Raw genomic sequence first — 72,089 nt, 5'->3', positions numbered from 1 at the left:
CATTTTTATAGACCAGTGTTTGACTTTGGGAAATACTGTCGTAGTATGACTATACAAGAATGGTGTTAGGATGGTCACAGCATATACAAATGTAACAGTATAACTCATTTTAAGAGCTTCACATAGAGCAGGAATAATAATAAGGGGAGGATAGGCATGGAATGTTAATAAATGGCAGCAATAGTTGTATGTTATCACCTCTGTGAGTAAGGGGTGGTCTTCAAAATAGCCCAAGTAGGACATACATTAAAAGGGAATGGAAGGCTCAAGGAAAGAAAAATTTTAGAGACCATAGAATATGTTTAAGTCCTGGGGTTTTAAAAGAATTTTGAGATACAATCTTGGTGATAGTATCAGTTATATTTTGAAAAATCATGAAGAACATAAAAGGTGAGAAACAGGTCAATGTTTACCAGATATTTGAAAACAATAAAAAAGTGAATTTGAGAAAATGACATTTTGAAGTCACTTAACCTCTTTTGGCATTCACTACAAGTGAAGTGATTACGATGTGGTTTCTAGAATTTCTCCCATGGCTGACAGTCTATGTTTTTGTGTTTCTAAAGTTTATGTAAATTCCTGGCAAGAATTATGGTGAATTTTTAAACAGATGGAGCTGTGTTTGCATGAGTGTGTTTGCACTTAGAAAGGCATGTGGGTGGGTGATGGGGAATGTCTGGGTTAGTGTGGTACCAGACAGACAAGCACATTTTTCCAAATTTCCTCTCAAATACCCATAGAAGCACATAAAAGAGAGAAAAGAGCAGCACAGCAAGAGAACTCGAAACTGCATGAAATGAATAATGAATCTCATACTCAAAATTCAAGAGGTAGTCCACTGACTGAATTACATGTAGACGGATTTCAAAGCACAGTTTTGGACTTCACACAACATATAACAGTCTCTTAACCAAAGCAGGATAAATGGCTTGACAAAAAGTTAAGGAAATATGAGTCTGCCTCCACCTGACCATATCGCTCAGAGACACAGGCATCATACTAAGCAGTTATTTAGCCATCCTCCGAATCTTCTGGAATTACCCTTTGAATCAGCCAGAACCAGAGTCATGCCACCATCACACGCTTCCCTTTGTCTTTGTCTCTTCAGACTCCCACAGTAGAAGACTGGATGCTGGATGCCACTGCGGAGTTGGGACCTGCCGGGTGTACCCCAATCAGAAGGATGATGACACACAGACATTAAAGCCACAGGACACATTCAGTGTATGTTGATGCAAACAGGCAAGAAGGGGAAATATAAAGCTATTGCTAAGATAAAAATAGAATAAGGTAATGTTATCAATGTATAGATTCATATCAAAGTGAGGAACAAGTGCTTCTTGTCATCTGATATGATTTTCCAGTATTAACTGTAACTGCATAAAGGATTTTGAACTATAAGTCTGGTTATGTGACAAAACAAAAGTAGGAACCTGGGTGAATCAGTTAAGCTCTGCTGCCTCAGTTTCCTTAATTGCAAACTGAAAGAGATTGAATATGGTCCACTAGAAGGAAAGTAACATTTCCCATAATCCAGTCAGTATGGGAAATTATAGAGAATATGTAATGTTAAGATTTTTTTAGTAAAAAAATGCCTTAAGTATTTTCCCCCAAAACATATTTACTTATTTAGCAACTCTCTTTACTTCTTTATCTGCCTCTTTCTTTTCTTTTCTCTTTTCTTTTCTCTTTTTCTTTTCTTTTCTTTTCTTCTCTTTTTTCTTTTCTTTTCCTTTTCCTTTTCCTTCCTTCCTTCCTTCCTTCCTTCCTTCCTTCCTTCCTTCCTCCTCTCCTCTTCCTCCTCCTTCTCTTCTTATTCTTTTTCTTCACACTCTTCCTTATATTTTTAGAAACTTATCAACATCCTATTTTCTCTGAAAAACTCTGTGGTATTGACATTATGCAATATATTTTCCAAATCTCTGAAACAAAGCTCTTATGAGCTGGCTTACTGCTGCTGTGAAATTTGGGACTTGAATAATTTAAATATACTAGCATTGATGAAGCAAGTCTAGAAAGAAATTCCCATTAGGAATATGGGTATATATTGAAACACAGTAAACACATTTATCCATTCTTCTTTCTGCTGCAGAAATTATCTGGGATTAGTTCTCTAATCATGATCTGTGCACATGGAAGACAAATTTTGTTTATTCAATCAAGCAATGTAATAGCTATATTACTTGATTGGTTACTTTGCACTAGCCTCTGCTGTCTGTCAGTACTCAAAGGGAAAATATATGGTGGTTTATTGTTTCCTGTCTTGTATTACTTTCATTTGTGCTTTCACATTATTTTACCCCAGCCCCTAAGAATTAAAAGAGAACTCTATATCCTGCTCATTGTCTAGCATCCCATAGTGCTCACAAAACACCTCCTTGTTGGTGGTGGTTGAAGAAGTGTTGAATGGATGGGTTGGTTTTCCTGCCATGTAGCGATGCTCTCTGTTTTAGGGATGTACAGTTGTCATTCTCAGGTACATTCCACTGTGTGCAGTGTGGTCAGTATTTACTTTTTAAGTTTATTTTATTAACTGCAAGGCAATTTACTTATAATGTGTATTATTTAGTTTCTGATAAATGCTATAAGTTTGCTTGCTACCAGTTAATTATATGTAGAAGAAAGAAGAGAGCTGGTATAATAGGTCAATAGATGGTGAAGAATAGTCAGAGGAGGGGGTTGGAGCATAGATTCTACTGTGTGAGATGAGGAAAAAGGCAAGGAAATATCCCCACTATTACCAGAGCCTTGATAGTCACTCAGAAAGCCTCTTGTAACTCATGCTCCTATTTTAAGCTTGAGGGTGAGGGTGAGTGACTGCTTGTTTCATTCTAATGAGAGAGAACCATGCTCTGCTACCAGAAGGAGGAACCTGGTCTTCCCCTCCTTTCCCTGTAACCTCTGAGGGCCCTCCATCCATGGAGTCTACCTCCTCTTCCTGGGTGTGGATGACTGGCATCCATCTTCATGATCACAGACCTCTATGCTGGAAGCAGCTGCAAGGATGACCCAGTGCACCTCGTTATATCCCTGGAGATTTAGTGGTTGGAGGCTGGAGAAGAACTGAGACCTAGAGAGAGGAAGTTGCTCAGGCAAAGTGAGATACATGCTTTCCAGCCAGCAGACCTTGAGAGTAAATGCTATAGATTTATAAACATGTTTTTTTTAAATAATATTTTATTGTTTTTTTTACAGAGAGGAAGGGAGAGGGATAGAGAGTTAGAAACATCGATGAGAGAGAAACATCGATCAGCTGCCTCCTGCACACCCCCCACTGGCGATGTGCCTGCAACCAAGGTACATGCCCTTGACTGGAATCGAACCTGGGACCCTTCTGTCCACAGGCCGACGCTCTATCCACTGAGCCAAACCAGTCAGGGCTATAAACATGTTTTGATAAATTAACTAGTAAAATGTGTTGGTTTACAACCAGTTTTCTATAAATAATGACCATGGTTTACATTATGAACAGCATTAATATTCCGTCAAGCTTCCTGATCCTTTCCGAGCCCCTCTGGGGCCTCTTAGAGCTCCCTAGTAGTTCAGAGGATCAAAGTTTGGATCTTGCACAGCCTCTCAGCCCTGACTCTCAGCACTGGTAATGGAAGGAGGGGCCTGAGTTAGGAAAGAGCAAGAAGTCCTGCGCAAGGATGCACCACAACTGGTTGAAGGCGACTGCAGAACACATGCAAACTAGCTGTCTCTCTACTGTGTCTCTCTAACCACAGACATCAGTCGGATGGGCAGGAAATGTGGGTAAGAGCCTGGGGTTGGGCTCAGAGAGTTTGAGTTCAAAGCCTGACTCTGTCAATGACCTTTGATAATTATCTTAATATCTTTATGTCTTAGTTTTCTCATTTTTAAAAAACAGCAATAATATTAGCACATAGCTCTAAGAGATATTATAAATATTACTAGAAGCCCGTTGCATGAAGATTTGCGCAATAGGCCTTCCTTCCCCTGGCTGCCGGCACCGGTTTTCCTCCAGCACCCGGGACCCTGGCCTTTGGTCCGGCTGCAGCAGAGAAGCCAAGCCTCTTCAGTCTTCAGTCTTCACTCTTAACTCTGGCCGGAGCCTTCAGTCTTTGCTCCGCACCTACATATGCAAATTAACTGCCATATTTGTTGGGTTAATTTGCATAGTCACTCTGATTGGCTGGTGGGTGTAGCAGAGTGACACCAATTTGCATGTTTCTCTTTTATTAGTGTAGATATTAGAGAAAGTATGTAAAATGCCTATCATGTACTCAATAAACACTTCCTGTGGTTATGAACTTTATTCATTTAATGCTACTACTTGGTGTCCCAGAGAAGTTTTCTTACATAAAAAGGAGGGCAACTCAAAATAAGGGATATACAAGGTAGGAATTATTATACTGATTTGTGTATCTATTCTTTGTACTTGTTCTTGTTATTTGCCAGATCTTATAAGAAAGACATATTATTGTTCCTTAGTATCATTTCTTGATTGCAAGAAAAATATTATGCTGGTCTGAGAGTAAAAAGGACTATTTTGAAATAAGAAATAAAGGGCTGCTTAAAAATGACACTACAGGTTTGTTTTGTTTGTTGCTTTTTGTTTTATATTCCACATATGAGTGAAGTCATATGGTCTTTTTCCTTTTCTGTCTGACTTGTTTCACTTAGCATGATAGTTCAAGATCCGTAACAAACAAGCAAACAAACAAACAAACCAGCAAACTCATAGATACAGAAAACAGAATGATGGTACCAGAGGGGAAAGGGAATGGGAGGAGGATGAAGAAAGTATAGCGGGTCAAATACATGGTGATGGAAGGAGACTAAGCTTCCACGGTGAACACACAATGGAGTATACAGACATTGTATTATCAGGTTGTACACCTGAAATTTATATAATGCCATCAACCAATGTTACTCCAAATAATGTAATAAAAATAATGAGTAAAATTACCAAAAACATGACACTGCATGGAAAAACAAGAATTTTTAAAAGTTAAGAAAAAGAGCATTGTCTTTTCATTGTGCTCTTTCATGTGTAGAATTCTCTCCAGTTAGGAAGTTACAAGTTTTTTATGCAGTGACTCTCAGAATTCTGAGGTTTGAACACACACACACACACACACACACACACACACACACACACACACACTTGGTTAGTCTGGGGAGTAAAGGAGGTGCAGCAAAATTTGAGTTAATTAATGTTGTCAAATTGTTCATGCTCTATATGCAGTAGTAATTGGTGCATTTCTATAAATCTAGCAAAATGTTTCTGGGAAGTAAACATTCTTCCTTTTGAAGATTAAAGGTTAGCTTCTCCGCAAATTCACTTACTGGAACCAAGAGGATTAGCGATCAGCTACTATGCATGATGTTACTCACAGCGGCTCACGTGGACACCGGGGCCACCACTCTCGGGTCCCTGCCGGTGAAATCTTATTAGAGCAAATCCCTTTGCAGTAAAAACATCTGAATAACCAAAAGTCATTGGAGCCAGGTGATGGCATTCTTATTCTAACAGCATTGCTGCAAGGGAACTTTTACTCCAACCACAGCAGTAAGGGAATAGTGTCTATGTTGGAATTTGTGATAATGGGATTGAGCTACATCTAGCTGCATAATTTATAAAGAAACGGTGGAATAGCAACAGTGAAATAGTCAAATGAGAGATGGAGGCTGTCATTTCCTTGGCAGCAAGAGAGAAAGTGGCTGGCTTCATTTAGAATATCTCAATGGCCCAGCTGCTTAATCAGTGTCATTCAGGTACACATTCTGCAAATATGAGTTAAAGGTTCTGATAACATGACATGGTAAATCACTGAAGTCAAAATGCGTTAGAAGTGTACGCTGTTGGCTGTCCTCCAACACTTTCAGAAGTCAGTCTTGAGAAAGCATTTTTCAAGGCCTGTATAACATAGCTTTAGGGCAACACAATTCTAAATTCAAGTAAATTCATCAAGAGAATAAAAAATAGATTCAAATGGGAGACAAGGGAGCAAGTGAGTAACATGAAAACATTATGCAGTCTACTTGAAAAATTGCTATGGTCAGCCTCCAGTGGTGGCAATTGTGAAGACAGGCAAGGAACAGAAAGTCCAACTGAGAGGGCAAAATTGAATATAATTGCTGTAATAATAGAAAGCATCTTTCAATAACCATTAGGAAGTATATTCACATCATTAAGTCTAGCACTGCCTTATGTCGTTTGTCACTGCTTGGCATCTTTCCTGTAACTTTTCCATTCTTGGCTGGTGGCCCAAACAGGTAGTGAGGAGGGGAGAGAAAGTCACTCAACAGAAGCCCTCTGAAAATATTGCCTCTCACTGCCATGTTGATTAAAATTGCCCAAATAAGTTCAGTGTGTTAAGCAAAAATGCTGCTTTTTTTGGCTGGAGCTATTTTCCTAAAATGCTAGGTCTACATTTTTGGTAAAAAGATCCTTCATCGATTCTTGGTATACATTTTTTGGTTTGGTTAGCACAGCCTATTCATAATAGTGTATCTTTATCAATAAGCTTTCATGAGATAACCATTCTGAGTAGGAGTTAAAATATATAATGAACCCTAAACCTTTGCTATTCAAAGTATCTGCAGATAAGTATGTTAGCATCATCTGAGGGCATACAAGAAATACAGAATCTTGGACCAACCTCAGACCTCTTGAATCAGCATTTTACAAGATTCCCTTTATGTTGATGCCTATACATGAGAAATGCTGCTTTACCATGAATAAGGCTTTTCTCTTAATTAGTTTATGTATGAGTTGTCTGCATCTTATCCGTTTAATTGTTTAAGATGTTTAAGGTTATTTCTCAATGTGAAGAAATGTTTTAGAATATTTTGGTGAAATTTGTTTTTCTGAATTTTACCTATCTCGTAGTTTGAATTACTTACCTTTGAAACTTAGTGGGGGTGTATCTTAATATAATTCTATTTTTTTCTTTCTTTTTAAGAGTTTGGTGTTTGATTTATTTGTTGTTGTTGTTTGGGAGAAGCATAAGATAATTATACCCAGTAAACACAGGGTAGGTTGGGGAAAACTTGAACCAAAAGAGAGACAAAGTAGCCAATCTTACAAGTGGGACAGCTTACCCGGCTAATTTCAAGGTTATGGGGAAGACTTAATATAACGCAAATGTTTTCCTACCCAATATTTTAGACTAATGCCTCAAGCTTCTTATTTGTCTTCAGATGTTTACATTTGCAAATATACCTAAGCAGAAAATACTATTGGGAAATCATTTCTAAAATATATTCTGAAGTCAGGCTGTATGTTCTTAGCATCTCACTTGGAAGAATAAGAGCTTAGAATACTTAATTCAAATTTTTCTCAAAATATTTATCTTTGGAACAATCTATTAAGCTTAGAAATGGAATTGGTATAGGCCACTCTTTGCAGTGCATATTAGCAAGTTTCTCTTTATTTTATTCTATTCATTATTTTATCTCCTAGTTTTGTCTTGTCTTTCTGTTCCTTCTTTTTATTGTTTTGGTATGATTTATCTTAGGAAAAGGTAGCATTGAATATATGCATTGTCACCTTAAACCTAGAATTCTCCTCTAATATGTAAATGTTAATATTATTGTCTTTGGAGCTTCTTCCTTCTAAGTAGTTCTTTTTCACTATTTCAGAACCATTTCTAAGCAACATTTCTGTTACTTTGAATTTTCAAAATTTATTTTTTCAAATAAAGCTTTATTGCCTTCATGAATTTTTGGAGATGTCTGATTCTGTTGTAACTAAATAATTTTAAAAATGTTTAATTGATCTTATTAGTTGCATAAAATGCTAGGATTCTGGTCCAAGGGGGGAAATTCAGATGATTAAAATGTCATTGACAGCTATTTTGTGTCTCTGAATTTTAGGGTTTCACCTTGATTAATATTTATGGAACAAAATGCTTGTTCTTGGTTGAATCCTGTTAATGAGTTCTGGAAACTCTATGTAATAGCAGGTACTAATTATCTAATGTTACTGTGTGCTGGATACCCCACTAAAGGCAACATATCATTTAATCGTCATCCGGGCACTATTAGTAGATACGTATTTATTTTCAACAGCCAATTGTCATTTATAGCTTGACTATCTGGCAGCCTCTCAGGCCCAGTATATTACAAATTGAATCCCATTCTCTGCCCTTTGGAACCTTTCTTTCTTCTGTTATGATCTCTATTACTTTTTGTGGCACTACCAAGTTCCTAGTCATCGAGGCTCAAAATATAAACGCTAATATAAATGCCCTGTCTTCTAATACATCCAAAGTATGTTGTATTCATACTTTTTTCCCTTAATTTTTATCACCATCATCATTCTTCTTCAAACTCTTTACTTCTTCCTGCAATTATAGGGACTGCCTCTAAATGCTCTTTACTCTTTTTTAAAATATATTTTTATTGATTTTTTACAGAGAGGAAGGGAGAGGGATAGAGAGTTAGAAACATTGATGAGAGAGAAACATTGATCAGCTGCCTCCTGCATGCTCTCCAAGGGTAACCAAGGCACATACACTTGACTAGAATCGAACTTAGGACCCTGAGTCCACAGGCTAATGCTCTATCCACTGAGCCTAACTGGTGAGGGCTCTTTACTCTTTTGAAGTTCAGTTCTCATCATGGTATTCCTATATACAGAAACTTTCATTGTCTCCCAAATGCCTGTAGGACTAAGTCAAGGACCTATAGTTCATCATGGCTGGTTGTAATATAATTTTCCAACTTAATTTCCTATCATTCTCCTGGTAGTCATCAGGTACTTAAAAAAAGAATTGAAACATTTTGAAATGCAAGGGAGGGACAATCTTATGTAACTATGAAAATTAAGAAAATTATTATGGAGTTCACAGAAGACAAACTCTGTCCCAATATTTTGCATGGCACAAGTTTTAATCTTAAAATTCAATTCATCCAAGCCAACATTTCAGCCCTAAAGCCATACCAGATACTAATTTACCCTAGAACCAAAGCTATTATAAAAATCTTATAGATATTGCACCATTTTTATTTCTGTGTCTTAAATTTTCAATAAGAACTTTGTGTTCCCTTGAACAAAATCACTGTATACCTAAATTCTGTTCATTGTACCCCGAAGCAGATATGATACACTTGGAAAAGTTACAGGCAAGGTCAACTAATCAAGGTGATTGGGCATTTTCCATATGGCTATGGAAACAGAGCTGTAAAGCTGAAATTCTTCAATCAGGAAAGGGGAAGGTGGTGAAGTATTTGAATGGTAGTCTTTACCATTGTGACAGATATAGAGAATATGAACATGGGATTGGTTATTGAATACTAGAATGCTGGAATTAAGAGCATCTCCTTGAATCAAGAAAAGAGGTAATTTTACATCCCCATGACTATTTTGTAACTATCAATTTGTACTTTTTAATCCCTTCACCTTTTTCATTCAGTTCTCAGCCCCCTCCCCTCAGAGAGCCATCAGTCTATTCTCTGTATCTATGGGTCTGTTTCAATTTTGTTTGTTTATTTTGTTCTTTAGATTGCACATGTAAGTGAAATCACATGGTATTTGTCTTTTTCTGACTGACATTTCACTTAGCATAATAGCCTTTAGGTTCATTTATAGGGAATCCTATATAATAAAGAGGCAATATGCAAATTAATCCTCATTATCATGAGATGGCTGCGCCCACGGCAGAGGCAAGGTTGCCATAACAAAAGATGGCTGCACCCACAGCGGAGGCAGAGTTCCCGTAAGGAGCCGTGATGAGCGATCAGCAGGGACCTGAGGCTGCATGGTGCTGGGCCAGGGTGGGGAACCTGAGACTGTGCCCCTCCCAACTGGCGGGGTTTGACAGGGGACCTCAGGCCACGCCCCCCACCCAGCGGGGCTTGATGGGGGACCTTAGGCCGCACCCCCCACCTGGCGGGGTTTGACGGGGGACCTCAGGTCGCGCCCCTTGCCCCAGTGCTGGGCTGGAGGACTGCAGGCTGCACCCCCCACCCGGCGGGGCTTGACAGGGGACCTGAGGCTGGCCCCCGACCCGGCAGGGCTTGATGTGGATGGGGTTGGCCGGGTCTGGACCTCGCCCAATATGGGTGAGGCCAGCCTGGTCTGGGTCTCACGCGATTTCGAGGTGCACATGGGTGGGTGGGGACTTGACTCTGGGTCCCGCGGTGTGCCCCAGAGTCTGACAGGAGGAAGATTTTCAAACACATTTTACTAATTTTCTTTCATCTCTGACATTTCTATTATAGAGAAAGGGCAAATAGCAATATTAAAATATTTCCTCTAATTAATTTCCTTTTAATGTGCATGAATTTTGTGCACCGGGCCATAGTATATTCAATAATATTGTAATATGCATGGTGCCAGGTAGATACTGGAAATATTGGGATGAATGCTTTGTAAAGTATATGATTGTCTAACCACTATGCTGTACATCTGAAACTAATACAAAATAATATTGGATGTAAACTGTAATTGAAAAATAAATTTTAAAAAAGGAAGAGGTAATTTTATTGCAAATATATGCACTTATTAAATAAGTGTACTCATTAGTCCAGGAGGTGGTAGAAGCAGAAACAATAAATAAATTTTACAGAGCTTTGATCCATTCATTGGTGATAATGACAGAATTGTATATTACCGTAAGGTAATCTTATTTGAAGAGTTTATCAAACCTTATGAAGGTAAGTAACAGAGAGCAAACATAACATCCCACAGAGCATTTCATGAAGTTATTTCTTCATTTATGTAAGAAACATATTTGAACACCTACTATAAGATAGTTGTAAGATATAAATCATAGTTCTGAGAACTAGTGAAAGGACTCTGTAACTGAGCTTGCAAATTCTTACACTTGAGAGGGAAACGCAAGATAATTGAAAGTCTCCAGAAACTCTCAAGGGCATGGTGGCCTCATCTGTAGATGGGAGATCATTATCTTTTCTTTGTATGCTTCAGAGTCCTTACACTGAAATGTGAGAATGCACGTAGGATTTGGAAGGTATACATTACATGTCGTAACTTAGTCTTTCTGTTATTATTTTACAAAAATGTGCGTTTTTATTATCTACCTAATATCCAGGGAGCTACTTGTTAACACCAGACAAATAAGATCACATGAAGAGAGAGAGAGAAAAATAAATAAAGAGAGAGAGAGGAGGCCAATTTGTTCACATCATAGTAAATGCATACAGAGTAGTGTAGTTCTCTGTTAAAATATAAAATCCCAGAAATATATTCTGTACAGAAACCCTCAGCGCTCATTCTACCAAGGTGTGAACAACATTGGTACTGGCAAGGGCCTCACATACATTTAAGCATCAGCCACTATCTTCATGTAATTCAACATGTTAGTAGTAGAAGTGGGGATCTTTGTTCTATTATTTCCTTGTTGTTTCTCTGCTTGATTGTCTTGGCAGGATGGATGGACAGAGGCAACTAAATATCAATGCTGTAGAACTAGCATAGTATAAAAGCAAGTTCAGAGGTTTTATATTGTGTAATTGTATTATTGAAACTACTTTTAACTTCTGCATTTATGATAGAAATAGAGTTTTACCTTTAGATGAAAAAGGGATATTATTTTTCAAAACAACTTCATAATAATCTGGAACTATTAAATTCTTAGTGACAAATATGTTCATTCAGTAGGTCAATTTCTTTTGTGTAGTCCATTCATTTGATAATGAAGCATAGTTAGTTACTACTATTGGAGTGAACATGGAGATTGTTCATGGAGATTCTAACATGCATATTATGCTTTTTATAAAGTAGAATTATCCAATTTTTATACCTTTTTTCAAATTTAAACATCCTCACGGCTGTCAGAGATATTTATTTTTACAACTTGACACAGGCTCTTGCTCAGATCAACTTTCAGTGGAAACTTCAGAGAGAACAAAGTCTTGGACAAATGACACAATCTCTGTCACATAGGGTATATTAAAAATGATTTCAAAAGGATGATTATATTCTTTCAAGGGACCTTGATGTCAATATATCTTGAAAGCAAAAACACATCTGAAAATTCAATAGTCAGTTCACTATGTAGTCAACACTTGAACTCTAGAACTTTTCAATTTATTTCTGTAGAGAATGGCTTTTGCCATAACTCTCTGCCTCTGTTACAAACAAATTGGACAGGAAAATAGTGTATTCCGGTTACAACTTTTTCTCCTCTAAAGCCCAGGCCTATTTTTTCAAGGACAGTATCATGGGGAATGAAATAGTCTTGTAGAAATGTTACCATGCAAGGTAATATTTATGTAGCTTAGAAGGGGTGGTCCTATTCAACGAGGTATTATTGCATGCTAATTTTCAGGTCATCCAACTCAACCAAATAAGAATACAGAAATCAGAGTATCTATCTATCTATCATCTATCTATCTAATCTATCTATTTTCTTATTCTGATTACTTACCATGAATGGCTTTCCCACTTCTGTTGATCTGGCTCACTCCTGCTCATCCTTGAACTCTCAAGAGTCTCCAACATTCCTCGATGCATTGGCTGGGACTCAAATCTGGGTTTCCCACATCAGGGTGAGGGTGAGAATTCTGCTACTAAACTGTCCTGGGTTCTTGGGAATGCTTGAGGTAGAAATCAAGAGAGTTCACCACAAAGTAAGCCTCGGGTGAGAGGTTTATGACACATAGCTGGAGCGCTGAGGAAGACATTTAAAGGGAGAAAGAGAAATGTTGCTCCACAACAAAAGCTGGAGGACAGTTTCCAAGAAGTTGAGGTGGGAAGGATGATGTCTAAGTGGGACACATAACTATGTGTTGCATGTCTCATTAACATGTTAACTCCACCAGGTGTGTGCTTTTAGCATTTACAGGAGGGAGGGTAACTGAAAGGACAGTTTTCTTGCTAGTGTGCATGCATGAATGAAAAGCACAAAATTCAAGCCCATGAAAGTAAATCTTGCAGACAGCAGTGTCTTTCAGTATTGGCTGTAAAGAGAAGAGAAAGCACTTGGGCAATTAATGGGTTCCTGACTTCCTGCCAGCCGGGACCAAGGAGTAGCCTACCTATTTCGCTAGAATTTCCATATTTTCTGGACTCTGGGCTCTTTCAGGTTGTATCTGAAAGGGGCTTGTAGATCAACAAAATCATCTAATCTGCATCTATTTTAAAGCATAAGAAACAGGTTTTTGGGGAACTTTAAGAGGGTGCTCTTTTATGCCCAAAATGTATGCAGTCAAAGATTCTGCCTTCCCAGGAACTTCATTCCCTCTTGGACTAGGCATTGTTAGGGAACTTAAAGTTCATGAAGCTGACCATCATATTTAGAGGAAGCTGCCTCAGTATGTTGCATATTGACTTGATTTTGTAGAGTAGATCTTCACTAACTTCTCGTTAGATTCATTTCAGTTCATTGATGAGTTTCAGTCAGTAACTGATAAAGCAAGGGCAGGGGACAAGACTAAACAGAATTGGTGAAGGACTTGGGGGAAATATCTTAATGTGACAAAAAAACCCCTCCATATTTAGTAAATATTTAAAAAATGGGAGTATGGAACTGAGATTAAAATGTAAAAAATCTTAGCACACATTGCTATTTTCACAAGCTTTATTTTTATAAACCATTTGGTGTTGCCCCATAAAGACCTGTTGCATTCTTTTCCCCTGACTTATGGCAGAAATGATGCTTTACTTCTCCTGTTAGGTGCATGCTTGCCCTGGTGTAGAGTTCTAAAAGTGGGGCATGAGCACACACACAAATGAAAGCTTTGTATTTTCTAGGTATGGCACGTCCTTGCTGACTTTTGCCAGAGTAAGAGAGTTCTTTCAAAAAAAGATTTTTTAATTGATTTTAGAGAGAAATAGGGGGAGGGAGAGAGAAATAGCAATGTGGGAGAGAAACATTGATCCATTGCCTCCAGTATGTGCCCTGACCAGGAATCAAACCTTCGTTCTGGTGTACAGGACGAAGCTCCCACCAACTGGGCCACACCCACTGGCAGGGCAAGAGAGCTCCTTTTGTGATGGGTTTTTGTTCTAAGATATTATAGGAAACAATACTTCATTCCACCCCAGATCCTGTTCTCAGCCCTGTTTGTACATTAAAATTATGTGAGGGAAACTTTTTAAATGCCAATGCATGGGCTTCATCTCAAATCAAATGAATCAGAATCTCTGGAAATGGGGCCCAGGTACTAGTGTTTTAAATGCCACACTCCTGTGTAATCAAGTCTCACTGTTCATGGACTTAGCACTTCTCTATTGGTAAGAATCCCTTTCTGTAGCTACACCTTTCACAACTTGCTGGAACAAAGTTCATAGCACCTCATCTGTAAATTTTTAAGGTTTGCATACTTTCTCAAAGATAAAATAATATCTTAAGGCATTTATTCTAGCCTTTATCTTTATTGTAATTTTTTTTTGTTTTGTTTTGGAAAAATATGGTGGCAAGCAAATGTTCCTTGAAATTATATTCAAAATCCTTTTGTGGTTGTATTAAATTTTCAGTGAGAGAGCAGTCTGGAATGTCACAAGTTATTTATACAAAGAAAAGGAACAGGTTACATGCTTTCTGTCTTATTTAAGTAATTGTGGCATCTACTGTGTATACCTACTTGCATTGCCATGGTCAAATCCGAGAGTAGATAATCTCCCAGGGTACCTATTAATTTTCAAGTGTCCATGCATTCTTTTGGTATTTTTTTTAAATGAATAATTACACTCTCTAAAATTGCATTTAGATTTTGGGGTGATAAGAATGGTAAATCATGAAACAATGAATTTGCCAGAAGAAACACTGGGCTTAAAAGTTTTATATTGCCTTTTCTTTAGTTAATAAATAGGCTACCAAGGGAGAGACTATGATAGTGTGGAAATGTCAGCTTTACAGTGAGATAAACCGAGGTCGAATGTCCTGTTTCTCACACACATCCACACTCAGTGCATGAGCGAATCTGAATCCTACCGCCTCTCGACATCATCAACCACCTGGACTCTTCCCACAGCCTCCTGCCACTCTCCCACTCTCTTCCTTCCATATTTTGTCCTCACAAAACTTCTTAATGCAAGAGCTAAAGAAGTCCTTGTTGTTGGTGGTAGTTTTTTCAGCTATACTGAGGTATAATCGACAAATAGAAATTGTACATATTTGAGATATACCACTTGATGATTTGATCTATTGTGTACATTGTGAAATAATAACTATAATCAAGCTAATTAACATGCCCATCAACTCACATAGTAGCTATTTCCCTTCCTCCCTCCTTCCTTCCCTCTCTCTTTCTTCCTTTTTTTTGTCTTAAGAACACTTAAGATCTACCATCTTAGCAAATTTCAAGTATATAATACACTATTGTTAACTATAGTACTATGCTGTACATTAGATCTCCAGAATTTATTCATCTTGCATAACTGAAACTTTCTACCTTTTGATGCTTCTCCCCATTCTCCCCCTCACCCCCGCCCCTATCAGCCACCATTCTACTCTTAGCTGCTATGAATTCGACTATTTTAGATTCCACATATAAGTGAGATCACACAGTATTTGTTTTTCTGTGTCTGGCTTATTTCACTTAGTGTCTTCCAATTCATCCATGTTGTTACAAAATGAAGGATTTCTTTCTTTTTTAAGGCTGAAATCCTCTTAACGCATAAATCTGACTGCTTAAACCCATCGCTTGCTTTCTCTTGTAATTAGAAAAATGTCCACACTCCGTTCCTAGCTCTGAAGTTCCGGTCTCATCTTCTACCTTTTCCTCCTTGTTCTGGACTCTCCAGTCACACAGCTGTCCCTGGAATAGGCTAAGGCAATTCCTGTTTTATGGTCTTTGCACAGATAATTCTAGAGTAAGGTAGAGATGAGAGCAAGGGCTCATCTTATGCCCTCATCAGGTATTGGCATATGTCATATTTTGCAGATGTTACCTTATCTGTGAAGCTTTTGTGTCTTTCATGAGATCATGGGAAAGTCATGGGAGTGTCTAGAAATTATTCTGAGTTTTTTAAGTTGAGAGAGTGGTGCTACTCATTCTCGGTATTGAAAGATTATGAAATTAATAATTATTAAATATAACGATAGCGCACTTTTACTTTTTAATAACTGGAGAAACTATATTATGGAAAGTAGGCAGAATTGTGAGATGGTTATAAGTGTGTTCTCTTGATGGATCAGATGGCCTTTTTTTGAATTTTGGCTCTGCTCCCGCATTTGCTTTGTGACCTTGAGTCCCTAACTTAACATTGCTTTGCCTTACTTCCTTTGACTGTCAACTGGGGGCTATAATATATTGTATCTCGTAGGGCTGCTATGAGGATTATATCAGATAATTCATATAAAGTGCCTGGCACGTAGTAGTACTCAATAAATATGTAATTATTTAATAATAATAATTATTATTAATATCTTGAATCATGGGAGTCATTGTTAATCTGATGATCTATAGTATATGACACATCAACACGTGCAAGCTAAGTTACTTTTTGATGAAAAAATTATTCTCAAATAGAAGAGCCTCAGCTAATTATATATAGAGGCCCAAAGTGCTATTTTAAATCAACTGCCATTTCTAATTCTCATTTTATTTGACCATGTTACCAGTGTTTGCTTTTAAAAAATATATACATATATGTTTTTATTGATTTTTAAAGAGAGAGAGGGAAAAAATAGAAACATTGATGAGAGAGGAACATCATCATCGATTGTCTGCTTCCCTCATACCCCCTTTTAGGGATCAAACCCCAACTCAGGTATGTGCCCTGACCTGGAATGAAACTGGTGACCTCTTGGATCCTAGGTCGACGCTCAACTGCTGAACCACACTGGCTGGGCATCGGTGCTTGCTTTTGACTTCACTTATGTTTTTTATGATTCACTATCTCTCACTTAAAAAAGAATGACGAGAGAGGTCAAATTTAGGAAGCAATGGAAAGTAGGGGCCCAATTTCATAACAGCTAAGAAAAATAAATACAAAGGAAAAATAACCTTGTTAGAAGAGGATGCCTTAGGGGGCCTGGAGAATTAAGGCTAGAATTTTGACAGGTAGAAATAAAGATGTGTGGGTTGGGAAGAGAGATTGTTGCCTGTGAGAGGAATTTCTTACTTGACTATATTCTCTTAGCTCTCATTATATACGTTGACTGATTGCTTTTGTTTTCAAACTGAAATTCATGTCCGAGGTATGGAAGAGAAATCTCTAGTGAAATATTTGTATGTCAAACCCCTTGGGAGTAAAATAGTTTATTTCTATAGGTTTATAATTATTTTCTGGCCTATTTAGAATAGTTCATAACTTAAACATTCTGGAACTGAAATTTATATTCCCTAAATATGCATGAAAAAATATGGTCCACCATAATGAGAAGTGAGGTTTCTTGATTCAGTTTCCCCTCTTCCTGATCGATAAGCAGAAAGACTGTCACCAGCTGAGTTCTGGAAGAAGAAGGTATCACAGTTCCACCTAATATCCCAGTGCAGGTTTCATATCTAAATGCAGCATAGCAGGGATCTGCCTATTTGCTCAAGGAAGACCCAAATCGGCTCTTTGTCTTATGTGCCCCAGGTTGTCTTACTAATGTCTTCGTTTCATGCTTTGCATGCTCAGGTCAAATTGAATAACAGTATTCTTGTTGCATCTCTTATTTCCCAGGATCTTTGGCTTTGTATACACAGTCACCTCCACCTGCAGGCATCGCTCCCCAAATCTAACCCCTCATCTAATCTCAGTTCAAATGCAACTTGTCCTTTGAAGCCTTTCCTTATATTTTCAAAAATTAATCTCATACTTGAAAAAGTCTCCTAGCTCCTCATCAGTCCTTCTGAGATGGCATTTTATTTCATCTATATTTATCATGTATATACAGTATGCCAAACAGTGCTAGGGATAGTATAAGTGGAGAAATAGTTATAAATCCTTGAAAGCTGAATGCACAAGTTAAAATTGCTTGTTGGAAAGTGGGAAGACAGCAATTTTATGTGGTCAGAAGAGCCCTGCCGTAAAAGGAGACACAAAAGACCCAAGTGTGACATACAGCTGTCTAGGAGAAGAGCATTCAGGCCAAGGAAAGTTGGAGATTTGGGTGGGAGTGTGCTTCCTATGGGTGCCACTGGGCTTGAATCAGAGTGAGCAGGAAGGAAAGAAGTTGGAGATGAAGTCCTGGAGGTGAGGAATGGGGAATCAGAGGAGAGCGTGAGGAAGAGCAGGCTGATTGTATAGGTCTTACGATGACTGACTTTTCCTCAGGTTAGATGGCATACCACTGAAGGGATTTGATCTCCACAGAGGAATGATTGAGCTCATATTTTAACAGGAGCAACAATGCAACAGTGAGAGAATGAAGGTTCTGGAGATATTCTCAAGATAGAACCTAGAGAATTCATTGAAATATTGGGCATCAGACAGGAGAAAGGGACAAGCAAGTGTGAGTCAAAGGCCTGTGAGCTGCATACTTGGAAGCAAGGAGCTGCCTTTAGTTGAAATGGAGAAAGCTATCAAAGGAGCAGGAAGCAGTATCAGGCATTCTGGTTTGGACGGATGCAGTTTAAGATTCTCTGTCCTGAGGTTAGTTGGATATACAAGCTAGAGGTTTCAGGGAGCAATTGGACTGGTGACACAAATTTGGGAGTTATAAGCAGTTGATTTATTTCTTTTTTAGTTTATTTAAAAAATTCTTTTTGAGGAACATCCATACTGTTTTCCATAGTGATCATACCAGTTTACATTCCCATGAACTGTCAAAAGGTCCCATTTAATACATGTGAGGTGATATCTCATTGTGGTTTTCATTGGCATTTCCTTGATGATTAGTGATGTTGAGCACCTTTTCATATACCTGTTGGCCATTTGTGTGTCTTCTTGGAAAAATATCTATTCAGATCCTTTGTCCGTTTTTAACATGGGTTATTTATTTATTTTTTAACTACGTCTTTATTCAGATTATTGCAGTTGTACCTCTCCCCCCCCCCCCCCATAGCTCCCTTCCACCGGTTCCCACCCCACTCCATGCCCTTACCCCCCGCACTGTCCTCGTCCATGGGTGTATGATTTTTGTCCAGTCTCTTCCTGCACCCCCTACACCCCCTTCCCCCTGAGAATTGTCAGTCCACTCCCTTTCTATGCCCCTGATTCTATTATATTCACCAGTTTATTCTGTTCATCAGATTTTTTATTCACTTGGGATCCTCTAGTCTGCTGTTGGATCTCTGTATATTATTCTTTATTTCAGTCAGTGTATGCTTAATTTCTAATTGGTCCTTTTTCATATCCTTGAGGGTCTCACTAAATTTCTTGGAGGTTTCTTGAAGATTCTTGAGTAACCTTATAACCGTGGTATTGAACTCTATATCCAGTAGTTTGCTTTCCTCCATTTCTTTCGTTTGTGACATGTTTTATTGTCTCCCCATTTTGGCTGCTTCCCTGTGTTGATAGAGTGGCTTTGTGTGCTAGGTGTCCTATAGGGCTCAGTGGCTCAACCTCCCTCATTACCTGAGGTGGACACTCTTGGTGCACCTTTTTGTGGGCTGTGTGCACAGTCTTGTTGTAGTTAAGCCTTGATCGCTGTTAGTATCACTAGGGAGAATTGACCATCAGGCAAATTGGCTGTGAGGACCAGCTGTGTCTACAATGGGAGAACTGCAGTGCTGGAAACACCCCTATGGGTCAGGAATTGCTTCAGTGGGGCTTTGGTGCTCACTGAGTCTGCCCCTTGAATGTGTCTCTTATGGATTTGAAGAGTTTTAATCTGGTATGGTCTCACTCTGACCACTGGGTACACTGGCTTTTGGATCTCTAAGGAGGTGCAAAGTCAGCCACTGTCTGGGGCCGCCCAGCAGGAGCTACAGAGACATCTGCAGATTCCTCCTCTTTGTTTGGGATTTGGAGGTGCCCAGATGAGGGCCAGCTGTGTAGTAATGCAGGGTGCTGTCAAGCTTTAGGCCTTCTTTTGGGCTCTGGGGCTCTCTGACCCAGCTGCAGTTTGTTAGGTTTTAGGTGGTGAGAGCACAGGCCATTCATATGCAAAAACTGCTACGTGCAGCTTGGGTGGGGTTGTAAATTGGGTGGTGCAGGGTCTCACGGAATCACCAGCACGGAGCAAACAGCAGTGGCTGCCAGTCAGCCCTGCATTGTAGAGGTCCCCATGGTCCCTGCATCTCTGCATTCTGCATCCTTGCAGGAACAATGATGGCTGCAAGCACCTCTGAGAGAAAGGCGCCCTCGTGTTCCTGCCCGATGCCAGACAGTCCAGTTTCTCTCCGTATGAGTCTGGGTCCCCAGAGTCTCACCTGGAACTGGAGTTCAGAGCAATCGAGGGCTTGTATCTCCATCCGGATTGAAAAAGAGAACAGTGCACCCAGTTGCCAGCCCGTTTTGTGCGCGCCTCCATACCTCTGCACTTCCGCACCTCCTACCAGTCTCAAATGTGCTTTTCTCTTTCCTTCTTGCTGTAGAACTTCCACTCAGCCAGCCTTCCCATGGTTCTGGATGATATCCTTTTTGTCTTTTAGTTGTAGTGTTGATGTGGTTGTGCGAGGTAGCAAGTACAGTTGTGTACCTATGCTGCCATCTTGGTTCCTCCCCAGAGAGGAGTTTTTAACATGGGTTATTTGTTTTTGTTACTATTGAGTTGTATGAGTCTCTTGTGTATTTAAGATATTAATCCCTATTGAATATATGGTTACAAGTATTTTCTTCCATTTAATAAACTGCCTTTTCATCTTGTTAATGGTTTCTTTTGCTGTGTAGAGGCATTTTAGTTTGAAAAGAAAGTGTGTGCCATTAATTTCTGACACATTGGATTCTGTTCCCTTTCTCTCAACCTATTTTCTGTTCATATCCATTTTTAAAAGTTTTGCTTCAGGATAGTTTCATTAAGCTGCACAAACTCTGAGGGAAGAAGACAACATGGGCAGAATTTCAAATAACACCTTACTGTTAACCTTGAAGTGGCCAGTCGATGCCATTCATTAGGACCTGCTCAGGGGAATTCTGCACTGGAAACAGTCAGCGATGAGGAAACAGTTCGTGTGCTCCAGGTTCGTATCCCTTAGTTGCTGAAGATAAAATATATTCTCAGAAGCAACCGCTTACCAAGCCTAAGTGTTAACATAAGCCTTGACCCTTTCCTCCCTCCAGCATCCAGTTAATCATAACGTCTCTAATATTCTAATTTCTCACCCTGCAGCCACCAGTGCATAATCATGCCAACAGTATTCTCACTTGCTCTGCTGGCTCTGGTCTTCTCTCTTTCCCCTCCCCTCCCACTGGAGGGGAGAATCCCTCAGGAGATTCCCTTCACTCTTTACTTTGGAACACCTATAGAAAAATTTATGGATCAATAAATCATCACATATGGGTTAAATAAAATACACCGAAGGTGATGATTCAGTCCATTTGCACATAATCCATTTCAATCAGTCAATATAATATATCACCTCATTTCTCCACCCTGTCTTGCCTGGAGGCCTTTGTAATGCTGTTTCTTCCCTAGAAGTACCCTCCCTTTCATTTTGTTTGTAATTCTTCCTTATTATCTCTCTTAAATGCTCTTATGTGCATACTTTCTCTTTGCCCTTCATAAAAGACTGATATGTCCATGGGTGAAATCTCAGTTTAAACATTTTCATTTAAATATACCCTCAATATTGTTAGATACAGTCCACACTCTCTTCCATGGCTCTTGCAGCTTTTGATGTGGTATTGCTTTGCATTCTGGGTTTATCTCCAGTAGGACTGTCCTGGTGTGCTGAAGGCTGCTATTTTAAACTACTTGGGCCATGCATACCTCATACCCTGTCTTGCCTGGAGGCCTTTGTAATTCTGTTTCTTCCCTAGAAGTACCCTCCCTTTCATTTTGTTTATAAATTCTTCCTTATTATCTCTCTTAAATGCTCCCATAAAAACCTGTACCTCTTTTTTCATAACCCTAATGGCACTGTATAGATTGCCAACTTATTTGTTCAAATCCCTATGGAAACTCAAACTCCTTGAATGCAAGGACTAAATGTTTTTCTTTTTTAATGCCAAATGGCTAGTCTCTAACACATTGCAGATACACAATAATTATTTGTTGAATTGAAATTCATAAAAAATAACTTATGGTATAGATTAAAAGTATTTGTGCCAAATTAAGAAAAAAAGTTTTTAATGTTTATTAAGCACTTACTTTATATCAGGCATTGGTGAAACCAAGGTGAATATGAGAACATTTCTGTAATCTAAGAATTCAAATTAACGGATTAGTTCCTTTCTCCATAAATTTGACTTAACTGCCACATTTATTATTTCCACCTTTTCAGAACATTCTTGGGAGAACCTCCCAATTATTTTTATTTTTAAAACGTCTTTATTGTTCAGAGTATTACATATGTCCCCTTTTCCCCCCATTAACCCCCTTCAGCCTGCCGCAGCCCCCACCCCAGGCCTCACCACCTAATTGTCCCTGTCCATGGGTTAGGCATATATGCATAGAAGGTCTTTGGTTGATTACCTCCCACCCACCCACCCTCCCCCACCTTCCCTCTGAGATTCCGCACTCTGTTCCATGCTTCCATGTCTCTGGATCCACTACGTTCATCAGTTTATTTTATTAATTAGATTCCACATATGAGTGTGTACATGTGATACTTGTCTTTCTCTGACTGGCTTATTTCACTGAGCATGATACTCTCCAGGGCCCTCCATGCTGTCTCAAAGGGTAAGAGATTTTTCTTTATTACTGCTGCATAATATTCCATGATATAAATGTACCACAACTTTTTTATCCACTCATCTACTGATGGGCAGTTGGGCTATTTCCAGATCTTAGCTATTGTAAATTGTGCTGCTGTGAACATGGAGGTACATACATTCTTTCTGACTGGTGTTTTGGGTTTCTTAGGATATATTCCTAGAAGTGGGTTCTCTGGGTCAAATGGCAGTTCTATATTTAATTTTTTGAGGAAACTCCATACTGTTTTCCATAATGGCTGCACCAGTCTGCATTCCCACCAGCAGTGTACTAGAGTTCCCTTTGGGAGAACCCCAAATTTTAACCCAGTTCTGCCTTACAAATAGTGGGTAGAGTTAATTAGAGAAGGCTGGACTTTGTTCTTGAAATAAAATTTCTGTGAATCTCATAGAAAGACATTGGGCTGATTTTTCAAAAGGGATGCATAGCCTGGAAGGGAATATAGAGAGACCTGAGTTTAAAATGACGATTCCTCAGCTGGAGTAAGTATAATCTGAGGGATAAGTACACGATAGGAGGTTTGATTATTGAACATGGGATCTGAGTCATGGAAAGAGATTTGGAGAAATGAAGACCTTAATCATTAGGTTTTGATCAAGTAGAACATAGATTATCCTTGTAGATTGTTATACAACAACAAATAATGATGATTTCCATACAAAATATGTAATGAATGTGATTTTAAACCATCTGAGTTATAGAAATATACAATGAGAAAGTTGAAATTATAGTAAAAACTTGAAAATACATTAAAGCAATCTCCAATAAGGATAGTACATTTCAGTCTAATCCTTAAAATTTTACCCTTAAAATTTTAGTTAAATGCTCATGCTTGGATGAATAACTTCGGCCTTTAATAGTTTTTTTTTTTAATCTTCAAAAATTATTATAATCTAGAATTTTGTGAGATTTTTCTATTTTGAGTATGAGAGAATTTATTCTTCAGGAGGGTTTTTTTATGTATTTGAAAGACATCTAAAGAGGATGATATGTTCATATTCATTTTCAACTTGAAAGTTCATCCCAGCTTCCTCCAAGAAAATGGAAAGTTCTTGGAGTTGGATTAATAAGCAATAGATGATTCATTAAGGATTAATTTCAAAGCACTAGCTCTATACCAAGCATTACTTTAAAAGAGTGCATGACTGCTCAAAGTAGGCAGTGGTGATTTTTTTAAGAAGGGTAAAATACTCCAGATTCCTGGAAATTTTTACTCTGAGACACATTTAAAAAATTATTTTTATTGTTTAAAGCACCGGTTCTCAACCTGTGGGTTGTGACCCCTTTGGTGGTCGAACGACCCTTTTACAGGGGTCACCTAAGACCATCCTGCATATCAGATATTTACATTACGATTCATAACAGTAGCAACGTTACAGTTATGAAGTAGCAACGAAAATAATTTTATGGTTGGGTCACAACATGAGGAACTGTATTTAAAGGGCCAGAAGGTTGAGAACCACTGGACTTTAAAGTATGACAGACGCCCCCCTTTTCCCCCTCATTGATGCTCCCTCCTCCCCATTCCCGTCCCCTCACCAAGTCTCCACCCCATTTTTGCCTGTGTTTTAATTACGTCCATTGGGAATCTTTCTAAGACAGGAGGATAGGACAAGGAGAAAAGACAGAAATAAAAAAGTTAGAGGATAGATAAGTAGAGAAAGAAACAAGAGAGACGGAGTGTGTAAAAGTAAGAGGCAAAATAGGAAGGAAATACGAAGGGTTTGAAGGAGTACAGAATATATGCTGTATACTGGTTACACTGAGACTAGCTATTCTGACTGACAAGTCTGAAATCCAGAGTTTCATTGAGAACCTATGTCTACATCAGTGGCTTTCAAAATGCCTCCAGATCAGCAGCATAAGCTGCACCTGGGAACTTATCAGACATGCAAATTGGGGCCCCTCCCAGAACTCCTGAATCAGAACCCAGGGGGTGGAGCACAGCAATCTATGTTTTAATAATCCTAAGGAAGGGGAGGGGGCGGGAGGCTGTGGACTAACACACTGAACTTGAGTGTCACTTTTATGTCTTGCTCATGGAACTGTTAATGGAAGATGTTCAGCAGGTGACCTTCAAGAGTTCAAGACTCAGACTTACAGGAACCTTTGGCTCTACCTGCCTCTCTAATTCTGCACAGTCCTTCCTACTCAGCCCTGATTAGACCTGATTCCGCTTCCTGAGAGGCACTCACTCCCTTAGCCATCATTCTGAGAGGAGCTTCCCTGTGCATTCTTCTTGGCTAACTCGAAGGTAAGTGATGAGGTTATGCTCAATTTATTTTGTGGTTTTACAGTTTTAACAGCCCACTTCCTGTGCCACTTGGGGAGCCTGAATGTTGTTGTTAATGTCAAAATACCCAAATTTTGTTGGTTTGGCTTGTTTTATCCAGGCTTGTGGTTTCTTAGGCATTAACATTTCTTCAAAAATTCCTTACATAGTCTGATTAGATACTTGATTCATAGGCTTCTGAGCTGTTCCATATGCTATTGTGCCAGTAACTACACCCAAAATTATTTTCTAAACATAATTCCTAAGGCAGATTACTTTTTTAGTCCCTTTCTCACCTGCCTCTTTCTCCAGTTAATGATGGCTACTTCAGTGCTGTCTGAAACAATGCGTAGAGAAGCAGTGGACTGAATTTTGCTCCGTGCTGAGTCGTAATGTGATTTTGTTACTTTTCAAAACCTTTTTTACTCTTATTTTATACTGTCTGAGCTTTAAAAACAGTTGGATTTTCAACTCTGCAAGATTTCAGCTTTCTGGATTCTCTATTTCCTTTCTTTGATTCTTTTTTATTGTGCTTTAATTTAAGCTTGCAGATTACACATCGTTTGCCTGGGGTTATCTTTTCCTTCTGTATTGCTGAACAGTAAAAATCACCTCTAAAAACTGGCATTTCATTTTCTGACCTCTCCCCCTGGAGCGATAGCACGTTTCCCCGCTATGTGAATCCGGATGCAAACGTGGTACCACAGCACACAGCATGCTTCTCCAGGTTTCCTGCTCCCATCGCAGTGTTCTGGCCACCGGCCACCTGATCACGAAGTCAGTGCGACCACATCCCTCTTCAAGGTACCCGTGTCTGCATGAGTTAGAGTGAGGCAAGCTCATGTAAAATGAGTAATTCCCGCGTCTCGGTGGCTTCATGTAAAAGAAATTTACTTGTGGTTGCATAGCCGTTCAGTGCAGGTCTTTACAAGGTGCTGGCCTTTCACCGTGTGGCTCTGAGCCCACCGTCCTCCTTGCCCTCTGCGTCAGTGACTGGAGAAAGGCCGGGAACGGCATGAGGGCCTCTGCGGGCAGACCTGCAGGGAGCATTTTCACTCTGCTTGTCTTCCATGGGCCGGAGCGCAGTCAAACTGGCAGGAGGCTGAGAAGAGGAGCTAAGCTGTGAGCCCAGTAGCCAACGGGAACGCGTTCTGTTTTGTGGTGAAAGGTCTTTCTGGCTCAGCCACATGAAAGAGTGAAATGACTTACAGTTTGAAGGGGAGCCTGGAAGAGCCGTGTTGAGAGATGAATAGAAGGCACAAAGAAGGAAGGGAGTTAGGTGGGAGAATTAATAATTTAATCTTTAGAATTATGAACTAAGAGGACTGCATTCCCCCCTTTACAGATTAAAAAAAACAGCCTGAGCTTTTAAGAGCCTGATAATGTACCTACTCTCACAGAGCCAAGAAAGGTTATTCTTATATTCAAATCCAAAGATGTCTGAAAAGAAAGCTCATGATCTCTCCACTAGAAAAGACACAGTCACACCTTGTTATGCAATAGTGTTACACCCACGCAGCCAAGTGCTATTTGATGCTATATGCAGAACTTCATTATTCTACCTGCAGGTTTTCTATATGAGTTAGATCAGGCATAGCACGCTGAACAGTTATTAGCAATCTGATTAGTTAAGAAAATATGCTTAATTAATTAGCTTGAATATAAATTGGTGACGGTACAACACAAATAAACAAGACTTTCATTAAGGATGTAAAATAGTATTTTCCAAGTGGAGAGATTGCCCTTTGAGTCTACATCCTAAATGCTGTTCCATTGCTTATCCAATAAAACACAGCATTTTATTTAATTACTATAATTTGTCTCCAAAAGCCAATATTTGTTAACTACATCAATTCCTCAAACACTCCTTAGCTTTTATTCTGACCTGACAATGCAAACATCAAACTGGTGGCTTTACAAGGACACAAGTGTATGACTATAAGTAAATGATTAGGTTTTATTATACTAGAACAGAAATTAGTGGATTTTTTTCATCCAAACAATCATTTTTCTCTAACTAAAATACTTTTTTTAATCCTCACCCGAGGATATAGTTTTTCATTTTTTTAAATGTTTTTGTTGATTTCAGAGAGAGAAACAATTTGGCTGCCTCCTGCATGCCCCCCAATGGGGATCGAGCCCCCAACCACATACATGTGCCCTGACCGGTCCAGCAACCTCTTGGTGTGCAGGTTGATGCTCAATCACTGAGCCACACTGGCTGGGTTTTTGGTTTTTTTTTTTTTGGGGGGGGGGGTTGTTTTTGTTTTTGTTTTTAGAGAGAGAGGAAGGCAGAAGGAGAGAGACACATTAATATGAGAGAGAAACATCACTCGTATGCATGCCCTACCGGGAATCAAACCCATAACCTAGTTATGTGCCCTGACCTGGAATTGAACCCTCAATCTTTCCATGCACGGGACTATGCTCCAGCCAACTGAGCCACATAGGCCAGGACTAACTAAAACTGTTATCTGGGAGCCATGGGCAATCCGGATGTGAGGTAAACTATTTTTGTTTGGTCCTTTAAAGAACAGAAATGTCCTAAACCACCATGTAAGCAAGGTTTCTCTATCAATAGTGTATATTGTTGTCCTAACTAAAATGTGAAGCCTCCCGGTAGACCATTTATTTTGCCATGTAAACAAAAATGCAGACTTTTATATTTTCTCCATACTCTGGTCTTTGGAGAGAAGCTCATCTCTCAGAGCTGGCCATTCTTGGAGGGGGAGGGAGAAGGGCAGCTTCTTAGGAGTCTTCTTATTCTGAAAAACAGAACCTTACAGTTCTAAGACAGGTTCACCTGACTTATGTGCATAGTTCTGAAAGTAACCAAAAGGTCCCATTTAATTTTATGAGCCATTGAACTGTTACAAGATGAACTGAGGCATATTAAACATTGTCATAGTTACTTCAGCAAAAAATCGATTGGTATTGGGCAGCACTAAACTGGAAGTGGTTGGGAATGCTCGCTAACAGGAACCGGGGAAAAACAGTTACAGAGAGAGAGTTCAGAAGCAGAGAAAGGAAATTATTTGATTGGCGTTAGCTTGAAACCAAGTGTGCTGATTGTGATTGGTTGCCCTCGGCATTTGGATTTTGTAAACTGGAGGCATTCACAGGCTTGGCTGTGGGTTTGCTTCCTGAGGCCACCCCGGCATCAAAACCCCCTCAGTCTAACGGCTAAGAAACATAATTCTTCGGGAAGGTTTATGCAATGAATAAACACAAGTTACAAATGACTGAGGTTACATGTATGTATATTAGACAATGAGTACCGTTCATGTAAATACACATTTTAAGTGTGGTCCTGCCAGCTCCCTATCTCCCTGTAAGGTTAGGTGACTTACGTGTGAATTCGTCCCATCCTCAGCCCTATGCCATAGCCCACACTGCTAGGTATACTCCAGACAGGGTCCCTTCAGAAGCCAATGCTGATTGTCCATATTGCACAGGAAGAACCACTGTATTTGTCACTTCTTTGTGTTGGGTTTTGTATTCTGAAGAGCAGAGAATTCTTACTTGCTCCTTCTATCAGGGACTAAAGGCTAAGGTTCAGAGTCTTCAGATCTTTCTACAGAGATATTGCAGGTTTGGTTCCAAACCACCACAGTAAATCCAATCTTACAGTAAAGTGGGTTGTAATCTTATTGCTGCTGGAGGGTCTTGCCTTCAATTGTGAAATACACAACACCTGTGAAGGGCAGTAACAGGCGTTATGCCTGCATAGCTTTTGCCATTCCATTTCCTATTAGCTATGACACAGACTGGGTAAGGGGGAAAGTTAAGGAGCAGACTTGTCTATGATGGCATATTTTGTTTTGCAAATTGCTGTAAAAGTAGCCAGTGAATGCTGTTGTAGATTCGTCTCTCTTACAGCTGTGTCATTCGAGGATTTCTTAAAAATGGAATTATTTGTGGATGGGAAAGACTTCTAGAATTCTTAGTCTCTACCCACCATTCAACAAAATATCACTTTGTATTTACTTCCTTTTGCTGTACTAACAAACTTGGATAGGTAGCTGGGGCATATTAGAAATTTAAGAGTTTATTTGAGCAAAATGATTGGAATTGGACAGTGCCAAACTGCAACTGGTTAGGAGCACTCCCCAAAAGAAGCTCTGCAGAGACTTTTATTGAGAAAAGAGGGAGGTGACGTAAAGAAATTGTTTGGCTATAGCATAAAGCCTAGTTAGCTGTTTGTGATCCTTTTGATTTCATAACCTTGAGGCATTTATATGCTTAGATTTTGGTTTGCTTACTTAGCACATCAGGGTATTAGAGCCACATTCAGTCTAATGGTCTCCTTGTTAAAATAATTTATCAGTGTATAATTAAGGAAGCTTTAAATTTAAAGGGACCTCACAGACTTCCTAGTTCATTCTCCTATTGCTCAGAGAGGGGAATAAAGAAAATCTCAGAGAAACATGTGCCTTCCCCTAGGCCAGTGCTCGGCAAACTCATTAGTCAACAGAGCCAAATATCAACAGTACAGCGATTGAAATTTCTTTTGAGAGCCAAATGTTTTAAACTTAAACTATATAGGTAGGTACATTGTTATTAACTTAATTAGGGTACTCCTAAGGCTTAGGAAGAGCCACACTCAAGGGGCCAAAGAGCCACAGTTTGCCGACCTAGGCTAATCCAGTTTATAAAGTCAAAGCCCTGGAATACTGACTTTGTGGTTGTAATTTCATGATTTCCCTTCCCCCCACTAATTCTTGCTTCTATTTAGTATACTCTTAAGCAGGTAAATGGAGATATTTGAAAGTTGTCTCTATGTATTCTTGATTCTACACTTAAAGCAAATCCAAGATACACATAGGATAATCTAACAACGGCTTTTTGTAGTTGTCACACTTGAGCATTGATCTCTAATTCCAAAATATGGAGGCTCCAGATAGATGGGCAATAAGATTTATTAAATAATCCCTAGAATGGCCAAATTTCTGTTCTGGCAGTGCTAGTTCTTGTTAGCTGTATGAAACTAAACATCAGGTAATGTAATTTAGTCGATGATATAGATTATTTCCAAATACCCAGCTTTGTGACACTATGCAGGCAATCGAGTCAGTTTGTGCAGTTCATAGATGTATTGGTAGCTTGTAGGCAGTCTTTGGAAGGAAGTCTGGGCTATGTTACAGGACTGAAGACTGAAGAAGGCATTGAAGTATTAAGCACAAGGTACTAAGTGAATTTATAGCAACATCTGTTATTATCAGGTGCTTGGAATTGGGTTTTTATTGCATTAGAACAAAGGAATATTGAAAGTTAAAAACACATTTTAGAAATACTCAGTTTTTTTAAAATAAATACTCTTGAATAAGATAAAAACTCTTTATAATAAATACTTTTAAAGTCAGGTAGCTATAACATTTTTCTAGTCAAGAGGAAAAAAATGTATTTCAAAGTAAGAATAAAAGACTAATTTTTTGGATATAAAATGTTAGTGTTTTTCCAATTGTGAGAAATGAGTTGAGAAAAATGCTCATAGTAGTACATTAAATAATAGGTCTTCATTTTCAAAAGCAGAATTAGTTAATAGAAAAGGAGGAAGATAATAATTTCCTTCAGGTTTTTTATTATAACTCATAAAACTTTATAGACTATAGAAAAAAATCAACCTTTGCATTGACAGTTAATTAGAAAAGCTCCAATTTTGTGAAATAGTGTGTCTTTTGTGTTGATTTGGAAAATAAAGTGAATATTAGCATAATGGGTTATTAGCCAATTGTTGGCATTAAGAGCTAGCTATTAACTGTGAAATAGTTGCTACACTTTTTCTTTTCTTTTTTAGTACCAGGGTTATATTGCCTCTTAAAATGTGTTAGGAAATATTGCCTCTTCTTCAATTTTTTGGAAGAGTTTGAGAAGGATAGGTTTTATTTAACTTACTTATTTTAAACTATATATTTTTATTGATTTCAGAGAGGAAGGGAGAGAGAAATAGAAACATCAGTGATGAGAGAGAATCAATGATCTGGAGCCTCCTGCACACCCCACCCTGGGGATCAAGCCTGCAACCCAGGCAGGTGCCCTGACCAGGAATTCAACTGAGACCTCCTGGCTCATAGGTTGACACTCAACCACTGAGCCATGCCAGCCGGGCAGTTGCTACACATATTCAAATGATTCTCTCAATAGAATTTTTGTTGGGGGTTCCCAAATGAAGTAATTATGTGAATGTCTCAGTACCAACTATGTTTCACTTTGGAAACAGTGTCTTAATAAATCTCTATATACCTTAGGTGAGTGAATAATACACTGATATATTTTTTTAATTATATTTTTTATTGTTTAAGATATTACTTGCTGAAACCGGTTTGGCTCAGTGGATAGAGCGTCAGTCTGTGGACTGAAGGGTCCCAGGTTCTATTCCGGTCAAGGGCATGTACCTGGGTTGTGGGCACATCCCCACTGGGAGATGTGCAGGAGGCAGCTGGTCGATGTTTCTCTCACATCGATGTTTCTAACTCTCTATCTCTCTCCCTTCCTCTCTGTAAAAAATCAATAAAATATATTTTAAAAAAAAGATATTGCATACATGTCCTTATCCCCACGTTACCCCCTACCCCCCCCCCCCCGCTCATGCCCTCACCCCCCCCCCAACCCCCCCGTTGTCCGTGTCAATTGGTTAGGCCTATATGCTTGCATATAAGTCCTTTGGTTGATCTTTCCCCCTTACCCCCACCCTCCCCTACCTTCCCTCCAAGGCCTGACAGTCCAATCAATGCCTCTCCATCTCTGGAACAGTCCTTGTTCATCAGTTTATGTTGTTCATTATATTCCACAAATGAGTGAGATCATGTGGTATTTATCCTTCTCTGACTGGCTTATTTCACTTAGCATAATGCTCTCCAGTTCCATCCATGCTGTGGTAAATGGTAAGAGTTCCTTTTTCTTCTTCCTCTTCTTAAAGAATACCTTTCAGCATTTCATATAATGCTGGTTTGGTGGTGATGAACTCCTTTAGCTTTTGCTTGTCTGTGAAGCTCTTTATCTGACCTTCAATTCTGAATGATAGCTTTGCTGGATAAAGTAATCTTGGTTGTAGGTTCTTGCTATTCATCACTTTGAATATTTCTTGCCACTCTCTTCTGGCCTGCATGGTTTCTGTTGAGAAATCAGCTGACAGTCATATGGGTACTCCCTTGTAGGTGACTGACTGTTTTTCTCTTGCTGCTTTTAAGATTCTCTCTTTGTCTTTTGCCCTTGGCATTTTAATTATGATGTGTCTTGGTGTGGTCCTCTTTGGATTCCTTTTGTTTGGGGTTCTCTGTGCATCCTGGACTTGTAAGTCTATTTCTTTCACCAGGTGGGGGAAGTTTTCTGTCATTATTTCTTCAAATAGGTTTTCAATATCTTGCTCTCTCTCTTCTTCTGGCACCCCTATAATTCTGATGTTGGTATGCTTGAAGTTGTCCCAGAGGCTCCTTACACTATCTTCATATTTTTGGATTCTTTTTTCTTTTTCTTTTTTGGTTGGGTATTTTTTGTTTCTTCGTATTTCAAATCTTTGACTTGATTCTTGGGATCCTCTTGTCTGCTGTTGGATCTCTGTATATTATTCTTTATTTCAGTCAGTGTATGCTTAATTTCTAGTTGGTATTTTTTCATATCCTCCAGGATCTCACTAAATTTATCGGCAGTTTCCATAACATTTTTGAAAAACCTTGTAAACGTGGTTTTGAACTCTATATCCAGTCGTTTGCTTAACTCCATTTCTGTCATTTGTGACCTGTTTCTTTGTCTCCGCATTTTTTATGCTTCCCTGTGTTGGTAGAGTGGTTTTGTGTGCTAGGTGTCTTATAGGGCCCAGTGGCTCAGCCTCCCCAGTTACCCGAGGTGGACACTCTTGGTGCATCCCCTTGTGGGCTTTGTGCACAGTCTTGTTGTAGTTATGCCTTGATTGTTGTTGGTATCACTGGGTGGAATTGACCTCCAAGCCAATTGGCTGTGAGAATCAGCTGTGTCTGCAGTGGGAGAACTTCTGTGCTGGAGACACCCCTCTGGAGCAAGACTTGCTTCAATGGGGCTTTGGTGCTCACTGAGTCTGCTCCCTGAGTGTGTCCCTTATGGATCTGAGGAGTTGTAATCTGGATGGTCCCACTCTGACCACTGCGTACACTGGCTCTTGGATCTAAGGAGGTGCTAATTTAGCCTCTGCCTGAGGTTACCCAGCAGGAGCTACGAAGAGATCTGCAGATTCCCCTTCCTTTTTTGGAGTTTGGAGGTGCCCTGATGAGGCCCAGCTGTGAAGCCATGCAAGCTGCTGTGGGTCCTTGAGCCTTCCCTTGGAAGTTCTGGGTCTGTCTGGCCCAGCTGCAATTTGTTAGGTAATTTTCAGGTTGCAAAGGGCCAGGGCATTCATATGCAAAAGCCTCTGCTGCAGCCTAGGTGGGGCAGGGTCTCAAGGAATCAACAGGGCGGAGCAAGCAGCTATGGCTGATCCTCAGCCCTGCCCTAAGGGGCCGCGTCTCAGTGTCCCTATAATTGCTGCAAGCACCTCTGAGAGAAAGCCGCCCTCAAGTTCCGAGTTCTGCCTGCTTCCAGACAGTCCAGTTTCTCCCCGTATGAGTCCTGGGTCCCAAGAGACTTCCCGGAACCGGAGTTCAGAGCAGTCGGGAGCTTGTGACTCCCTCCCGATTCAAAAAGACAGCCGTGTTCTCAGGTGCCCGCCCCTTTCCGCACGCGCTCGAGCCTCCATACCTCTGCACTTTACTTCCGCAGCTCCTGACCCTCAATGTGCTTTTCTCTTTCCTTCTATTTGTAGAATTTCCACTCCACCAGCCTTCCTGTAGTTCTGGATGATGTCTGTTTTGTCTTTTCATTGTATTTTTGAAGTTGTGGGAGGCAGCAATTTCTGGTGTTTACCTATGCCGCCATCTTGGTTTTAGTCAATACACTGAAATATTGCACACTATGTTGTACAATACAAAACTAAAGTAAAAGTAAATTAGAATATTGGAAAGGAAATCAGGAGATGGGCATTTATAACCGTTTAAACATGATTAACTACTGTATAAGCAAATATAGTGAGAGAATGGAATAGCTATGGCATGAATTATAGAAGATAGGTACTTCTGTGAAAAACTAAACAAAACCAGAAGTCTGTTACCAGAGAAGCAAAGAATTTAAAGGAGAAGGAATTTTACACGTTGGGCAAGTAAACATGATAAAAATTCCTTTTTTGAAAATAGTCCTAGAGAAATACATTTAATTATTTAACAATCTAAAGGTTTCACTTGTGATCGAAATACTAAGTAGATATATATTATTTTCTCATACTGAACTATCTAGCAAAGTGAAAAGACAGGAATATCTAAATGGTCTATTCCATCTTTAAACTACTACTAGGGCCTAATGATGTTAAGTAGAATCAACTTTCAAAAGCTGATTGTCCAGTTATTCCATTTCCATATATTTTTTCTCAATATTTCCCTTTTCCCCCACTGCTAGCAAAAATGAGATTCAGATCACTTGGAAGCAAATTTAGTCAATTTTGTGTAACACCCTAACCTGTATTTTATATATAGTAGGGGATTAAGAAAAATCTCTTAATTTCAATAGAAATTAGACATTCCTTGAAGATTTTACTTATTCGTGCATTTTATGTCTAAACAAACAGCTTTCAATCTGTCTTTGTATTTGTACCTTACAGTAAGATGTTGTCAAATAATGCCAGAAATACATTGTAAAATAAATTTTGTTTTCAATAAATATGCAAGTATGCAATGATGGGAAAATGATTTTAATGATATTTTACTCATTAAGTTCTTGACTATGTCTACTGTTAAACAGTAAACGAAGGTACTTCCAATTCCAATAATCAAATTCTTACCTGATAATGTTACAGAATTTACCAGGCGACTGAAAAATACACAGGAGTTCTCAGAGATTCAGGATAATCTCATTTATTTTCAGATATTTCACATGTACTAGTACAGTGACTCCAGGGAGCCTGTTTCCAAATCCTATGCAAGCCAATATGGAGGAAGCTTTCTCTTTATATCCTTTGGTTTCTTTGTCCCCCATATATGGATCAGACTTCTGGACCTTTCGCGGATTTTGCAAAAAACCCTGTGTATTGCGATGGGGCATGTGAGGCCATATCTAAAGGCGTGGCCTGGTGCCAGCACTGATAACCTCTTCTGGAGGTTGTGTATGGTTCATGATTTAGGGCCTCTGTAAAATGGGAGTACTTAGGTAAATAGGTCTTGCAAGACCACATAATTAAGAAAGTGTCAGTGACTTGATTATAGGCCAACAAGAATGTGTATTAGGGATACTGATTAACTAGGTACAGAGTCAGATTGCTAACCCCCTTCCAAAAATGTACTTTTATGTTCCCCATGCATAATAGACATTGAATTTTGTTTCTGAGATAATCATTTTATGTAATTTATACCATAACTACCTCATTTTCTTACTCTATGTTTGACTATAAATTAGTTAAAAATACTTGAACAGAGATTAAATGCGCTCCTTGATTTTGCTCCCTAATTTTCCAATTTACTGTGTCAATAAAATTTCTTTGTATTTTAATATATTTTATATTGATAGGTTTGATAGTCTTTCCATCAATAAGTGATAACTTTGAAAGTAATGGAAGAAGAAACATATGTTTATAATTTATTGTATTTAATGATGATACTAAAAATGGATGCATAGTTCAGTATTTACAAAATAAAAAATCAAAGGAATTATATTAAACTAGTGACCCGGTGCACGGATTCATGCATATGGAAAGGAAATTAATTAGAAGAAATATTTTAATATCGCTATTTGCCCTTTCTCCATAATAAAAGTGTCAACCAAATTCACCATCGACAATGACAGATGGAAACACATGCGTGCAATTGGAGACAGTGAGAGCTTTATATGTATTGCACATTTGCAAGTCAACTTAGCCTTTTATATATATATAGAATAAACTTGCTTAATTAGACCTGCTTTTTTATTTAGCTAAACTTTTTCCAGCCCTGTGAAGCACCCCAACTTCACTTTTAGGTAATTGTCAGCAACACAGCAGTAAATATCAACACAAAGTAGATTATTATTATTATAGATCACGCAGGGAGAACAAGGGTAAAATATTTAACTGCAGCAGTGTTTGACTATATTCTGCACAGTGAGAAAACCTGAAGTCATTTTCAAGTTCCATCATTTCTTCTTTTCAGTTGGGTCAAGTTTCTAAATTTTCTAAATCTCCATTTTTCGGCTAATGCAAAGAAAATAGGATTCTACTAAGTCCCCTATCTACCTACTCCAGGACTTCTGTGAGGATCAAATGAGATGAGGCATGGGAAAGCATTTCACAAACATTTGGTTAAGGTGTAAAATGTTTGTATTTGGCTATAAAGCAAGTCGTGTTCCTGGGCTTAAGAAACTCTAAGGAGGCTAGTCGCTAGGGAGAGGATGCCAGGCATGGCTACGTGACATCATTACCCAGTGCCCATAGCAACCATTTCTGGGCTGGGCTGTAGGCCGCATTTTGGGCCATGGAGTCTTGGCAGCATTGGCGGCGACTTGGTGGGGTGTCACTCCGGGATGGTGGCGGGGTCAGTGTCCCACTTGGGGGAAGCCAAGTGTTGATTTGTCAGTGCCAGGTTCGTAGTGCTGTTTATTTATAAATGGCCAGTGTACATTATGGCAGCTCCTGCATTGAGTGCCTGCCCCTGGTGATTAGTGTGCGTCATAGTTACCGGTCGGGTGGACACTTAGCCTTTTATATATATATAGATAGATAGGTAACATTTGAACTTTATCTTTTAATTTATGCAAACTATTTGATCTCATTTTGTCAAATAAAATAATTATTATGCCAATATAATGGTTTGGATAAAATAGTGGAAATAATAGATTTCAATTTCTCCATTTCAATGTTATCAACCAAAGACCTACAAAGTAATCTTCACAGTTATTTTCAAGTGATTTAAATGAGTTTATAACACAAACAATAATTAAAAAAAATAAGAACAAAAATAAATTCTTTGTGTTTCTTATAAATTAAATTTTCCATTTGATAAATAATCTGAGATGCTAAACACTGCCATTAATATTTTCTCCCACATTAGAAGTTATTATTTTTACTGAAATTGCTGTATTTAATGGCTTACCTTTTTGCACAAAAAAGCTATTGAGGCAATTACCCATAGATATAATGAGCATTTCAAAGAAGAGAAGAGAGCTATGAACTTACAAGTTACCAGTTCAGGTTTATTGTCCATTTTCCATAGAAGTGTTAATCTCCTGTTAATTGTAAGAAACCTGAACAAAACCATAGCCTCTTGATAATATAGCCTAAGAATTAGGCATACAGACAGGTCTGAACCAGAGGGCTTGAGTTCAAGTCCCACTTCACCATTCATTAACTCAAAAGCTGGAGGTGGGGGTTGGGGGGATTTTCTTAACCCTTCCTCACTTTTCTCATTTGTGAACTGATAACAGTAATACTACCTATTTCTTAGTATTGTTAGCAAAGTTAAACGCCTAATTCATGAAAAACACATAGAAACTCTCTGTTCATCAATTTCCTCTTCTATGAAATGAGGATAAGAATCATAATGCCATTTTGTAGTGCTATTAGGAGATTAAATGCTTTTCTGTATGTAAAGTGATCAAAAAGGTGCTTGGCATTTAGTAACTGCTTTACAACTTCAATTGTTTTTATAATTTTTACTTTTATTATTTTCATGATTATTATTCTAACAATTCCTAGTGTAGAATAATCCCCCTATTCTTATGTAGTGTAAATAGTTGTTTTGTGATATTTTCTAAAGTTTTCAATTTTCATGCAATGGTAACATTTTGCAGACACATATATGTTAGGTATGCCATTGCATTCTTTACATTGCTATATTAATTTACTTGGATTGCCATAGCAAATACCAGTAGACTCAGTGGCTTTAACAACAGACACTGCTATCCCTTTTGGGCAGAGGGGGAAGGGAACCCTTTGCCTGAAGCGCAACAGCAGTGTGTGTGAAGACCTCTCTGTGTCATACATACTGTATGATTTCAACTATGACATTTTGGAAAAGGCAAAACTGTGGAGACTAAAAAGATCTTGCCAGGGATAAGAGAGGAGAGGGATGAATAGGTGGAGCACAGAGGATTTGTAGGGCAGTGAAATTATTCTGTATGATATTATAATGGTGGATACATGCCATTATACATTTGTCCAACCCATAGGATGTACAACACCAAGAGTAAACAGTAATGTAAACTATGGCCTTTTAAAAAATACATTTTTATTAATTTCAGAGAGGAAGGAAGAGGGAGAGAGAGAGAAACATCAATGATGAGGGAAAATCATTGATTGGCTGCCTCCTGCATGCTCCCCACTGGGGATCAAGCCTGCAACCCGATCATGTGCCCTTGATTGGAATCGAACCCAGGACCCTTTAGTCCGCAGGTTGATGCTATATCCACTGAGCCAAACCGGCTAGGACAACTATGGCCTTTTGATGATTATAATGTGTCAGGTTCATCAGTCATAACAAATATATCATTCTGGTGGGAGATGGCGATAATAGGGGAGTTATACATGTATGGGGATAAGGTATATATAGGAAATCTCTACATGTTCTCTTCAATTTTTTTGTGAACCTAACACTAAAAAAGGGTAAAGTTTTATTAAAGAAAGTAATTGAAGGAGAGACAAATAAGTGGAAGCATATACCATGCTAATGGATAGAAAGAATTACCATTGTTAAAATGATTATACTACCCAAAGCAATCTATAGATTCAATGAAATTCCTATTAAAATACCATATGTAATACTTTCAACAATGAAGAATTTTAAAAAATACCAATGGTGTTTTCACAGAACTAGAACAAATAGTCCAAAAATTAATATGGATCCATAAAAGGCCTGAATGGCCATAGCAATCTTGAGAAAGAAAAACAAAGTTGGAGGAATCAGAACATGCAGAGAAGGAGAACATGGGAGAAAGTGGGGAAATTGATTAACCTACACAAACTTTTTCCTTAAGTTGAGAAATTTAATGTTTAGTACTTTAAGTTATATTTATATAGAGCCCAGACTATTGGGTCTATATTACTTTAAAAATTTGTCAATGTTTATGAAAATTTTATGTTTTTTTTCTTTTCTAAATCTTTCTTTTGTTTATTTTAGCTGAAAGTTATAATAAAATGTACTCTCCTAGCCGGTTTGGCTCAGTGGATAGAGTGTCAACCTGTGGGACTGAAAGGTCCCAGGTTTGATTCTGGTCAAGGGCACATGCCCAGGTTGTGGGCTCCATCCCCAGTAAAGGGCGTGCAGGAGGCAGCCAATCAATGATTCTCTCTCATTATTGATGTTTCTATCTCTCCATCTTCCTTCCTCTCTGAAATCAATAAAAATGTATTTTAAAAAATAAATAATAAAATGTACTCATAATCACTAGAATTCCAGTTTTAGAGTTTTTGTTTTCATAAAGATAAATACAAAACTCTTTCTATAAATCCTTATACATATTTTGCCCATCCCCAATCTACCATTAAGTCTCAGAGTAAGAAAATATGGGAGAAATGCAAAGGCAAAAAAAAGTTAAACATTTTCAGCCAAATTTATGACTAAACATAGAACTGATGGAGTTGAAAGACACAGAAATCTGTTAAGTGGAAGTATTGGCAGAGAAAAGGCACACTTATGTTTATAGGATTTTGTGATGGGTATAAATGAACCTGAGATGTGTGGTAGCCTGAGATGATATCATAGTTAACACTAGAGGATGAGAGATCATGAAATTAATGGGGGAGTCAAATTTGGCCAAATAGAACAGATGATACTAAATCTAACTTTCTTGAAGCTTGCTTGTCCAGAAGCATAGAATTTGTCTTACTATATTATAGAAAAGTAATACACTTACTAGATTAATGAGTCTCATTCATTTTTGGTCAAAATTGTTTTTTTAATTAGTGTACATTGGTTAATAAAATTATATTAAGTTTCAAGTGTACAGTTCTATGATACATCATCTGAATATTACAATGTGTGCCCACCATCCAAAGTATCTGCTTTTATTCCATTGTTCTTACTAGATTAAAAAATATTTTCAATTTATTTTTAGAAAGTCTTATATTCAGGCATTTAGATTGTGGCTCCACCCCAATTTTCATTTTGAATAATCAGTGAATTACTAATTCCTGTAAATAACTTTGACCACATGGCTAATTGAAGATCAAAATCCTTTTTATTATGCAAACTAGTGGCTTGGTGCATGGATTCATGCACATTGAAAGGATAAACAATAACAACATGATATAACAACAACAAAGACATGATATAAAAACAACAAAAACATGATATAAAAACAACATTGATAAAAACAAAGACTAATAAATTGATTAAACTTATTCTAATATCTCTCTGTATACCACATTAAAAGTAAAAACACTTTCAGAGTGCTTGACTAATTTCCCTTGTGATGAAGTATTTACAACTTTAACTTTAACGTCACAAGCTCTTCAAACCTGAAAAAAAGCAACATATAACTGACCATGTCCGAAAATGGGTTCAGGTAGGAATAGTCCTACTCTGTCTAGAGTTTGTCCTTGTGATTCATTAATAGTCACCGCAAATGCTGGCATCATGGGAAACTGTCTTCGAATTAATTTAAATGGGAGGTCAGTGTCAGATGGGGACAAATCAATTCTGGAATCAGAACAATCTCTTCTTTTGCAGAGCCTGTTAATACTTCAGCTTCGATTATGTTAAGTCACAATCTTGTGCGAGTCAACGTTTATTTTTAAATTGCCAGTGTGCATCATATGTACCTACCGGTCAGACGGTCGGTTGGTCACTTAGCCTTTCATATATACTAGAGGCCCAGTGCACAAAATTCGTGCACAGGCAGGGTCCTTAGCGGCTGCCGGCTGCCAGCCAGGGCCTCCCTTCCCCTGGCTGTGAGGAGAGGCTGCAGGCTGTTGGCTGGCTGGTCCCACCCCTGGTCGAACTCCCAGATGAGGGGACAATTTGTATATTAGGCTTTTATTATATAGGATACCCTGAAGGAACATATTATGCCTAGTAGCTCTGTCTACCAAAATCCTAGCACAGTATTTTAGTGTTCCATGAACGTGTGTTATACAATTGAAGGCCGTGTCCAGGAGGTTTGATGTATGGGGCACCGGTCCCAAGCTTTAGTATTAGTTATGTCTCTTGTTTGCTTTTGAAGTCTCAGTGAAGTCATTTAATGTCTCTGTTTTAATTTTATCTATAAATTTGGGACAATGCTACCCACAGGATAAGACATAACAGGCATTGACAAAGGGTTAGATGTTTTATGTTCATTTGGCTAGTTGTAGAAATGTGGCCTTCCATTCCGTATGTTTCCGCACCTGTTATGTGAGGGGACTGGACTAGCACTTTGACTCTCTTTACCCTCAATTCTAAGAACAGTTGCCCATTCTAACTACAACAACTATTGGTATTTTACCAGTTTCTGAACTGGAGACAGGAATGTCTGACCTTGTTTCTCCTCTTCTTTGCATTTGAAGATGTGGATAGATTGTAAATAGGCAGCCACGATATTGCCTCCACTGTTTCTTAACAGTGACTGCCAAGGCACACAGGTGCTTTATGTCTTGTTTATCCACACTCTCCAAAACAAAATGACATTTCCTCAACTCTATGCTGATTTTTTATAGAGGGCTTTTGAAATCTGGTCTAATTTGTTGACATTACTTGTTGAATAGTCATTAATATTTAAAGGAAAGGCCATATGTGACAATTAAGTGAAATTTATATTGTTAAAAGCCAATTACGATATATGAGTTTCCCAAGGGTTTGGAACTCAGTCTCAGGGAGATTATTATGAAGGCTTAATCAAAGGGAAAAGAAACTCTAAACATTTTATATGCTACATAAGAAAAATCTGATCACCAATTAATGAAAAAGTGAGCTGCTGCAGTTTATTTTTTACTTCTCTCAGTAATGAAAACAAACATTTTTGGTTTGAGAAACATGTATTGATTTGCTTTTCATTTCACTCACTGAAAGATTTAGAGAGTGTCTTATTCTTGTGTGATTGAAATGAGTTTTAAAACACAAAGTTGACAACTCTTAACAAGATGAATGGGTTTCTGGACTTCTTTCCTTTGAATAGCCCATTCTGAGCTGATCCATCCTGTCTCCTTGGGTGATGTGAGAAGTTGTTTTCTGACAGTATGATTCTCTGGCGATGTTTTTGAATGAACTTGAAACTTTTTTCCACTGAAATTTAGAGATTTATTCTAGTGTTGTGTTTGAGTTATTTTGATCTTTGTGAAACTTTTGCCCCTACAATATCCTCCCCCACCCCCTTTTTTGGAAAATATAAAAACTTACGGCCTTAAAAAATTGTCTTGCACAACATGGCTGTTGAGGCAATGATACTACTTGACTCAGGAAAAAGCTGGAGGTTTCCTATGTATAATGATTTGTGTTTGAGAACCTTTAATTCCCCTTTGGGTAAATGTCCTTTTCACAGGAGATGAAGTACCATTGGGTTTTGAGTTGACAGATACCTTACTAGAAAAAAAGGCATGTCAGACTCTGAAGCAAATCTTGGTCATCGGCAATGGGCTCCATGGGGGTTCTCTAAGAATCTCCACAGAATTTTCTCTAAACAGCCAAATAGACTCTTTGGTAATATTTTTTTGAGGATGTGGATAGATTGTAAATAGGCAGCCACGATATTTCCTCCACTCATATCTCTTCCCCAGGATAATTTATTCTGTTTTTAATGAGTGCCTCTTTTTTGTTTGTTTGTTTCTTTTTCCCTCTTAACAAATGTGGAAAGGTGCTATGGAAAGAGTTTACAGTGTGTACTAAGGAGACCTGTATTTGAATTCCCGGCTTTATCATTTATATGCAGTATAAACTCTTTGCTCTTCAGTCTCTTCATGTGTAAAATGGAAGGAACATAGCACTTTTCTTATAGAGCTGCTGTTTGGATGAAGTAGGGTGTCAAATATAAAGAATTCAGTGTTTTGGAGGCACATAAAATGCATATGATACATATTAGCCAATGTCTTTCCACCTTCCTCAAGCCTTACCTGGTTCTGGATGGGAGAAGATAGATTAACATTTTAAAGCATAAATTCAGCCTTGTGAGTGAGCCATCAAGGTTACATTTCTTTTTCCTCTGCCTGAAATTCTCTGTATATTCTTGTCCCCATCACCCCTACATAGAGAAGCTAAAGCCTCCCCAAAACCCCTGAGGCCTCAGCTTAAGTGCCTCTTTCTGTTTCATTTGACTAAGCAACTGTAGGTTTTCCATTATGGGCTCCCATAATGATCTATACTTTGGTCTACAGTCATCATAATTATAACTAATTGTGCAGTTACTCCCCGCCACCTCATTGCTCCATGGGGACTGTCTTTCTAGTTGAGCAGTGTGTCAGCTATGCCCAGCATTTTATGAGCTGGGAAGAAATGTGTTGAGCCAGTGTACTGAGAAGAACAACACCAAGGCCTCTGCATTTCATTTGTCTGTGAAAAGGCTGCACAGTAGTGTCCTTATAGACGCTTTCTACTGGCATCCCCCGCCTTCTTACCTCATCTCTTCCACCATCTCTTCTGGAGAAGTTCATTTTTCCCCCCACCTGGGATAAGCAGATGGGTCTCCAACTGACGCATGCTTCTGTTCTCCCAAAGAGAGGGGTTCCTAAAGCCTGCACATCAGTGGTGTATCCAAGCCTGTCTATCTTGGCATCTTTCATCTCACCATTTCTCTGTGAAATTCTTGCCAAGGCCCCATTTTTTTCAGTTGCCATTGTAACAGAAAACATATCAAGGCAAACAACAGGGAGTCAGAGGCCAAATTCTCTCCAAATCCACCATATCTGTCTCCATGACCAGTTCTTTTCTACCTTAACGAACGTGTGGGCCAGGTGCACAGACATAACCTGGATTCTTGGACAAGTCCATTTGCTCAGTTCTGCAAACACACTCAGAGTCACTATGGTTTGGGGTCGTGTGCAAGTCATTGATCTAGACAATTATTTTCTAGACTAGAGGCCCAGTGCATGAAATTCGTGCATGGGTAGGGTCCCTAGGCCTGGCCATCAATGAGGGCCGATCAGATTCCTCGCCTCCCTGCTTCCCCGCCTCCTCCTTCCCTCGCTCCCTCAGCGCCCCGCCACTGCCGCTGGTTGTCTGCCATGTTCCGTGCCATCCCTGGTGGTCAGCACATGTCATAGTGAGGGATCAAACTCCTGGTCAAACTCCTGAGGGGACACTTTGCATATTAGCCTTTTATATATACAGATTTTAGATGCTCTCGTAGGAGTTTCCTCCTGACTCTCAGAATTTGTAGCTAATTATTCTAGCGGCAGAAGGATTTAGAAATGGTTAAGTGACAAGGAGTGTGGGAAATCTTAACTATATATTAAAATGCATAATGAATCAGTGATCACTGTGAAAATCCCAGTCAGTCTTGATAAGCCTGACAGATACTTTCTTAAAATTTCTTACATTTTGCAGATTACACACCCATTCTCTAAAATCTTTGCTGTGTTCAAAACAGCTCTCTCAAACCAGGAGAAACATTTAGCAACCTGTGTCTTCTCATGAGATTTAGGAAGGAACTAATGTTCAGTTATTTCCTGAACTTGATAACTTTCAGTAGCATTGTCCATTAATTGTTACCACCAAGGCAGTAAGGAGGAGACTGCATTTCAGAAACTATATATACTTATATATATACTAGAGGCCTGATGCACAATTTGTGCATGGGTAGGGTCCCTCGGCCTGGCCAGCAATCGAGGCCTATCGGGGGCTGGCCAGCCGGATGGGGGGAGGGAATCTCAGGAGGTTGGCTGTGGGAGCACACTGACCACCAGGGGGCAGCTCCTGCATTGAGTGTCTTCCCCCTGGTGGTCAGTGAGCATCATAGCGACCGGTCAACCGGTCATTCCAGCTGTTTGGTCGTAAGGGTTGCTTAGGCTATTATATATATACTGGAGGCCCGGTGCACAAAAATTTGTGTACTCGGGGGGGCCCTCAGCCTGGCCTGTGCCCTCTCGCAGTCTGGGACCCCTCGGGGGATGACCACCTGCTGGCTTAGGCCCGCTCCCTGGGGGATTGGGTCTTAGCTGGCAGTCAGACATCCCTCTGGCAGCCCAGGAGCCCTCGGGGGATGTCCACTTGCCAGCAGGGACTAGGCCTAAGCTGCAGTTAGACATCCTTAGTGCTGCTGAGGAGGCGTGAGAGGCTTCCACCACCACTGCTGTACTGGCAGCCATCAGCCTGGCTTGTGGCTGAGCAGAGCTCCCCCTGTGGGAGTGCACTGACCACCAGGGGGCAGCTCCTGCATTGAGCATCTGCCCCCTGGTGGTCAGTATGTGTCATAGTGACCAGTCATTCCCAGTTGTTCTGCCGTTAGGGTCAATTTGCATATTACCCTTTTACTATATAGGAGTACCTGGCCAGCCTGGGTGAGGGGCTGATGGCTGTTTTCAGGCTGCCACAGACCCTTCAGGGTGGGGGGTCCTGCTGGGGTGCCTGGCCAGTCTGGGTGAGGGGCTGAGGGCCATTTTCAAGCTGGCTAAGCCCCCCAGCAGGGACCCTCACCCCATGAGGGTGTGGCCAGCCTGGGTAAGGGGCTGATGGCTGTTTGCAGGTTGGCCACAGGCCCCCAGTGGGGACCCTCACCCCATGAGGGTATGGCCATCCTGGGTGAGGGGCTGATGACTGTTTGCAGGCTGGCCATGGCCCCCAGACACCCAAGCTCCCAGTGGAGGCTGGCTAGAAGCAGGTATCTGGGATTTATTTGTCTTCTATAATTTTAACTTTCTTGCCATGAGCGGAGGCCACAGCTGGCTCAGGGCAGGCGGGAAGCTTGGCTTTCTCCATCGCCTGGGCAGCCAAGCCTCCTGCTTGCTCCAGCTCTGTGGCTGCCAGCTGGCATCTTGGTTGGGTTAATTTGCATATAGTCACTCTGATTGGCTGGTGGGCATGGCTTGGGGCATAGTGAAGGTACGGTCAATTAGAATCTTTGTCTTTTATTAGTGTAGATAGATTTTTTTTTCCTATGATGTTCTTTTTTATTGTTCTGTAGGATGTCCCCACTCTGGAGTAAGAGAAGAGTAGAGGACTGACTAAATTGGGATGTGCTCAGACATGATCATTTTTATCTTAGTTCTACCATTTATTAGCTGTATGAACTTGCATAAGCTAATTTTCTATTCTTCAATTTTCTAATCTGTAAAATGGGGATTATAGTAGTATCTAATCCATAGGGTTATTCTGGCAATTAAAATTAATACATTAATATTTAGAATAGTTTCTAGTAACTATCATAGTTAATGTCATTGAATTATGAATATTTTTTCTTCTACAGAGGATTTGAGTAGCTGTGTGCTCACTTGGTATTGTCAGGCAAGTACTCACACAACTGCAAGGGGATTTCATGTCAATGTTCTAATTTATTCCAGCCACAGAATAACAAGTATTCTTTTAATGTAATTACAATTTGCACTCACATTTTTGAAGCTGCCTATCAAATAGTGATATCAATAAGAGAACTCAAGGATGATATTTAAAGTTAACACAACTTATTTTATCCAACACCTTCACAGTGCTCATGGTATGTCAAGCACTGTTGTGCTTTCCAATCTTGACTTATTTAATTCTCAGAATGACACTGTGAAATAGGCATTGTTATTATCCTAATTTTCCATATGAGGAAGCTATTTCTTAGGGAAACAGAGTGGTCAGGAAGATGGACTTGATCACATGAGCTAGGTCTGCAATCACAGCTTTGCCACTGACATGGGGAGGTCACTAGTCCATTCTAAGTGAGGAGAATGATATCAACAGTTTTGGGATGAGCCTTATTGAAATAATTTCTCTTTTAAAAAATTATCCTGATTTAGTGGGGAAACCAGAGCAAAGTAGCTAGGGAAACATGAGTCCATGCGCATAAATTCTCAGTGATAGTGCAATTTGCTGTCAGGATTCTGAGAGTAGGTATCACACACAGGACAGCTGAAGAGCGCAAAGATGACTGAAAGCCTTACCTCTGTGTTGTACTTGTCACTAACTTTAATCCTGATAAATCACTTTTGAAAGAACTTCAGCAACCATGAAGGTACCATATGTTAGCTATACTCAGGGCCTCTGCTGTTTACAAGTAGCTGGCCAATAATATTCATACCATAAATATAGCCTGGTCATAATAATTAAGAAGGATCTAAGGTTAGGACATATGGACACATTCTGTTGTCTGAATCTTATATTTTATTAATTACAGTCTGTATTTCAAGTCATAGAATCTATCAGGAGAAATAACTCAAGCAATGTAGAAAATGAAAAAGAACTATAAACTCTGAAAAGATGGTGGAGGCAGTTGATTCTGTAATCCAGGCACCACCTCTTGAATGATAATCTTGACTTTTTAGGAACAATATTATTCGATGCAATTGGGTATCTCTGATTGTATGGTCACAGACTTTTCATTGAATTTTACCTATAAGGGCAGTTCAAATTTCAAGGTAAAGAGGCACAATTCAAAAGTATATATTGCAAATAATATTTTACATTGATATGTGTGCTACCTAGCCTATTTGGTTTATGGTAGGGAGAAACAGAAATAGGAGAAGTAGGAAATTGAATTTCGAGTTCTATAATAACACATATAAGCAACAATGGGGTCACTGACGTCCTTGTGAGAGAACTGGGAGAGTTCAATAGCTAAGTTACTACACTGTGGAGACAGAAACACAGCTACCATTTCATGTCTTCTTCCTGTTGAAAACCCCTGACTAGGGTGAAAGAGGCAAGGAGGCGGTGGCCATCAACGTGGAGTGGACTCCATGAGGCTTGTAGTTAGATGCGCAGGAACCTTTGGAATGAAACTAGTGAACCTTTTACAGTGTTTGAGGTAATAGTGACCACAACTACTGTCATTTACTCAATCCTTACTCTGTGAAATCCTTACTGTGTAGTTATTTTATTTTTTTAGAATATGTGTTTATTGGTTTTAGAGAGAGAGGAAGGGAGGGGAATGGAGAGATAGAAATATCCATCGGCTGCCTCCTGCACACCCTACAGTGGGGATTGAGCCTGCAACCTGGGGGGAATGGAGAGATAGAAATATCCATCGGCTGCCTCCTGCACACCCTACAGTGGGGATTGAGCCTGCAACCTGGGCATGTGCCCTGACCAGGAATTGAACCAGTGACATCTTGGTTCATGGGTCGACACTCAACCACTGAGCCACACCAGCCTGGCTAATCGTAGTTATTTTAAATTTATTACTTGATAATCCGAATATTGAGGTCTTTTTCTGAATCAGACTCATTTGATTGCTGTATCTCAGTGGGTTCTTCTTTCCTTATTTTTTGTGTTTGTAATTTTTTTTTTTTTGAATTCTGTACTGTGCTGTTCAAAGACAGCACAGTACAGATCTAGGTAAATAACATTTTTGCATAGAAATGTATGTCTCTTCCCCTCAGTTGTTAATATGGAGACTTGAGTCAATTAGTTGTGAATTTAGGTAGTTTGGCCTTTTGTTGTTACTATGATAAACGTCAGTGTATCACCAGCCATCAAATTCTGCTGCAAATACTTTAGGGTAGAAACCAGCTTACTGGAGTGTTTTTCTTCATGCTCCTTATCCGCTTAGCTTTTCGCCTGCCCAGTTGCTCTCGCACTTGGCGGGGGCCTTCCCATGTCCTTGCTCTCTCCACGGTAGGCTGCTAGTATTTCTCACTTGGTGTTTGTGCTCCTGGTTTTAGGTGGCGGTCTTCTCTTATTTTGGTCTAGCTTTCAAACTTAGGCAAACTTTATCTCAAGATTGGGATTTTTTTTTTAATTTTTAAAAATATATTTTTATTGATTTTTAGAGAGGAAGGGAGAGGGAAAGATCAAAACATCAATGAGAGAGAAACATCCATAGGCTGCCTCCTGCGCACCCCCTACTGGGGATCAGCTTGCAACCTGGGCATGCACCCTGGACCTAGAATTGAACAGGGGACCTCTTGGTGCATGCGACTAGGCTCAACCAACTGAGCCACCCCAGCTGGGCAGGTTGAACCTGCCTAGCTTCCCATGAAAGCAAAACTCTACTGTGGATCTTTTTTTCAGTTTGTTTCATTAATCCTCAACCTAGGATATTTTTTCCACTGATTTTCAGAGAGACTAGAAGGGAGGGAGGAGAACGGGAGGGGGGTGAGGAGAAACATCAATGTGAAACACATTGATTGGTTGCCTGCAACCTAGGTATGTGCCCTTGACCGGAAATTGAACCCATGGCCCTTTGGTGTGTGGTCCCATGCTCTAACCCAGCTGTGGGCAAACTACGGCCCGCGGGCCGGATCTGGCCTGTTTGAAATGAATAAAACTAAAAAAAAAAAAAAAAGACCATACCCTTTTATGTAATGATGTTTACTTTGAATTTATATTAGTTCACACAAACACTCCATCCATGCTTTTGTTCCGGCCCTCCGGTCCAGTTTAAGAACCCATTGTGGCCCTTGAGTCAAAAAGTTTGCCCACCTCTAACCACTGAGATCCTGGCCAGGTCTGCTGTAGATATTTGTAGGTCTTGTGTGGGAGAGTCTCCTGTTCCACCCCTCATGGTAGGAGACCTATACTGGTCCTATCCCAGGGTAGGTTCCTATTCATACTTCAGGTAGAGAGTTTATTTTTACCTTTTCTACCTTTGTCTTCAAGTGTGCCCTAAAGTGGTGGTTTGTGCTGCAACTTCCAAGCAGTTAAGGCTTTTGTTCCATAGAGGAAAGGCTTTGAATGGGGTTTATACCTTTTCTGTAAGGGTGATGCCTCCTTTTCCAAGACTGTACAACCAGGAGGGGGGTTCTCCTATTTCCCAGCATACCCCCATTCCTTATTTGTACCCCAGAAGAGATCTGTGGAGAGAGCCTGCAAAGTATGAATGCCCCTGGTGTTTGTGTCTCCGGGGGTTCTATACTCTTATGCTAGCCCATACTTGGACTTTATAAATAATTTGTTTAAAAAATAAACAAATTTTTAATAACTTGTATGGCGCTTCCCATGCCCTGTTATTGTGTGTCAGTGTGAGTGTCTTCCGTGCATGTAGACACCTGTCTTTCTTTGGATTCTTAACTAATTGTTTGCCCTGAGACCTCAGTTCTCTGTTGGGTTCAAGAAAAGTTATGATTTTATAGTTTATCTGGAATTTTTTTGTTATTAGTGTGGAAGCAATGCTCTTTCCAACTTTCCACATCCTAGGCACAATGAAATTCCTAGTTAATTCTTTTTTTAAAAAAAAATTTTTATTGATTTCAGAGATGAAGGGAGAGAGAGTGATGGAAACATCATTAATGAGAGAGAATCATTGATCAGCTGCCTCCTGAATGTCCCACACTGGGGATTGAGCCCGCAACCCGGGAATGTACCCTGACCGAGAATCGAACTGTGACCTCCTGGTTCATAGGTTGATAATTACTGAACCACCCTGGCCAGGCTCCCAGTTAATTCTTAAACAAATATATACATAGGTGTCTTAGGTTATTACAGATGAAAATAATGAGCCAAAGACTCAAAAGTAGGCGATTTACTAAGTAAATTATTTACTAAGTACTCTCAGAGAAAACAAGTAAAAGTATGGGGGAAACAGGAGAAGGAAAGAGAAGAAGCCCAGAAAGGATAGTTTTGGTGACAACTCAGACTGCTTGTTCGTTAGGTCAACTCTAGAGCATAAATTATACTTCAGAGCGTATGCTGACTTGAGGCAAAGGAGCTGAGATTTTGTAGTACAATAACAGTGAGCACTAGCTGCAGGCACCTGTGGGGTGGAACATAGACCACCAAGAACTTGTTTTCTGTAAGAGTTCATTTGCTCTAGTGACCAAAGACATGCCACTGAAGAGGGCAGGTGTGAGCCATTTGCAGCAATGGATGCAGAAGTTGAGAAATGAACAGCTGCTACGTTATTATTCTGCTTTATCAATACTAATGATTTCTTATCTTAAACTCTATTTTATGAATTTTTGTTTTGGTTACTTATTGATGTTATATCTCATGTCTTATTTTCAACCTTTCTAATGTGAATGTGCTTGTTTCAGTTATATTTCTTGTAACAAACACCTGACTGCCGTTCATTTCTTCCAATTGTGTAATCTTTATTCATAGAGTTTAAAATATTTACATTAATTGTGATAATGAATACATTTTAATTCAATTCTACCATCTGAATTTAATATTTCTGTCACCATCATGTTTTGTAGTTTTTACTTCTTTTTAGTTTCTATTGGGCCCTATAGGTTATATTTCTATTTTTAGTGAATTTTTTAATTATTAAAATATAGTGAGCCATTTTTTACTGCCAAATTGAGATTTTTAATAGGTTCATCCTCTTCACAAACATAAGGACCTAAATTATTAAGTACTTATATAACCTAACTATGTTCTAAGCATTCTTCCAATGGACTATTTTGGCCATGTGGCTTGCCTGGTTGCCTCGCGTATATTCCCCTTGTGTCATTTCCTAAAGAAAAACCATCTTGGGCTTATTCTATAGCACCCACGAAGAGATGGGGCTCAGGCTAAGAGGCCACCCAAAATTGGGTGGGGTGCCTCCCCTTGAACCAGCCTTTCCCCTCTACATGGTATAGAAAGTCCTGGAAGCGTCCCTAATTTGTGAGAAATGGCTCACCTATCCAAATTTCAAATGATGGACAGGGAAATAAAAGCATGGTGAAAATGAGGCTTTTAAGAACACTCCTGAGAGTGTGCGACCAATGCACAGAATCACAATAAAGGCGAGAGGCGAGTTACCTAGTAAGTAATGGGCTAACTTAACAGCTGTGTCTGGCTGTCATGCTGAATTCTCTGAAAGGCTAAAACCTCTACAGGGGTGGTGGCAGAAGCGGCTAAGGGCTGTGATTAATTCCTGTTATGCCTGATGGGAAGATCCAGGGCCATGCTCATATGCCAGGAGTGGAAAACAGTTAGCTGGCCCCCCCTTTCTTAACTCTTGCCTAGAAGTTTTTCCTTAGGAGCCTTACTGTAAAGGCCCGCACAAATGGAGACTGAGGAGTTAAGCCTTGTGGGACCTGGACCACAGAGGCAGTGGTTTTGGCTGGATACTATTTGACCTGACTGAGGTAGAGAGCAGAAAAAAAACAGCAGATGAAAGGAGTAGTGAAGGAAAGAGGAAAATGCCCGCCTTTTAGACAGCAACTAAGTTTAAGTGCTGGCAGGCATCCGTCAGCCTCCAAAATCATACAAGAGACAGAAAAGGGACAGAGGGACAGACTCGGTGGCTACTCATCGTTCAACGTGAACAGGGTTGACTGCCTAAGGAGTAATTCCCGGCCAACGCACCATTTTGAAATGGAATTTTTAGACTGGAACCCAGATTCTTTGTCCACCAGAGTCGAAGAATGAATCCATGGACAGAGGGTAGTATAGCAAAGATGGAGATTTATTGAAGAACAAGTATAGACTCCAATGTGGGGAGAGGGAAAGAGTCCCCCTGCCCCCCCCCCCTTTCTGTTTCCATGGTTTGTAAAGGCTGTAGTTCCTGATATCCCTTTGATTGGTCAATATTCCCTTTCAAATTGGTTACTATAGTAACTCCTGAGGCCCTCCTCCTTCATTGTCCTCCTATTCCCTCTGGACTTTCTTCCTCCTTTATTTTGTAAATATAGACCTTTTTGGCTATTTCCAGTTCCCTTGTCTTATGGAAATGTAACTGCACCTGACTTCCTTGTGTTATGGAAATGTACCTTCTCCCAGTCTGTAGTCCTGTGTTTTTCCATGGACCCCAATTCTAAAAATTCCCTAAGCCTGCCGATATTCCCCTAAAATTCCTGTTTCAAACGGAAGCAGTGAGCTCTTGGTACATGGGTTGACATCAACCACTGAGCCACACTGGCTGGGTGCGATTCTTTATATTTCCTCTAAATTCTACTTGCCAGCTGAATGGTTCTCTCCTTAATTCATCTGTCTCATCCCATATTTATCACAGATAGACACAAAAAGCCAATTGTCAATTTCAGCATTCTGCCTGGATATCTCCTTGGCTATTTTATCTGTTCACTGAGCACACTTTTTGTCTTCCCAGATTTTGAAGGCTTAAGTTTTGCCAAATAGTTTTGAATCACTGATCCCCATAGTCTCAGACGCAAAGAGCAGTTTCTCACCATTTTTCCATTTAGTACTTACAGTTTCTACACTATCTTACAGCCTCCATCCACCACATAGTCCCAAAGACAATGCCAAGCTTTTGGGTTTTTGTTATTGCAGCACCTGATTTATAGGTACCACTTTTTGTGTCAGTTATAAATTGCTTCATAACAAACCACTTCAAAATTGAGTAGCTTAAAGCAACACTGTTTGTTTAATTTAATTGTGGCTCAGTTGGGCAGTTCTTATGCTGATCTCACATGGGTTCAGTCATATGTGGTTTGAATCATCTGAAGTTTAACTGGGGTGGATATTTCAAGTTGATCTAAATTATTTATGGCACAACTGGCATTGGATGTTGGCTGTAGCTTTTTGTTTATCCTCTATGTGGTTTCTCATCTTGAGAGCCCAGAATTGGCTTCTTCACATTGAAACAGGAATTTTGGGGGCTGAAAAAGACATGTTTAGGAAATTTTAGAAACTAAGGGGACCATGGAAGAAGCACGGGGCTGCAGAGCAGGAGAAGGTACATTTCCACAGAATGAGGGAGCTGGGAACAGTAGAAGGTCTATATTTACAAATTAAAGGAATGGAAACTCCTCATTCAAAGGGAGAACAAGAAAGCCCAAAGGGAATCGGGAAACAATAAGGAAGGAGGGGAGGAAAATCTCACATGTTCCATGTGAGGTTTGACCTTTGAACTCAGAAATTACTATAGTAACCAGTCCAAGGGAATAGTGACCAATCAGGAGGGATATCAAGGCACAAAGATCTGCAGCCTTTATAAACCATGGAAACAGGGCCTTGATGAGACTCTTTCCCCCTCCCCACGTGGGAGTCTGTGCTGTGAGATTCCCCTTCCCCATGTGGGAGTGTGTACTTGTTCTTCAATAAATTTCCACCTTTGCTATAGCACCTTCTGTCTGTGGATTCATCCTTTGACTCCAACTGACAAAGAATCTGAGGAACCATACTGCCCAGGGGAACACTGCGTGTTCCAGTCCCAAACTCCCGCTTCAACATGATGAAAGATTCATTCGGTGACAGAAAAAAACACACAGAAGTTCAAGATCTCCTGAGACCTAGCACAGGATGGCTCACAATGTCACAATTGCCCTATTCTGTGAGTCAATGCAAGTCTCAAAGCCAGGCCAGATTAAACAAGTGGGGGGTCAACACTAGTTCATAATAGGAGTAGAGAAATCATATTGCAAAAGGGTGTGGAATAAGGGGTTGTGATTCCTGGGGCTACTATTCTAACAATCTACTAGAGTTTTAATCACAGTGACTCTTTTCCCCCCCAAGATTTCTAGTCGATAATTTTAATATTCACTGTAGTTATTTCATACACATTTCCTTTTTAAATTCTTTATCAATATTATAAGATTATATAGTAAAAGCATAGTATGCAAATTGTCGCCTCGACTGAGAGTTGTCTGGGAGTTGGACCAGGGGGCGGGGCCAGCCGGGAGAAAGGAGGGAGTACCCGGCCAGCAGCTGGCAGCTGCTAGGGACCCTACCAGTGCAAGAATTTTGTGCACTGGGCCTCTAGTAATTTATAATTTAAAGGATCTTACATATATTTGTTTTAAAATGCTTATCAAATACTTTTATGGATTGACTTTATTTGGAATGAATTTATGTTCTAGTTGTTGATTTTTGTTTGCTTTTTTATGTGTGCATCTTTGAGCAATTAAAAATGTAGATTTGCAGGCTCGTTTTGATTGGAAAGGATTCTTTCTCTCTCTCTCTCTCTCTCTTTCTCTCCCTCTCCTCTGCCCATCCCCCTTCTTCCTATGTGATTTTTCTGTTGAACCATATTCCATAAGAACCAGCATCTAGAATCAGGCTTATCATTTTGGTTTTCCTTCTTGTGGATATTGTGGGTCCAGCTTATCACAGAGCCAGCTCTGGTTTATTTCTTATTTATGAGGCTGTGTTTAAATCCTTCAGCCCACATGTTCTTATGAGCCCTAGCCACAGATGGACCTCAGCAGCAGTTGTTCTCTGCCTCTTTCTTTTGCAATGAATAAATTAGACCGCAGGCATCTGAAGGACTCTTTTGGTCCCTACCACCACTCAGTAAGTACATTTTAGCCTACCATTGCCTTCTCCCAGGCCTTAGATTTTGCAAGGTTTTGGCTTCATACTTCTGACTGCATTTTGTGTTTATGTTTTATTTCCAGCCAGCAAAAAAGTTTATATTTTACTAGAGTATTGATTTTTCTTTTGATTTTCTCTTTTCATATATTACTTATTGCTACAATATATATATTCAGTTAAGTAAATACAAAAATTATGGAATTCCTACACCAATTTGGCCCCATTTGTTCTTAGCATTTCCCTAAATTTAGAAAAAAGGAAAATATATGTCACATAAATATATACCATGATTTAAATTTGAGCTGAAATTTTATTACAGAATCAAACATTTTGTCTCTTCGGTGATATTACATCAAAATAATGTGCATTCAATAGCCTGATGAACAAAGCTTACAGAGCATTAGGAGTTGTTTTAAAATGCTTCGAAGTAGGTTGAATAATATTATATCTACCTTTCTCTGTGATACCCTCATTTTACACAAAATGTCATATGGTACCTAATTTGTCAGTGTGCCTGCTGAGGAAAGTCCTCAGAAGCACACAGAGTAGACACTGTAGTGTCTTGGGTTTAAAAGGGGAAGTGTGTTGTTCAGGCTACTAAAATCCACCCTTTTCAAGCACAGTCTAGGCTGCAGGCTGTATTGTATTTATGCAAAAGGGCCATCAGCTGTCAGTATAACTATACATATTTTATCTGACTTTTTAAAAAGGATCTGAACAGAGAAGATTATATACAAGGACACAAAACAGCAGAGCAACCAATGTAATGATTGCTAATTGTAGGAGAGAAAGCTAATTATATTTTGCAATTTATCATCTGTTACTATATTCTTATGAGGGGACTGACCTTTAGTAGTGTCATTGGGGCAAGAGAGAAGATAGCCTTTTCCAGGTTTTTTCTGTGTTGCCAGAATGAATTATTGAAGCAAAAATTTTGGGGGAACATAGGCAGGCTTAGGGATTTTTTAAAAATTGGGGTCCATGGAAAAGTGTAGGGCTGCAGACTGGGAGAAGGTACATTTCCATAACACAAGGAAGCCAGGTGCACTTACATTCCATAAGACAAGGGAGCAGCAACAGTTGCATTTACAAGGGAACTGGAAGTAGCCAAGAAAGGTCTGTATTTACAAACTAAAGAGAAGGAAGCCCTTCATTCATTCAGAAGAAGAAAGCCCAGAGAGAATAGGAAAACAATAAGGAAGGGGGGGGAGGGGCGTGCAGGAGTTACTATAGTACCAACTTGAAGGAGAATATTGACCAATCAGAGGGGATATCAGGACACAGGAACTGCAGCCTTTATAAGCCCTGGGGAAAAAGAACTCAGTGGGACCCTTTCTCCCTCCCTATGTGGGAGTCCATTCTGTGGGACTCTCCCCACATGGGAGTCTGTATCTATTCTTCAATAAATGTCCACCTTTGCTATACCACTTTCTGTCCGTGGATTCATTCTTCGATTCTGGCTGACAAAAAATCTGGGTTCCAGTCCAGAAATTCAGTATCACTTTGAAGGAAAGGCTGGGTTTCCCTAAGACATGTCCAGGGAAGGTTGCTTTTTATCTTAAGGATGTTCATAAGGTGGCAAAGAAATGGAAGGAATATAAATGTTCCATTCTCCTGTCCATATTTTAAGGAAAGTTGAGTTAGGAACATGACAGTACCTACAGATTTGCTGATTTGTGGTCATATACATGTTACAGAAAAATTATATTAGAGAGTTGATATGATGATGTTTGGAAACTTTAACAAAAATTCCAGGAAATTAGAGCCAGCTGAACAATCTAGCATTTTTAACCATCTGTATCCCAGATTGTTCTTTTTTGGTAATGTAACACAATACGTTACTGCAATTGTGCCACCCCCTGATGAGACAGCAAGGGTTGGTGGGGAGAGTAAATATTCTGTCCTTGCTTTGAGATTTCAAAGGAGGCAGTGCTTTTCTGTCCTTGCTCCTCCCACGGGAACATTCTCAGTGGGGTGTTTGACAAGAGAGCTTTCTCTGCCTGGCTCCCTGAAGTTTTCTCAGGCCACTGGTAGCTTCTTGTCCTGTGTACGTGGGGTTTCCTCCTTTCCTTGTGCTTGTGCTTGGTGGGGACACTGATACATCTGCTGTTTAATATTCTCATCATTTCTCTCTCTAGTGAATGGGTACCCTGGGTTTATTAACATTCAGCCTGTCAATCTGTTACTTTAACAATATAGTTTTTAAAAATGCATGCTCTAGGTTAATACACCTAATTGTGTAATAATGGAGTTTATTTTACTTCCCATTTGTGATTTTGGAAGGAGAAACTGTATTTCCCTCCTGGCTCTCTGGTAAAATTCAGAGTGTATTGGGGACACTCTGGGCATTGCGTGAATTATTTTTTACATTAAAGGAATTCAAGACTTGATTATCTGGTGTCCCCTCATAATGAAAACTCAATTTCTAACTTGACAAATTTATATAACAAATGTAACTATGAAATAAAGAATTCCAGATGAAGTAAAATTAGTTTTAAAACTTATTTGGGGCCCTGACCAGTTTGGCTCAGTAGATAGAGCATCGGCCTGCGTACTGAAGGGTCCCGGGTTAGATTCTGGTCAAGGGCATGTACCTTGGTTGTGGGCACATCCCCAGTAGGAGGTGTTGCAGGAGGCAGCTGATCGATGTTTCTCTCTCATTGATGTTTCTAGCTCTCTATCCTTCTCCCTTCCTCTCTGTAAAAAATCAATAAAATATATTTTAAAAACAAACAAACCAAAAAAAACTTACTTGGTTTTCTTAACTTTCAAAAGGGCTCTTCATATAATTGTTAGAAATACTTACAATGTATAGAACTGTACATTTCAAGTGAAAGATTTAACCCATATAAAATGTTTATTAGATTTATCCATCAAAGCTACTGATAGGGGCAGAAATAGAATATTGGGGACCAGCTATAATTATAAGAAATATTAATTGTGCTCTGTTAACTGTGATTGTTTTGTTCTATGAAAGAAGGCACATTCTAACTTGGCTGGGAGTTGCACTGGGACCTGTGAGCTCACCTGGAAATGCAACCCATCCTCCCCATCTGGGAGCTGCCTATTATCATGGAAGGATTAACAACCTTGTTGCAGAAATCAGAGCGGCCAAATCTCAGAAGATCCCCAGCCCTTTGCATATTCACTAAGCCCTTTGAAGAACCCCAGCCTTTGCATACCTGGAGGCCTTTGCAAATACCCAGCCTGCATTACCTGTTGTTAACTGCTCATTTGCCATGCCCCTTTGCCTACTTCCCATGTAATCTTTGTCCTCTGGAGGGCAGAGCAGATTTTTGTGGATGACCTGCTGCTCTCCCTTACTGCCGGTAGTATTGGATTAAATGCTCATATATTATTCCACCCTGTCTCTGCTTAATTGACTCAAGTAGTGACAGGCAGCCCGGACCCATTGACTGTCCAGTTACACTACCTTTTTTCCCTACTGTTACATGCAACTGTTTCAGCATAGCAGGCACTCATGCTTGGGAACCCCTCAAAAGATTTTCAATAGGGAGTTGTGCTTCCATGTAGGATGTAAAAAGCTGCAAGAGATTGTTACTCTCACCTTAACAAGAAGATAAGGCAGGGGTGGGCAAACTTTTTGACTTGAGGGCCACAATGGGTTCTTAAACTGGACCGGAGGGCCGGAACAAAAGCATGGATGGAGTGTTTGTGTGAACTAATATAAATTCAAAGTAAACATCATTACATAAAAGGGTACAGTCTTTTTTTTTTTTAGTTTTATTCATTTCAAACGGGCCGGATCCGGCCCGTGGGCTGTAGTTTGCCCACGGCTGAGATAAGGCTGGCCTAGAAAATTATATCCTTTTTTTAAAATTATCAGAGCTGAGGTCTCAAGACAACCAGGTTGACTAAATTCCAAAGAGTGGCAGCCCTTCTCACTAGAGATGGGACAGGTGAATTGTTTCATCTTTGGCAGAACAGGCGATAAAGAGATAGCAGGTAAGAAGAAAAGAGTTAAATGTAATATAGTATTAACGGTTGGGTTTGGGCCAGTATGAAAGTTTAGACCCTCTGGTAACTCCAGCCCCAACAGGTGTGTGCATGCACTGGCTATCTCATTTTCCTGGGCTGGCTTCCACTGGATATTCCTGAGGAAGATTGGGGGCCGGGCAGGAAAGAGCTAATGTCTGTGGTACAGGGACACAACATATTTACTGCCCATGTCTCGAGCCTTTGTATTATATGAAGCGAAACCCTCAAGCACCTTGGCAGAGAACACAGGCAAAGATCCATGGTTTCTAGGAGAGGTTTAGAAGCAAAAATCATCTGCTGCTAACAGAGGGATAGAAGCAAATATGCCTCCTCTCAAGACAGGAAAAGGAAGCCCTTGTAGCCCACACCACCAGCCATGCACTGAATAAAAAGAAACAGTAGTCTACTATTGTGGGGGTTAGGTCGCTGAAGGAGGAACCCAGAGCCAGTCCGATGGCAGCATGTCTCCATTCTCACAGCTCCCTCCTGCCGGGTGGCCAGGACCCAGGACTGACTCCCGCCGTGCTGGCCGGGACCCTAGCCTGCTGTTCGGTCATCCGTCCGGTCGTTTAGGTCGTGGCAGACCCTGGCTCTTTATATATTAGGATTGTACTAGAGGTCCTAGTAAGTGCAGTAGGGCTAGATAAAGAACTGAAAGGAAAATAGGAAAGGAAGACATTCAGCTGTCTATTTATGGATGGCAATACTGTTTATGTTGAAAATTTCAATGCATCAAGAATCTACTAGCAATAATAAATGTTTCATTTCCAGCTTACAAAAAGATTATATTTTACTAGTGTGTTGTTTATTCTTTTGATTTTCCCCTTTTTATATTTTATTTATTGCTGCTATATCTATCTATGTGATTTTTAAATATGTTCAAACCGATGGCCAGAGTCTAATGTTAGCATGGCTAAATTCCACACTGGATTTTGCTTTATTAACTCAAATTAAATAAACATGTATCTTGACATTTGAGGAAAACAAAAAAACTAAAATAAAATATGCTATCAATAGCCTACTTGGCTCTAGAGTCAGGCAGTCTCAATTAGAAACAAAGCTCTGTCTGCTATAAGCTATTTTGGGCAAATCTAAACCTTAGTTTCTTAATTATAGAATATGAGATAATATTAGTTCCTGCATGAATGACTGAGATTAGATGCTTTCTAATTTATGAAAGCACTTAATTCATTGTACAGAACTTAAGACATGAGAATTTAATATTAGCTGTCATTATCACTCCCATCACTCTCATTCTGTCATCATCATCATCATATCATCATCATCACATCATCTTCACTACATCATTATCACCATCTCATAATCATCATAGGAGTAAATCATCTCTATTCATGAAATGAATAGTTTGTATACCTTCTACATTTAAATTTGTATGACTCTCATAAGATACAATGGCATTTATTTAAAAATTAGTAGTATGAATTATAAAGGGTTGTGAAAGTAAATCGATCACTATGTGAAAATATAAAGAGTGAAGTATATCATTTATAAAAATGTGAAGCTATTAGAGACTTTGAAAGTCAAATATTTACTAAAAGGAAGTTATAGACATTTGTACTAAATATGCACAATATTTATATATATCAAAATATTTAAATGTATATAAAAGTAAACTTATTTTTATGCATACATGTGTATATGTATATATGCATATATATGTGTACGTGTGTGTGTGTGTGTGTATATATATATATATATATATATATATATATATATATATGGTATTTCAATGGAAACCAAAACTCAGACATGTGATTTTTTAAAAGGTAAATTTGAAACTAAAAATTCATAAAAACATAAATTCAATAAACTATTACATACAATACCTGTGCTAAATGCAATATGAATAATAAGCTGCATATAGTTTCTTATCTATATATACTAGAGGCCTGGTGCACAAAAATTTGTGTACTCGTGGGGGAGGGGGAGTCCCTCAGCCCGGCCTGTGCCCTCTCACAGTCTGGGACCCCTCAGGGGATGACCACCTGCTGGCTTAGGCCTGCTCCCCGGGGGATTGGGCCTAAAATGGCAATCAGACATCCCTCTGGCAGCCTGGCAGCCCTCGGGGGATATCCACTTGCCAGCGGGGAGCAGGCCTAAACTGCAGTCAGACATCCTTAGCACTGCTGAGGAGGTGGGAGAGGCTCCCACCACCACCACTGCTGTACTGGCAGCCATCAGCCTGGCTTGTGGCTGAGCAGAGCTCCCCATGTGAGAGCGCCCTGACCACCAGAGGGCAGCTCCTGCATTGAGCGTCTGCCCCCTGGTGGTCAGTGTGTGTCATAGTGAGTAGTCATTCCCAGTCCTTCTGCTGTTAGGGTCAGTTTGCATATTACCCTTTTACTATATAGGATAGAGGCCTGGTGCACGAGTGGGGACCGGCTGGTTTGCCCTGAAGAGTGTCCTGGATCAGGGTGGGGGTCCTGCTTGGGTGCCTGGCCAGCCTGGATGAGGGGATGATGGCTGTTTTCAGCTGGTCACACCCCCTTCAGGGTGGGGGTCCCCACTGGGGTGCCTGGCCAGTCTGGGTGAGGGGCTGAGGGCTGTTTTCAGGCTGGCGGGTAACTGAAGCTCCCAACCTCTCCTTTTTTTAATTTTATTTTTTTATTCTGGGATTTATTTACCTTCTATGGCTGTCACTGGAACTGAGAGCCGGCTTTAGCTCTGAGGCTTGGCTCCAGCTCTGAGACCTCGGCTGCTGAAAGCAAGTATCTGGGCTTTGTTTAGCTTCTATAATTGAAACACTGTTGCAACTCCAGCTCTGAGGCTGGCTGGCTGAAAGCAGGTTTCTGGGGATTGTTTAACTTCTATAATTACAACATAGTTGCTTAGAGTGCAATTCAGAGCTGGGCGGCGGCAGGCGGGGAACCTTGGCTTCCTCCATCACTGGAGCAAGCAAGCCTCCTGTTTGCTTCAGCTGCCTGGCTTCCGGCCGCCATCTTGGTTGGCAGTTAATTTGCATATCACCCTGATTAGCCAATGGGAAGCCTGTCGGAGGTATGGTTAATTATCATGTTTGTCTATTATTAGATAGGATAAAAGCCTAAACGACTGTTATAATGGAACAACCCGAATGATCAGTTGACCAGTCGCTATGATCCACACTGACAGGAGCTGTCCCTGGTGGTCAGTGCACTCCTAAGGGGGAGCACAGCTCAGTCAGAAGCTGGGCTCATGGCTGGCGAGTGCAGCTGCAGCAGTGGGATCCTCTCCTAACTCTGCAGCAGCACTACTGAGCAGGGAGTGGTGGCAACAGGCACAGTGAGCCAGGGTGAGTGTGAGCTTTGAGGTGCCCGGCCCCAGTTCGGGCTCCTCCCTGGCCACCTGCTGCTTGGCATACTGCTACATCCCCCAAGGGGTCCCCGATTATAAGAGGGTGCGGGCTGGGCTGAGGGACACCCCTCCCGTGCACAAATTTCATGCACCGGGCCTCTAATCTATAGTATAAAAAGGAGTTAACCCATTAAGTATAACAGTTAACATTACAATAAGTGAAAATTACTTAAAAAACAAAACAAAAAAACAAAACCATGCCCAGCTGGTGTGGTTCAGTGGTTGAGCATCAGCCCAGGAACCAGGAGGTCTTCAGTTTGATTCCTGGTAAGGGTACTTGCCTAGGTTGTGAGCTGGACCCCCAGTAGGGGCTGTGTAAGAGGCAGCCAATTGATGATGATCCTCTCTCATTGATGTTTCTATCTCTATCCCTCTCTCTTCCTCTCTTTCTAAAAAATCAATAAAAACATTAAAAAAACAAGAAGAACAAAACAAATTCATCAAAGGTAGATGGTATTACAAATTCATCAAAGGTAGATTGAGTTTTTAATGAGAGAAACTGTCACAGAGGGTTTAAATACTCTGCTCAAAAGGTCTATAACTATATGCAGCAGAACTTGGACCCAAATCCTGGATTCAAATCTGCCTCTATGACCAGTATTATCACCACCATGATGCAGAGATTAGGTGACAGCTTGTTGGATACAAGCATTAAGGTTTGGAGAGTTTGACAAAAATCTATGGGTTCCATTGCTATTATGGGATCTCCAGAAACCCTCTAATCTTCTTCTTGGTTTTGGAAATACCAGATAAATATTTCCTGCACACTTAGATGTGCATAACAAAATATGCATCTATAAAACAGAACAAGTAATTTTTCCACACAGACTTTACAAATCTAATTTTTTACTTCAAGTTTCCTGATTTCAAAGAACTTCCTGATCTAGCAAGATGGAGAAAACTGGATTTGCACTGCAGGGAATTACTGCCTAAGATCAAGTTTAAGGCTCCCAAATGTATGTACAAGTTGAATTGAACTCAAGGGTCTTTTTGAAGATTATTATACTGATAGGTATTTTCAATCTGTGGAAGGCCAACTTAAGTTGCATGCGGATTTTTGATATGGCAGGTGGTTGGTGTCCCTCACCCATGTGTTGTTCAAGGGTCAACTTAGTTGGAGAGTGGTATTAGTGACAGAATGCAGTCAGGAGGTAACATTTGCAAATAAAGGCCAACAGGAAAATGTTTCATGTTGTACTGCCAAATATGGGCTTTGGAAACAGAATTTTCTAATTAAGCTTTTCATATTGTTTGGTATTTGCTCTGGAATATTCAGTGAAGCGTACTTTGGCTATATAATCCTGACTAATGGATGCAAGAATTGAGTGAGTTCATTTTTGGATACTCTTACTAGCCAGGTACTTGGAGTTGCAGCTTTAATTCTTTAGGGGAATATATTTTAAATCTCAGTAGAGTGTTAGCTAGCTCTTGGAACAACAGATTCAAACCCATGCTCTCCAAATAGATCAGTGATGGTGAACCTTTTGAGCTCGGCGTGTCAGCATTTTGAAAAACCCTAACTTAACTCTGGTGCCATGTCATATATAGAAATTTTTTTATATTTCCAACCATAGTAAAACAAAGATTTATATTTTTGATATTTATTTTATATATTTAAAGGCCATTTAACAAAGAAAAATCAACCAAAAAAATGAGTTCATGTGTCACCTGACACACGTGTCACCTTTGACACGCGTATCATAGGTTCACCATCACTGAAATAGATTGTCACTAAATAACATGACATTTTTATTTTTACCTGCCAGATATGGATGGATTTTGTTTTAAATTGGTTCCAAAGCTAGGATAGGAGTAAAGCATGTTATTTACTGAACAGCAGAAATCCAGCATATTCCTACTATATGGTAACTAGGTCTCTGAATAATTAGGAGAAGCCAATGCTCTTTTTATTCTCCTGCTGTATATATGTGATGCCCTTCATTGGGCATCAGATCACTTCTGGATTCAGTCTTCTCATGATATTAACTGTTGGGCTGTGATAACCTGTGGTATGAAAAGGCAGCAACATATGTACAAATGCAGAGCAAAGAAAATGAACAGCAATTAAAAAATAACCTGATGATGCCCGGCCAGTGTGGTTCAGTGGTTAAGCATCAACCTATGAACCAGGAGGTCATGGTTCGATTCCTGGTCAGGGTACATGCCTGGGTTGTGAGCTCGATCCCCAGTGGGGGTAAGGGAGATGCGTGCAGGAAGCAGCCACTCAATGATTCTCTCTCATCATTGATGCTTCTATCTCTCTCCCTCTCCCTTCCTCTCTGAAATCAATAAAAAAAAATATATAAAATAGCCTGATGCTTTAAAATCAGATAGTCTTTAAATGTTGACTCACTTCCCCATTTTGACAATAGTCTTGTGAGGGTTAAATAAGGAAGTATGTGGAAAGTGCCTAGCATCAAGCCTGAGGTAAAGTAGGCAGGGATTTATTAATTCCTGTTCCTTCCTTTCCTTGCCTCTCATCAACTTTTTTGCCTTCCACAAGGGGTAGTTCAACTGCCAAATAAATAGATTTGTCATAAGCCTGAGACCACTACCTCTGTACTGAGAATTGAACTAGAAGCACAAAATTTCAGTCTTTATGGGGAAAGATGTTATTTATTAGAATCAAAATATATAATGCAATCCCCCTGAACACATACAACTTAGCTGAAACCTATTCAGCTATTCTAAGTTATGACACAGATGCATAATTTTCAGTTGCTTATAAAGCTGGCATCAATACTAGTTGTCCATTTACTATTTAATTTTCTACCTGAACAGCTCTAGAGACCTCTAACCTTAGGGGATATAGTATTGTCACCAAAGCCTCTGGGAGTCCCATCTCTGTACTGCTTTACTGCAGACCTCAGGTGAGGAAGTTCGCACACTGCCTGAAGCTCTATAAAAGACAAAGCTAGGCTAAAGGAGAACTTCATAACCTGCAGTTGTAAATCACATGGATCTCTATGTTCTTATTTAAATGTAACATTCCTCAGGAGCAACTATGATGATATACTTACATGTGAATTTCCAGAGGTGTCTTTTGGGCCTCGTAACTCACAAAAACATGACTCAGTGCATCCCTGAGGACTTTCCATCTGAGTTAAAATAAAATCAGATTATTGAGACATAAAAAATATAAATAGGGAGTTGTTGAATAATACTTCCTAAGGTCATCACAATGATAATTTTTTCTAGGAAAATGCCCCTGAGCATCCATGAAATCTTTTCAAATTATCTTATTTTTAAGGCTAGACACATTGGAAGAGCTGTAAGTAGCAATATAAATTCACAATAAATGCATGTAAGGGCACTCTGTTAGAAGCAAATAACTGCAAGACATATTTCTTATTATTATAAGGATATGTTATTGACATTACCTATGGATTCAACTTGAAATAATTCAACAAATACTTTCTAAAAACGAACTAGGTGAATTGGCACTGAGTAAGATGCTTGGGGAATAAAAAGATAATTGAAAATGGGTCCTGGGCTTATGATTCAGAGTGAGAGAGAGACATAAACACAAATACATTGCACAGGGGTAAATGCTTAGACTTAAATGTGTTTTGTAAGGTGTGGCAGAAAAAAATTCTCAACTCTGCTATTGAGATCCGGGAAGGCTATATATAGCAGGAAGTTTTTACTAGAAGACACTCCAGGCAGAATGTTTTTGAACAGACAGAAGAGCATCAGAGTATGTTCAAAGAATAGTCTGAATGTCAATACAGCAAAAGCACCGAATCCCTGTGAGGAGAGCTGGAGCTAAGACTGAGAAACACAGCTGGCACTAAGCCTGGCATTTAGGTGAGCTGGGACACAAAGGGTCTTGAATGTCAGAGTTGAGTGATTCATCAGAAATAACTGTGCAGAGAACTAACATGATTAGCCATTCCAAAAAGTCTCCTCCAGTGATGCTGTGAAAGATGGGGGTGTGATTCATAGGCAGGATTTAGAGGTAATTTTAGTAAGCCTAGGTGAGCACTCCTCAGACTTTCTTAAATGCATATTCAGATAACAAACAAACTTTCCCTTCACTTTCCAATATATATATATATATTGTATATATACAATATATACATATTTTACCAACTTCTTATGTGCATTGTAAAGTCATTCACATAGAATAAAAAAGAAAATGAGGAAAAATTAAGTAGAAACAGAATTACTTATTTTTTTATAATTCCAATGGACCATCTGATAACCCACTGGTGGCAGAGGACATTAAGATGAAACTTAGAAATAGTCAAGTAGAATAAGGTGACGTGTGCAATTGTAATAATTCTTTGAGTACATCTGGGTCAGCCTGCTCCTAATTGCTGGGTCATTGGCTGTTTTTATCTCAGATAATACTTAGATTAAAATGAGAGAAGTTCACCATTTTTAATTAGTCTGACCCCTCATGGCTTTGTTGCCAGTGGCAATGGGGTTCTTCCATGGAGTCGCGGAAAAAAGCATTTTGGGCACCCACACATGGGAGGGTAAGGAGTAGTGGTAACATTTATTGGAGCTGGAGCAAACACAAAGGACTGTCTCCAGGTGCCCGGGTGTTTCATCCCCGACCAGGTGGCTTAACTCCCCGTGGCTGTGGAAGAGGCCCAGCCTTATCTTCACCAAGCCCAGAAGAAGGGCCAGAGTCCAGAGATGTGCCAGTACCCGGCACTGGCAGGGCATATGACGCTGCCGTCGTTCAGGTTAGTCCATGCAAAGCTTAGTCCAGCTCGGTCTGTGTCCCCTCTGGCTAGTTTGGTCTCTGTTCTTGCACTGTGGCACCCAAGCTCACACTTAGAGCCACCAAAGCTTGTGTCCGCAGGCTGCCTCCCATATGGCTGCAAGGGAGAGAGAGCGTGGGCGAAGGAATGGGCCAATGCGTGCTGTGGAGAGGGGCTTTTGTTAAGCATTGATTGTATTATCTGAGTTTAGGAGAATTTTTATTTTATCTTCTTTAAAACTAACCAATCTTTTTCTGAATCCTTCATGGGTTTGTGCTGGGTCCTCCCCATCCAATCCCTTTCCTAGATCTTCAGGTTCTGTGTTCCTTATCCAATCAGATCCTTTCCCCAGGTTAGGCACCACCCATTTATGGTCACATCTTGGATCCTACATGAGCCTAGTGGAGGAATTCCCTTTTATTGTTTTATCCCCCCACCCCACCCCCACCCTCCCAATCCTGGCTAATGACCTGTTGTCCCCTGGGGAGCCCACTTAGGTATTAAGTCCCCTCAGCAGAGGATGTGTGGTCTCCCCAGGAGCTGCGAATGTTACAGCTTCCTAGTAAGTCAGTCTTACTGTCTGACTCAGCTCCCTAGTTTATTAGGCTTAATATTTGATTTCATTTGCAACCTGCCTTTATTAATACTAACCAGTTACCTATGCTAACAGTTTGACATGGAGATCTCAAATAAAACAACTTTTGTTAGAATTGCGTTCAAGGACAGGTCCGAGTAGAGAGTTTTCTGGTTGGATGACATCCCAATGATGTTTAAATGTTACAATGTGAGATTAAATAGTTGTGGACTTCGCTATTCTCTTGAGTAACTTATCTGGCCAGATTTGATGGGAAAGCAGAAGGTTTTTCATTTTTTTTATGCAAAGAGGCAAGATTTTTGTAAGAAACCTGCTCAGTAGCAGATGCATCAAAATGTATCATTTCCCTGAACACCAGGTGGGCAGGAGAAAATAGTCATTTCTCACTAGCCAAACTTGGTCTATAAAGTTGCTTCCTTGGATATAAATGACTAGTAGGTCAGCAAGAATGGGCCACATGTCAGAGTAGTGGGAAACTTATTTTGTCACCAGTGCAACTCTGTGAAGAGTGTGTGGAAGGATATATTGAGTTTGCATGTTATCCAGAGACTCAAAGATAAATTGATCAAAGTTAAAAATAAATTTTAAAAAAGTTATTCCCCAGGGTTAATTAGAATAGAGACCAGGAGTGAATTCAATAGAGGTACATCTTCCAAATGAATGTTCTACTTTGTGTCCCTTCAGCAATTTTCCATACCCCCAATGTATGTGACTTCTCTGTGGATAGTCACCAGTTGGAATCAGTAGGTATGATTCACAATACACCTTAAATTTCCTGCACATTCCCCTTTAATTCATGCTACATAAAGCACTAAATGCGGAACATATATGAAACAATTATTTTTGGTCCTTGATGCTTTTCTCTTTTAGGCACATCAAATGTACAAACTCAGTCTTACTGACTCAAATACTTGGTTTGCTATTACAAAATTTTTCACAGTGACTCAGGAAATTTTTAGTCCAAATATTTTTCAAAGATATACATTTGATTATTGGGAGAAATATTAGGTGCTAAGTTGAGTAGTTTGACTGTTTATTGCTATCTAACTCCCATATTCATAGACCAGAATAAATAATGTTGATAAAAATATATATATTGTTAAAATCTTAACTAGAAAATATTGGTTTGACAAGTCAGACACCGAAAGCCATAAGGTCAGAGGGGTAAGAAGGTAAGTACTTGGGGAGTGGGGTAGGAAATGTCACAATAAAAATCTTCAGTTGTAAAATCTAACTTTATTCACTGAGTATAGAAACAACATACAAAAAAAAAGTATGAAATGTAGGGGAAGAGGACCAAAAGGATGCTGCTGATTCAGTGAATGATGAGCAAATCTACTTCCAGAAAACTTTTCAGAGAATTTCTTCAATGTGTTCCTCTGTGTTAAGCTAGCACTTTGACGTTCCTCACTTGCATGGTACTTATGGTTTGTTCAACCATGGGAGAAGAAAGAAGGAATTTTTTTACAGTGAGGAAAAAATGGCTGTTGAAACAAAGGGGCCATGGAGTAAAGAAGAACTGCATAAGTTGTCTCATGATCTAAACCCTGCTGTCTGGTCTCTGGTCCCCTAGAGAAACAGTGGACCAGAAACATGTACATATGCATGTGAGTGCCGTGTGTGAGTGTGTGTGTGTGATTAGGCTTGAAGAAGTGGGTTATGAGTGAGTTCAGAGTGGGGCCAGGGAGATTATGGAAGGCTTTGTTCTAAGTTAAAAAAGAGCCCTTTGACATATGAAAGTATATGTTTCATGAAAGTATATGTTTCAAGAAGAATATACTGAGGAATTCTATATCAGTTGGGTTAAATATGGAACTATTGATTTCATTGGCAAAGGGAATTATATCAAAAAGCTTACTACAAAAAGTGGTATTTTTCAATTTTAAAGTTGAAGCAAAATAATTTTATTCAATAGGAACTCTTCAAAAGTGCAATCAATAAGTCATGTACAGCATGTTTTCTGTAGTTTATGACATATCAACTGAAATAGTTTCTTTCAGTGATGCAAAAACAATGTGGAAATGTATATGTGCCTTTGTTTCCTGATTTTGAAGTATTTAATTAAAAAAAAGATAAAATGAAAGGAGAAGAATTGGGCTCATATAAATGTTTACTTCCTCTACCAAAGATATAATCCAAAAACTTACTTCTCTCATAGCAGCAAAGAAAAAGAAAAGAATTGCAAATTATGTAATTCCAAATCTATGAGATATGACACTCCTCTCTGCTTTCTTTCTCTTCCCTTTCTAGCTCCTCATTCTTAAGCCTTTTCAATAAGTTCATGGTCTTTTCCATGCTTAATACTTTATATAAGATTAGAGGCCTGCTGCACGAAATTCATGCACTCTGGAGTGGGGCGGTCCCTCAGCCCGGCCTGTGCCCCCTTGCAGTCTGGGAGCCCTTGAGGCGGGAGAGGCTCCTGCTACGGCTGCTACGCACACCAGCCATGAGCCCGGCTCAGGGCTTCTGGCTGAGCGGTGCTCCCCCTGTGGGAGCGCACTGACCACCAGGGAGCAACTCCTGTATTGAGTGTCTGCCGACTGGTGGTCAGTGCACGTCATAGCGATCGGTCATTCCATTCAATCAATTTGCATGTTAGACTTTTATTATATAGGATGTTCTCAAGCTTCCATTCGGAGTGCTTCTCTGTTTAAACCCCATACTTGATTTATATCATCCACATATATGGACCACCATACTGACTTAATGCCTTTCACCTTTACCTGGACATCCATATTCTCCACATATCTCAAACAAAATTCATTACACCCCCAAGACTGTTTCTTTTCATATATTCTGTATTTTGATCAATGGTCCTACCATTGATCCAGATGCCTATGCTATAAATAGAGGATTTACTCTACTCTCCTTCCTCTGAACTAATTTTTTACATATGATTCATTACTAATTTTAGTTGAACTGCTTCTTTAACCTCTCCTATATCTTTCCCTACTACACTACTCCTACCATTATTGCCTTAGTTCAGACATTCTCCATCTTTGCAAGTATTACAAAAAAAAAAAAGACAAATTAGACATGGTCTTATTAATAGAACACCTTCTTGGAGCTCACAGAATGCAGAATGAAAAAGCAAAGTACACTGTGAATGGGATGCATAAAGTAAAAGATAAAGAAACTCTCACTGTTATTATCGTAAATCTGCTCTGTTTTTCATTACTTCAGCTTGGATATCTCACAAGAATCTCAAACTCGCTATGACCATTATGAAAGATATTACCATCTGTCATGTAGCCAAAGCCAGAAAGCTGTGTAATTCCATAACCCCCCTGTTTTTTTTTACTATCATATACTATCAAATACCAAATGCTGTCAATATTATCTCCTACACATTTCACAAATGTTTATTTTTCTCCTTCTGCACTATCACCATTATGTTTGACAAAGCTGTCATTATCTCTAGCCCAGACAATCCCAACATAGCTTTATTTATCTCTCTGTTCAAATCAATCTGCTTTCAACTTGGTAGAAAGAATGATCTTATAAAAAAAATTCTTTTATAGGGCCATCTGGGGTTGTGTTGTGATGGAGTGGCTAGTGTCAGTACTGCTCTCTTACTATAAAAATTATTCAGAATATAAGAAACAACTAATGAAAGGGATTAGATAAACCCAGCAAATGTCTTCAAACCTATAGAAAGCGGAAGCACACACGTGAAGCTGGCTTTTCTCTTGTAGGTCAAACCATAATGCGAGACAAGAAGCTCAAGTGGAGAGCATTGGTCTTGGTGAAGGTGAGAAATAGCAAGTGGGCGATGGAAAGACAGACTGATAAGGTTGCTGGGATTGGCAAGCCAGACCCTTGGAAGTAGGGAGATGAAAAATGCTCTAAAAATCTTAGGAATTTGGTCCATATCATTGTTCAATTCTTTTCAATGAACCTTGTATCATTACTTTGATAAAACACACTTGATAATGTTCTATAGTCATTTTGCTGGTGCTAGAAGGAGAAGCCACTGGACTTTAAAAACAGTTTTTATTTTTTAACTAATATACTTTAATTTTTAGAGAAGTTAGAGATTTACAGAAAAATTGAGCAAATAGTACAGGGATCCTGTAAACCCCCATGATCCCCACTCACAATTTCCTCTATTATTAAAAAACCAGAGGCCCGGTGCACAAAAATTTGTGCACTTGGGGTGGGGGGGGGGGTCCCTCAGCCCGGCCTGTGCCCTCTCGCAGTCTGGGACCCCTCAGGAGATAACGCCCTGCTGGCTTAGGCCTGCTCCTGGGTGGCAGAGGGCAGGCCCAATCCCTAGGTGCAGCCCCTGGTCGGGCTCAGAGCAGGGCCGATTGGGGA

The sequence above is a fragment of the Myotis nattereri genome (assembly GCF_964212035.1).
Source record: "Myotis nattereri genome assembly, chromosome: 6".
NCBI classification, from domain to species: domain Eukaryota; kingdom Metazoa; phylum Chordata; class Mammalia; order Chiroptera; family Vespertilionidae; genus Myotis; species Myotis nattereri.
This window is presented reverse-complemented; position numbering follows the sequence as displayed.